The sequence below is a fragment of the Phocoena phocoena genome, chromosome 1 (genome assembly GCF_963924675.1).
Source record: "Phocoena phocoena chromosome 1, mPhoPho1.1, whole genome shotgun sequence".
Taxonomy (NCBI): Eukaryota; Metazoa; Chordata; class Mammalia; order Artiodactyla; family Phocoenidae; genus Phocoena; species Phocoena phocoena.
In genome coordinates, this window is record NC_089219.1 from 35703478 (window position 1) to 35761113 (window position 57636).

General features: G+C 48.9%; 1 protein-coding gene across 2 annotated transcripts; it reads left to right on the forward strand.

Annotated features, from left to right (window-relative positions):
- Positions 1-5910: 5910 nt before the first annotated feature.
- KDM4A (lysine demethylase 4A) lies at positions 5911-47816 on the forward strand. Of its 2 annotated transcripts, XM_065893797.1 has the most exons (22): positions 5911-6094; positions 8857-9033; positions 9658-9833; positions 12679-12793; positions 14606-14799; positions 16870-16919; positions 17640-17743; positions 18150-18287; positions 19000-19250; positions 20322-20521; positions 21826-22202; positions 30851-30971; positions 34280-34461; positions 36014-36218; positions 36690-36766; positions 37455-37510; positions 39167-39275; positions 39616-39801; positions 42590-42760; positions 46173-46292; positions 46790-46882; positions 47017-47816. In XM_065893797.1, the coding sequence occupies exons 2-22, from the start codon at positions 8896-8898 to the stop codon at positions 47155-47157; spliced, it is 3204 nt and encodes a 1067-aa protein (XP_065749869.1). In that variant the 5' UTR covers positions 5911-6094; positions 8857-8895; the 3' UTR covers positions 47158-47816. The 2 variants fall into 2 exon arrangements, with proteins under 2 accessions (XP_065749869.1, XP_065749879.1); XM_065893807.1 differs by lacking the exons at positions 5911-6094; positions 30851-30971; positions 34280-34461; ... (4 more) ...; positions 39616-39801; positions 42590-42760 and having other exon boundaries at positions 8896-9033; positions 21826-21845; position 22127; positions 46246-46292; positions 47017-47157.
- Positions 47817-57636: the final 9820 nt, after the last annotated feature.

Sequence of the window (57636 nt, forward strand, 5' to 3'; positions counted from 1 at the left end):
CCAGAGAATAAATCAGAGCCAGAAAGGAAAATTGTGTTTTTGTTAAATGTAGAAATCCAGAGTGTATTTGTGGGTACGTGTGTGTCTGCCTTGGAGCATTTTTATATTTGTATTTTTATATTTCATAGGCTAGAAGGCCCTGGTCTTTCCAACTGACTTTGTCTGCAAGGCTGAATTGAGGCTGGATTCTCTTCCTGTGTACGTGGACTGACCTGGCTGCAGAAACTCCCCCGCACCCACACCCCAGTGATCCAGGTTGAGCAGGTCAGGCTGTGTCAATCTGTTTCCAGTGCTTACGGATCATGGCTTCTTTCCTGGGCAACTAGTATCAGATCCTTTGTGCAGAGCCTCCCAAAGCTCTGGAGAAAAATGTTTACATTCAGCAGCTAGTGTCCAGAGACAAGGGTTGGAATGTGACCGACCCAGAGGTGAACACCAAAGGCATCATTAACATACAAACATAGCCCTTCCTGTTCGTTTACTCATTCAGTTCATCATTCATTCATTTATTCGACAAATATTCTCAGGCTCAGTGTTTGTTTCAGGTTTCTTAACCTCCCTGCCTCCCAGTTTCCTCAACTATAAGGTGCTGAGGATCTTGGTGAACAAAACACAGATCCCTGCCCCCATGGAGGCAGATATTCTAATGGGGAGAATTAAATCATAGAAAAATAAATAGAGCAAATAAATGAAGCATGCAGTGGTGGTCCCGGAAAGCTTCACTGAGGAGGTGACATATCAGCGAGGCCCTGAAGCCGGTGAGGGAACAAGCCATTCAGACTTAGGGGAGCAGGAAACTGGAGCAGAGAGCTGGGGGCGGAGTTATACAGGGATGGGGGTGGGGGAAGAATGTAGGCCATTATGAGGACTTGGCTTCTCTCCAGAATGAGATGCGAAGTCATTTGGTGGTTTTAAGAGGAGGAGTAACATGATCTGGTATCTAGTGTTAAAGGATCACTGTGCCTGCTGAGCGTTGAGCAGACTGCAGGGGGCCCAGCAGAAGCAGGAGTTATCCTGGTCAGGCTGTAGCTGATGGTGGCTTGGATCAGGTGGTGACAACGGAGGCGGAGGGAAGTGCTGGGTTCTGGATAAATTTTGGAGGCAGGACAGAACTATATGTTAATGTCAGTGCACCAAAAGCACGATTCATAAAAGAAAAAAATTGATAAATTAGACTTCATCAAAAAGAAAAACTCTTGTGCTTCCAAAGACACTATTAGAATGAAAAGACAAGCCACAGAATGAAAGGAAACACTTACAAAGCCTATATCTGATAAAGGACTTGTATCTAGAATATATAAAGAATTCTTACAACTCAATATTAAGACAAACAACCCAATTAAAATATGGACAAAGTATTTGAATAGACATTTCACCAAAGAAGATATGTGAGTGGCTAATAAGCATATAAAAAGACACTCAACATTGTTTGTCATCAGGGAAATGCAAATTAAAATCCCAATGAGATACCACTTCACACCCACTAGAATGGCTATAATCAGAAAGACAGTAACAAATGTTGGCAAGGATGTGGAGAAAGGGATGATGGGAATGTGAAATGGTATGGCCACGTTGGAAAACAGTGTGGCAGTTTCTTAAAAAGATAACCAGGAATTTACCGTAAGACATAGAAATTCCACTCCTAATTGTCTATCCGATAGAAAGGAAAAGATACATTCACATGAAAGCTCACACATAAATGTTGACAGAATCCCTATTCATAGTTGCCAAAAGGTGGGAAACAACCCAAATGTCAATCAGTACTACAAAAGGATACTATGCAGTATTAAAAAGGAATGAAATACTGATACATGCTATAGCATGGATGAATCTCAAAAACATTATGCTAAGTGAAAAAAGCCAGACACAAAAGACCATCTACTGTATGGTTCTATTTATATGAAATGTCTGGAAAAGGCCGATATATATGGACACGAAGTAGATGAATAGTTGCCTGGGGCTGGGAAGGGGGATAGAGAGTGACTGTAACTGGACACGAGGGACCTTATTGAGGTGACAGGTTTCACTGAGGTGACGGAAATGTTCTAAAACTGGATTGGTTGATGGCTGCATGACTTGGTAAATTTATTAAAAATCCTTAAATTATACCCTTGAAGTAGACAGATTTTATGTTATATAAATTATACCCCTATAAAAAGTTTTTATAAAAAGAAAAATATTAATGACAATGTAAACAATTTTTGTGTATATAAAGCATTTGGCATAATGTTTGGAACATAGTAGGTGCTCAATAAACGTAGTTAACTTTTTAAGCAAATGTTATCGCCGCTATTATTACCGATGTAATGATTACTATGTGCTAGGCACTGTGCTGGGTGCCAGACGAAGTGAAGCTCCAGGAAAGAACCCTTGAGCTAGAAGCGTGCCATGAACTTTACGCCACAATGACAGTTTAATGTCCAAATCCTACCACCGTTGCTAGCAAGTCACTTTAAAAGTTGTTCTCCCCTCTTTTTTTCCTTTGTAGCCAGCACAACTTTTGTGATTTTATTTATTTGTGTGAACACTTATTTCATGTCTGTCTCCATCATTAGATTGTAAACACCATGAAAGCAGGGATACTTCTGTTCCACTCATTACTGGTAGGTGGACAGATTCTGGGAGACTTTTTGCTGGGTCTGATAGGAGTAACAGGTACTGCTGATACTGTCCCTTTCCTCCATATCCCCATGAATGTGGGCAGGATGTCTGGAGCTTCAGCACTCACCTTATGATCATGAGGTGCACGCATGAGGGTGAAAGCCAGGTTGTGAATGAAGTATGTTGGAGAAAGGTGGAAAGAGCCTGTATCTTTGGTGACTTTGTGGAGCACTGAGCCAATGCCAATAAATGCCCCCTTCTGACTTATTACATTTGAGAAAAATAACTTTGTATTTGTTTAAGCCACTGTTGCTAGGGTTTTCTATATCTGGCAATGCAACACATTCCTAAATGATACCACCAATAAGACCGAAGTGATCCTCTTGAGAGATTTTTGTCTCATGGAGGAAGATTGGCATGTAAACAAATCCAGGCATTTGTAAAGCACTTGTTTTGTGGAACTTTGTATGGGTGAAGTGATGGACCGTATCAAGGAATCCCTAGTTGCATACTGGTTTCTGGCTTGCTTTTTTTTTTTTTTTCTGGTTTAGGTGATCCAGTGGATGGCTGCCCCACCGAGATAGGAGACCTAGGAGGTGGAGCTCATTTGTGGAGTGAATAGATTAGTTATTTATTAGGCATGTGGGTTTTAGGTACCTGTAGGACACCCAGGCGGTGGGGGTGGTGGTGTCCAGAGATAGGATGATGTATGGATCTGAACTCAGGGGAGAAGACTTTACTGGATCATCAGTGTGCACATATGAGTGAAGCCTGAGAGTGAAAGTGTACTGAGCTCTGGTTTCAGGCTTTATGCTAAGTGCTTTGTATCTTTACACCATCATCATAATCTACCTTCACAGCTAACATTTACTGAGCACTTACTACCTGCCAATTTGACTTCTAAGTGCTCTGTCTGCATTGTCTCATTCAGTTTTCACAACCAAGAAAGGGAAGTGCTATTCCAATTTTAGCTATAACTGAGGATTAGAGAAGTTAAGTAACTTGCCCTAGGTCATACTGCTAGAGTTGTGAAACCAGAAACACCTAAACACTAGAAACCAGGACAGAGAGCCGTGAAGGCATCAATATTTTTGTCTTCTTTTAAAAAATAATTTGCTTTTTAAAATTAATTTTGTAATTTAATTTTAAAAATTAAGGTATTGTATTCATGGAATGTTATGCACAACTTGTAAGTGTACAGCTCAAAGCAATATGAACACACCAGTGTAATAACCACCATCCAGATCAAGAAACAGAACATTATAACACCCCAGACACGTTCCTTATATTACCCCCTACCATTCCCTATTCCCACCCGAAGGTAAACCCAACTCGGACTTCTTTCACCATAGATTAGTTTTGCTTCAAATGTGAACACTTAAGGGGTGGGAAAGGAAAGATGAGCTTAAAAGGGTGACGAAGATAAACTGGTCAGAAATGTGGGAGGATGTCAAGAGAACTGGATCTAGGTTCCACCTAGATGCTAGTGATACAAAGTAAGAGCTATCACTAGAAGCTAGTGATACAAAGTAAGAGCCATCCTGGAAAATGCTTTTTGGCAGCAGTGGGAAATGTAACAAGATTAAATTCCTGGAGTAGTTGGTAGTGACAGCAGTGCTAGCCACTGTATCCATGCCCGGGACAGTCAGTGAGGCAAGCTACAGCACCTCATGTTTGCGGGCAGCATTGAGGAGAGCGGCGGGTGATTTGGGGTGATTTTCCTTGTTATGTATACTCCAGCTTGGATTCTTCAGCCATTCTCTTAGCAATTTTCTGAGCTAAGCAATATAATGTTATCTCCTTTATTACCTTTACTGGGTCAAGAGGGAAAACCTTTATAACTGTTGTGAAAGACTATTGGTTGCCTACCCAACAGTCATTCTCTTGTCTGTTTTGAAACAGAACCATGCTTTCTTTGGGGGGTGGGGGGGGGCAGCATGTGCCCAGCCCCTAGTTATAAATCATAGTTGTTTTATGTCCATTCCATTCTATGTAATACCATCCTTTTTACCAACATATATTAACTCTCATCTTTACAACAATCCTGCAAGGCAGGTATTATCTTTTCCGTTTGACTCGTGGGAAAACCCAAACTTAGAGGAGCGACTGGTTTTGAACAAGATCTGACTCCACAGCTCCTTTTTTTTAAAAAAAAAAATTTATTTATTTGTTTATTTATTTGGCTGCGGCGGGTCTTAGTTGCGGCACGTGGGATCTCTAGTTGCGGCATGAGAACTCTGAGGCATGTGGGATCTACTTCCCTGACCAGGGGTGGAACCGGGGCCCCCTGCACTGGGAACGCAGACTCTTAGCCACTGAACCACAGTGCTAAGAGTCCATAGCTCTTTACAGTGCACCACAGCACTACTCATCTGGGAGTAACTTTGTACGTCTCTCATGACTCAGGTTGAGGGTATTCTACTTTTCTCTTTGACCTATCAGAGTGTCCTGTCTGCTTCCTTCCCCATCACCCTTGACAATCTGGGTGCTCCTTAGGGCGACTCACTACCTCTCAGGAACAGTTCCTGATGACTTCCAGGAACCCCCTCACCCGCCAGAAGTGTGTTTAATGACTTCCAGGATCTTCTCCCCCCCACCTCAAGAGCTGTTCCTAATGACCCCCAAATCCTTACTCACGGAGGAACTGCTTTTTAATGACCCTAAGGACATCCCCGCTCAGGACTTATCCTAATGACCCACAGAGCTCCTTTCCCCTTAGGAACTGCTCCTTTCAAGAAATGTCCCGGTTTGCCGGCAAGTGAGGGGGTTCCCAAGACACGGGACTTTTTTCGTTTTAAAAACCGAGACAGTACTGGGCAATCTGGGACAGGTAGGTCACCTTATCAGGAACTCCTTGACCTCGGAAGCCACCCCTAAGGGTCCCCAGCGCACTTTTACCTTAGGTAAGGGTTCTACTCACCCCGCAGAAGACTGTCCCCACCCTTTCGTTAGAAACATCCTACAACAACCCCATCAGTGCCTTTACCCTGGCCAACTAGCCCATTTCTAGGCACTCAACTCTTTTAATCCAGATTAGCTACGGGCGGCCAGAAGCCCGCCTGCGATTGGCCAGTTCTGCGATTCAGCAGAGATGCTCAGTGGCCGCGGTCGCGAGTGGTACAGCGTTTCCTCCCGGCAACAGCCCTAGCCGGCGCTCATAGGCTGAGCCGATTGATGTGCCAGTACTTTGGGGCGGCTGCAGAGCGCGTTCATTGGCTGTTTGAAGGCTTCTGGCAGCCCCTGGATTGGTTGACTCTGTGGAGCGCTGTGCGACTGCGCAGAGGCCTACTTTAGAGGAGGCGGAGCTTCGTCCTTCGCCGGCTGGGAAAGCAGTGGGATCGGCTAGTGGCGACAGCAGAAGTCGGGCCTTCGCCCTGCCGGGGCAGTGGGCTTTAAGTAAGAACCAGAGGGTTTTTGAATCCTTTAGGTTTGTTGCTTCTGTAGCCGTGACCGTGAGCTCTGGTGGGGGAGGGGCGGAGGGCGGTCTTCAACGGTCAGTGATAGGCATGGTTCTCGGTCAATGGGAGCAGGCGCTTCTGAAATGGGTCCTGAGATTGGCCCTTTCCAATCTCTTGTAGCCAATGGACGTCGGGAAGGGTGGGCGGGTCTACTGGGCCTTATTTTCTTCTTCCTGCGGCCCGGACTCACTCGCCTAGGCGGCGGGGCCGGGAGGGGCCGGACGTCTACGCGGTGAGCTTCGGGGACCTTGGGAGCGGGGGGCTACCTTGGGAGCGATACCCGCGGGAGCATCTGCGAGGGGAGGGGGCGGGAGTTTGAGGTGGTTGTTAGCAACAGCTCCCTTTATTGAGTTGATAAGTACCCGGCCTAGTGCTTAGCGTTTCGCTTGCATCATCTGAGTTAATCACAGCAACCCTGCAGGGCAAGGAGGTTGGGATCCCCATTTTACAGGAGGAGAAACTGAGACTCGGGCAGCTTGCACAGCCAAGGTCACACAGCTAATAAATGGCAGAGACTGGATCTGTATTCAGAGTTGTTTTAACTCCGGGGCAGTGCTCTCTTAAACCAGTAGGCTTTGTTGCTGGGTTGGGGGAGGAAGGTGTCAGGGAATGGGAACTTTCCCCAGGAAATAGATTGAGGGAAGGGAATCCTAGGGTAGAAGAAAAGGAATGAGCAATTGAGGTAAGAGCAAAGAAATCGGTTATTCAACAGTTACTGAGTGCCTACTCTGTGCCGTGCATTGTTCTAGGTTCTAGGCTTACAAAGACGAATAAGGCCAGAGACAGACGAAGCCCCATTAGGGGTTTGGGAGGCCCTACGATGGGCCCTAACACTGTGTTCACATGATTATGTGTCTTTATAAAATTTGCAAGAGTAAGATATTTTGTATTCTTTTTTTAAGGAGAGGGTCTTCAAGATTGCATAAAACTTTAGGTTCCTCTACACTTGGATCTGCCCTTGTAAAGGGCTTAGACTAAGTGGAGATTATGCTGTAGGCAGCACAGAGTAATGGCAGGAGCACTAGGAGAACATTACAGGACTGCGGGTAAATTTCCTGGTATGTAAAACAGGGCTTATAGTATATCTGCCATGCAAAGTTTGACGAGGTGCAGGAAAGCACCAGGCCAGGAACGCACTTTATTTTTGGTGAAATGGAGCCCGGAGAGATGCAGGTACTGGAACTTGTCTTCTCTCCTACCTGAGACAGTTCTACTCCATGCTGTCTTCCCAACCTTTTACTAGATTGTTGGTATGTTGGACACAGTTTCCTCCCTTCTGATCGCTCCAGCTCTCAAGGGGACTCTTGGAGCTGAACTGCCATGGCTTTGGGACCCAGATTTGGGGGAATTGAGTAAAGAAAAGGACATACGGTTTTTGCTTCTAAACTGGCTTCTTTTAGCTGGTGTGCTTGGTTCTTATTCAGTCAAAATAGTCTATTGTGTTACCAGGCAATGGGGATGCACCCACTTAACTGAAGGCCTCATCTAAAAACAAAGTAGTATTTATTTCACCTCCAGTCAGTTATGAAGTTTGCCCTTTATTGCCAGTTTATTGCCTGTTTAAATTTTGTCCTTTGAGTTCTGGGTGCAGTGCAATTGAACTAGTCTCTAGCTTGACTTCGTATAGCAGTGCCGAAACTGCATTTTGGTTTAGATATGAGAATAATTTCACTTTAGGGTTTTAAAAATCATAGCTCAGGCTACTAATATCAGGGTACTCTTTAACCCTTAAACTTTGTAATCTGGTAGCCAACTAACTTTTCTTAGGAATCTAGAATCCTGTTTTAAACCTTTGCCCTAGAAGGGAGCCCGTAGTTTGATTTTTATTTAAAAAAAATCTGGTTGTAGTATATTGAATTTAATACTTAGAAACAGTTAGCAATGTGTGAATAAGGGAGCAGCTGAAAAGAGAAGGGGAAAATATGGGCGGGGCAGCTGCTTTGTTTAGATGGGACCAACAACCAAATAATTAGTTTCCCTTTTTTAGCTGAAACAATGTCTCCACTTAAGTCAGGTTTAAATACAGGCAATTTTATACATTAGAATCCTTTAGACAGAACCTTTTCTGTCCCAGTGTGTCTTACTCATTTAAATGACCTGCCTAGAGGCAGATTCCAGGTGTGAGGTCTTAGAGCTGCTTCAGAATTTCTTTCAGCACTGACATTTCCAGCGTTCAATCTTAATTACATTTTATATAATTTTTTTTTTTTTTTTTTTTTTGTGGTACGCGGGCCTCTCACTGCTGTGGCCTCACCCGCTGCGGAGCACAGGCTCCAGACGCACAGGCCCAGTGGCCATGGCTCACGGGCCCAGCCGCTCTGCGGCATGTGGGATCCTCCCGGACCGGGGCACGAACCTGTGTCCCCTGCATCGGCAGGTGGACTCTCAACCACTGCGCCACCAGGGAAGCCCCATTTTATATAATTTTTTTTTAACATTTTAAAAAATATTTATTTTTGGTTGCGTTGGGTCTTTGTTGCTGCGCATGGGCTTTCTCTAGTGGCGGTGATCGGGGGCTACTCTTCATTGCAGTGTGCAGGCTTGTCATTGCAGTGGCTTCTTTTGTTGCGGAGCATGGGCTCTAGGTGCGTGGGCTTCCGTAGCTGTGGCTTGCGGACTCTGGAGCGCAGGCTCAGTAGTTGTGGCGCACAGGCTTAGTTGCTCTGCGGCATGTGGGATCTTCCCAGACCAGGGCTCAAACCCGTGTCCCGTGCATCGGCAGGCGGATTCTTAACCACTGCGCCTCCAGGGAAGCCCACATTTTATATAATTTTATGTTCTTAATGTATTTCTTCAGATTTCTGCCTGACCAAAGTGACCTCAAAAAGGAGGGAAAATGGCTTCTGAATCTGAAACCTTGAATCCCAGTGCTCGGATAATGACCTTTTACCCGACTATGGAGGAGTTCCGGAACTTCAGTCGTTATATTGCCTACATTGAATCCCAAGGAGCTCATCGGGCTGGGCTGGCTAAGGTGGGGGACGGGGCCTTTGGGACTCAGGGTGGCAGTAAGATTTTTCCTAAATGAAGGCTGGAAGAACCGAGTTTTACTGAAAGGCAGGCTTGGTGGTAGTTGAATATTTGCTGTCCTATTTACAAGTTAATTCCTTTCGTTAACATCTGAAGCATCTCTTTTTAGGTTGGAGAAGAGCTGCTTAGAATGTTTAAAAGGGAGGAAGAGAGCAGTGTCCCAGGGCCAGCTGCTGTGGTGCTTCCATCTCTTGGTGGAGAGGGGTGTTTTCATCAATCCAACTTCTCTCGTTCTCGGTTTCGGTCTCATCCAGCACTCTGATAGTAATTTGGCTTCCCATGCGAACTTTCTGTTAGATTGAGAGAGAATCAACTCTTCAACCTCTTGTCTTGGTGCCCAGATAAGATTCTGAGGCTGAGAATTCCGTACCTTAGATCACTGCAACTAGGCAGCTAGTTGGTAGCAGAACTGGATCAGGGCTAGCATGACGGTGTGACTTGCCGTGTTTGGGTGAGCATGGTTAAATCCATGTGACTTTAGTAGAATCGGCTGTTGGCCTGCACACTTCTTGGACTCTGACCAGCTTGTCAGGTTTCTGATCTCTTTTGTTTCTTGTGTTCCCTACAGGTTGTTCCTCCAAAGGAGTGGAAGCCACGAGCGTCCTATGATGATATTGATGACCTGGTCATTCCTGCCCCCATCCAGCAGCTAGTGACTGGGCAGTCTGGCCTCTTTACTCAGTACAACATACAGAAGAAAGCCATGACTGTTCGAGAGTTCCGCAAGATTGCCAATAGCGATAAGTGAGTGAAAACACATTCCTTCCCACCTGTCCTAGCATCTGGGACCTAATATCTCACGTGCAAAGCAGTCTCTAGGACTGCTGCCATCCCACTGAAGAATAGTTTCCTCACCTCTAGTATCTGTCTCTCTGTCCGCTCTTTACATGGAAGCGTTCCTCATCTCGGTACACAGTCACAGTCTAAACTTGTACATATTTTTACATAAAGTAATCCCATTGTTTTTCCTTCAAAAGTAGGATCATTTTCTGACTCTAATAATTTGCAAGGTTGCAAAGGGGAAACTTGGAGTTGGTTCAAGAGGAGCGTTGGCCGGATGTATTGATACTACCCACTTATCAAAAAGTGGCCTTCGTAGTTTAAGTTAATCTCTTCCGTCTGGGTCCTCCTGTCTTTAATCATGGCAAACTCCTCACTACCCCTACAGATGCTATCTCATTTCCTTTGTGACATTAACCAAATGTGAGTGAACTACCAGGCTGGTTGCTGTTTTCTGTCACTCCATCATCATCTGTACATTCTTGTCTCTGTTGGAAACATCTTTGTTTAGGCCTGCTGTCTTCAGTTGTTTTTCTCTGCTGTTTTTAATATTTTGCTCTCATTACCTCAGATTTACAGAGAATAACTTGTGTGTTTCCCTCGTTGGGCTCTGACTAGTCCTTAATCCTCTTGCTTGGATCTTCTCCCTTCCCTTGTTACTTCTTCATTTTGTGGCTCCACAAGGGATTCCTCCCTCCCCCTTGCCTCTTCTCCTGAGCCTTTTTGGTCCACACATATCTTGGTTTCAGCCAGACTTTTTTTTTTTTTTTTTTTTTTTTTGCGGTATGCGGACCTCTCACTGTTGCGGCCTGTCCCGTTGCAGAGCACAGCCTCCGGACGCGCAGGCCCAGCGGCCATGGCTCACGGGCCCAGCCGCTCCGCAGCATGTGGGATCTTCCCGGACCGGGGCACGAACGCGTGTCCCCTGCATCAGCAGGCGGACTCTCAACCACTGCACCACCAGGGAAGCCCCCAGCCAGACGTTTTTGCGACTCTGCCGTGGAGGCTCGCAGTAGAGCCTCAGCTTGCCAGGCTTCACACTTGGAGTGCTTTATCATCTCACATCAGGTCGCGCTCTTTCTCTGTCTGTGCTCTGCCTTCTTTTCCTTTGACATAGCACAGTTCGAAGTGTGGGCTTCCAATTTTATTGGCAGCCTAACTCTTAAAGCATCTCTGTTGCTGGCCAACCTGCTGTCTAATGAGACAATCTGTGTAAAAGCCTGTTGAAGAAGTGTGCCATGCTCCGCAGATGAGAGGCTGTGCTGTCTTCATGTCTGCTTCCTAGCTCTGCGCCGTGCCAAGCACACTTGCTTTGTTTCATGTCGGGTTGGCCTCACTCAGGCCCCTGTGCTGTTCTTCCTGTCTCATCAACATATGGTAGCCCTTACCTTCTTTCAGGACACCTCTTTTTAAATCAGCCAGTCCTGTGTCTTTTCCCTTCATCCGAAATACAATCAATTCTTACCTTTGATTTCTGTCTGTGTGGTCAGCCAGCTTTAAGAAAACCCAGTGGGTAGAAACCTAAACTTTTAAATCAGATCAGTTGGAAGTAGAGTTATTTGTATTTAAAGGGTTTAGAACTTGAGAGTTCTAAACTTCATGATTCATTAGTTTAACATCAAAATGTAAGGCAGTATTTAAAGTAAGATTTTTTTTACCCCACTCATCTCATTATCTCCACACAGTTTCATTTTGGTCTTCCACTCCTTATCATGTTTTTTGGCCATTTGAGTTATACTGTGCATTTTCAAATACGTGTTAGGTTTACACGTTACTCTTTTTAAATTGTGTAGTAATTTTTAAGTGGTTTGAATTTTTAAAAGATTGTTTTGGGAGTAAGTTTTCAGTATGTGATTATTGAGCTAAAGAGTACAGATATTGGGCTTCCCTGGTGGCGCAGTGGTTGAGAGTCCGCCTGCCGATGCAGGGGACACGGGTTCGTGCCCTGGTCTGGGAAGATCCCACATGCTGCGGAGCGGCTGGGCCCGTGAGCCATGGCTGCTGAGCCTGCGCGTCTGGAGCCTGTGTTCCGCAACGGGAGAGGCCACAACAGTGAGAGGCCCGCGTGTCGCAAAAAAAAAAAAAAAAAAAAAGAGTACAGTTATTTTTAATGGTATTATGTGGGGAGATATATATATAGATAGATAGATAGTGGTGTGTGTGTATTTGAGTGTGTGAGCATATGTATACACATGTATTTTGCTAAATGAAACATTTGATGTGCAGAAACCTATTTTTATGTTTTTAGGACTATTTTCTATTTTTATTAAAATATTTGGTTTTCAGGTGTGATTATTTGTTGAATGTTAGCCACACTGCATAGGATGCTGGGAATGTAGCAGTGACAACTGAAGTTAGCCCTCTTGGAGACGCTTCCTTAGAGTGGAGGGAAGTAAATTCTGTTCCAGGGCCTCAGCTCTCCATGTGCTGGGTTTTGGTTGTCTGTGGATACATAGGGATTTGCAGTCTTGGTTCTCACAGGTTTGGAAGCCTATTTTCTCCCTGTGTGGCCAGGCCACTCCTGACGGGTGCAGTGTGTAGTTATAGTATAGTCTCTTGAAAGAGTGGAGGATATCATTCTTGAGGAAGATGGGCTTACATCTTTGTGTATGATACCTTTTTTGGGCCCAGAATGTTGAGGGAGTTACTGGGTACTGTATTGGAACCTTGAAGGCCAAGGTTATGTCTTGTTCATTTGAAATGTCTTGCTATCCCTGGAACAAGGATTGTGTCTCATGCCGTTCATAATGCCTCATGTATTTAGTCCCTTATAAGTGGCTAACACTTTTTTTTTTTTAACTTTTTAAAGGTACTGTACCCCACGCTATAGTGAATTTGAAGAGCTTGAACGGAAATACTGGAAAAATCTCACATTCAATCCCCCAATCTATGGTGCAGATGTGAATGGCACTCTCTATGAAAAGGTGAGACTTCCTGGGATCTCTATGCAGCATTTTGTAATTTAATACCATTTTCATCTGCCTAGCATGTAGTGGGCACCAAAAAGCTGTTTTGCTGAACGGGTGTCTGGACAAAGGAATGGCCCACCACCAGGTGATGGGCTGTGCTCACTTAATTGTGGGTAGTTTTGCATGTGACTGAATTTTATTTCTCCCACTCTACATGTGAATTGGATGATATGGTGTTTTTAGCAAGGACTGTTAGAAGAGTCCGTGGGTGGTAGCTCTGATGAGTTCTAGAAAGGGTGGGATCACAGTAAATGAAATGTTGGGGGAAGGCAATGTAGTTTCTGAAGAAAAAAGATCACTGACCAATATAATGGAAGGGGTATATATTTAAGAAGAGGAACATATTTAGATTTTCAGAATCCTCAAACAAGATTCTGTAGCAAAAGCTGTTTTAACAAATTGCATTGGCTTAGGATTTAGTGCTTTTTGGCATAAAGAACAGCCTTAGATATGGTACAAGGAAGAAATATTTGGGACTGTTTTTTGGATGATTAAAAAATCTGTAGGGTGTTTTAGGGATTATCACTCCGATTAATTTATTGTTTTTGTAAATTATTTGAAGGAAGATGTTTAAAAAGTGGATTCCAATTTTGTTGATGACAGCTTTTTTGGGTGGTGGGACGTGAAGCTTGTAGGCATAAATCCAGAACGTACTTATAGGAAGTGGGGTCCCTGATGACCTTTACAGCTCAGGATAACATTGTAGCCTTTTTTTTTTTTTTTTTTTTTTTTTTTTTGCGGTACGTGGGCCTCTCACTGCTGTGGCCTCTCCCGTTGCGGAGCGCAGGCTCCGCGGCATGTGGGATCTTCCCGGACCAGGGCACGAACCCGTGTCCCCTGCATCGGCAGGCAGACTCTCAACCACTGCGCCACCAGGGAAGCCCCCACATTGTAGACTTTTTACTGAAGACACTGCCCAGTGGAAATAAGGGCTAGATAAGTCACAAATGAGTACAATTGATTCCCATGCTTTGTATTTTTTATGGTTTGACAGTACTTTCCTCTTTCGATTTAAGTTTCTTTCTTTTTCTTTTTTTTAAAATTAATTTATTTTTGGCTGAGTTGGGTCTTCGTTGCTGCACGCGGGCTCTCTGTAGTTGCGGTGAGCGGGTGCTACTCTTCGTTGCGGTGCATGGGCTTCTTTTTGCGGTGGCTCCTCTTGTTGCGGAGCATGGTCTCTAGGTGTGCGGGCTTCAGTAGTTGTGGCATGTGGGCTCAATAGTTGTGGCTGCGAGCTCTAAAGTGCAGGCTCAGTAGTTGTGGTGTGCGGGCTTCAGTAGCTGTGGCATGTGGGCTCAATAGTTGTGGCTGCGAGCTCTAGAGTGCAGGCTCAGTAGTTGTGGTGCACGGACTTAGTTGCTCTGCGGCATGTGGGATCTTCCTGGACCACGGCCCGAACCCTTGTGCCCTGCATTGGCAGGCGGATTCTTAACCACTGCACCACCAGGGAAGTCCTGACCTAAGTGTCTTTAGCTTCCGTGCAAACTCTTCCTCTTGGGTTTAGAACAGGTGGCTGTCCCTCCTTTTTCATCTTTCATGTACTGGTGTTCAGTCTTGTTCACCAACTGGTGTTTGCCCTTCAGAGGTATAATGGCGTCAGTTCCAGTGGCAGCTCTGAACAGCAAGTGAGGGGTGCTGTGGTCTTCAGGGCCATGTAGTTTCAGCATTATTCCTAATCTTTGTTAGGAGTGACAGCTCACCTGTGACCTGCTCTGTGATTGGTGGGTTCAGAGCCTCAGTTTATATTCAGTGTAACTTCCTCTGCAGCATGTTGATGAGTGGAATATTGGTCGCCTGAAAACAATCCTGGACTTGGTGGAAAAGGAGAGCGGGATCACCATTGAGGGCGTGAACACCCCATATCTGTACTTCGGCATGTGGAAGACATCCTTTGCCTGGCACACTGAAGACATGGACCTGTACAGCATCAATTACCTGCACTTCGGAGAACCCAAATCCTGGTAAAGTCGGCCTGCGCTTGGCACTGGGGCTTCTCAGCTTTCATGTACCCAGGGAACACTTTGGAATCAGGCAAAAGGCAGATTATGGTTCGGCAGGCTTAGGGTGGGACTGGTGTGTTACATTTTGTTCCGACTTTCAAGCAGTAAGGTGCTGTTTGAGCTCTGGTGCTCTCCCTGCCCTTGGGAGTAGCAAGCGTTAGCAGGCCAGGCACTTAGTACCACAGTATGAAAACAGAAAGGTGCCTGAGTGACCGAGAGCCATGGGGGCTCTCCCACTGTCTGGTTCCTTTTTCTGAATAGGCCTGAGGCATTCCTTAGAGGCAGACTTCCAAGACTGGAGTCACTTCTTCAGATGATAGAAAGCTTTCTTTTCCTCATGGAAAAAATATTTGGTGAGCAGCAGTGTGTGCTTTACTCACGAGGGGACGCAGGACCACTCAGCGTCCGCTCCCCGTTCTCCACTGAGGCCGCCGTCTGGCTGGGGAGAAATCAGAGAAAGCTCTCTCGTTTCTTCCTGCGCCCACCCATCTATCTCAGCATGTTAGCGAAGATGCTGCCTTCGGCAAAGCAAAAGACAGATGAGGTGCCCACCCTCACACCGCTAGGGGACTGGTCAGGAGAGAGAAAGTGGGAGAAAAGCTCTGATGGGGAACAGTGGTTGTAATAGGTTCACACAGGAAGGTGTGTGAGCATGGGGACTAGAGAAGGCTCCCCTGGAAGAGGTGACAGCTGAGCCGAGAGCTCGCAGATGAGGACGTGGCTGGGTGTGGTGGTGGTGGGTTCGGAAGGGGGACTGAGGGAAGGGTGTCTGGGTGGTTGTAACAACAAGTGCAAGGACACTTGAGAGCGAGCACGGTGTCTTGAGTAACTAGAGGAAGGAAGTCCCTTGTGGTTTGTGTGCTGTGTGTGAGGACGGAGGAGTGAGGAGGCCGGAGGGGACACCGTGGCCAGGCCATGGGGAGTCGTGCAGACTGTATCTGTCTCCATTCCTTTCCAGTACCTTCAGCCACATCCTTTCCCAGGGCTTTTCTTTTCTTCTGGCAGATGCTTTGCAGTTTCCAGTCTTGGAAGGGGGAAAACCCTTTTGAGCCTGTGATTACCCCCTAACTACTGTCCCAGTTCCTTCCGTAGGTGGCTAGACTTCTAGACTCTAGCTTTTGTGTCTTCACCATGTTCACTCTGAAGTTCCCTGAAGTTGGACTTTTTGTTCTCGGGTCAAGAGATTTTCTAGTTGCTATATACACTCTTTAGGTCATCTGAAGTGGTTCCTTTAGAGACTTCTGTTCAATGTTTCCTGATGGATCACAGAGTCCTTTAGGTGACAAACATTTTCCTCAGTTCCTCATCTGTTTTGTTGCATAACAAAGCTATTTGGGATGGAAAGGTTTTGTTGTGGAATCATCTTTAGAATGCATTGTAAGGGTAAATCAGACTTACCGTGAGTTCCCGAATATAAAGCTTAACAGTTGTGCAAAAGTTTTAAATAGTCCTCCATGTGTTTTTTATTTATTCTGTTCGTTTTTTAATGAAGGGCAGTTCCTATGGTGTCTAGATACGCACGGGGGTGGAGGAGTGAATGCTTACTGGATAATCAGTACACGGTTGTGGAGACAAAGGGAAATGGGCTCAGCACATAGGGGCCAGGTCTCTGGTACCTGATCCATTGTCACCTCGTTTCCCATCTTCCTCCCTCTATCTCATCCCAGTCAGGCCTTTCAGGCTCTGCCAGGAGCACTTTAATGCCATCCTCCTCCTTTTTTTTTTTTTTTTTTAACTTTTATTGCATGAACAACATTATAAAGGAGAGCAACATTGAGTGTGTACCCTAAATCCTGGTTCATCATAAATATTCAATAAATGTCTTGTTAAATGAATGAATATAAAAGATAAAATCGCTCACACTTCTGCGTGTGCTCTGCCCTCCTCTGCCCAAACAGTCTGCTACTTTATTTCTCCAGATCCCTATCTAGTTCTCGTGGTTGTGAAGTTGAAAAGTCTGATATTTCAAGCTGTTCTGAAAGGGGGGACGAGCCCCTCTGCTCAGCGGCTGATGCTTCTTTGTGCTTGCAGGTACTCCGTCCCGCCTGAGCACGGAAAGCGGCTGGAGCGCCTGGCCAAAGGTACGGGGTCCACTCCGCTTGCTGGGTCAGACCTGCCTGTGAGCTGCGCTCATTGCTCTAAGGTGTCCACTTGCTGTGGTCCTTTCTCAGGCCCACATGTGGGGAGTGAGCCAGACTGCCAGATTGGTGACATATCAGAGCGACTAAAATCAGAGCCTTTTCCCACTTTGTCTTGGGAAGGGACTTACTAAGTCTTAGACTGTGTTTGCCTCAATTTTATCATGCATGGGTTTATTTGACTAGGGATAGTGTATTGGTCATATTGGGTCTGGTTCTTTTGCCAAAAACCCAAATCATCAAGTCAAAGTTGAATTTTATGCTTTGGTTCTTTTAAGTGGACTCTAATAGATTTGTACCTCTACAGAGCCTATTTCACAAGAGCTTGGGTCGTGTGTGCTGTAGTTGTGCTACTAACAAAAGATTGAGGATCCCAGTGAATGGAGAAAGGCTCTAAATTGTTTCAAAGGTCTTTGTGAGAACAGAGGCACCTGGGGCAATCCCCCAAACAGGATTTGATTACCCATGTAACAGCCTACACAGGAGGCAGCCCAGAGGTTCATTGTGGAACCTTAGGATTGACCTGAAGCTAGAGGAATATGTGGAGATCACATTGGTGATTCATCCTCCTTATGTAGATGAGATGCACGGTGTGAGGTGACTCCAGGGTTACAGAGCCAGCGTGGGGCTGTGTATTAACTGTGCCCGTTTTCAATTAAACAGGCTTTTTCCCGGGCAGTGCTCAGAGCTGTGAGGCTTTTCTCCGCCATAAGATGACCTTGATTTCGCCTTTAATGCTGAAGAAATACGGAATTCCCTTTGACAAGGTGAGCGGATTTTGCACATAGCAGCCCTTGGCTTACGCGGAAACCACCCTTTCTGGCGTGTGTTTCACAGAGGAGCTTTATTCTACTTGATTCTCTGTACCAGGTGTGGGCCAGGGCTAATCTGTATCATCGTTTGATCTCGAAGCATTAAAGGTGGGCTACCCCCTTCCTGGTGCCAGAGGAGGGTCAGGCCCCCTTGAACAGTGTCATCTGGATGAGTCATTAATTATAGTCATGGTGTCTGATGTGTAGAGGCTTTGCATGTCACAGAAGACACCAGGTCCCCAGTGGTTTTGTGACCCATCCCTGGACACTGAGCTCAGTTGTAGCAGAGCTGGAGCGCAACTTCCCAGGTCTCTAGATGCCTGCCGTTTGCTGCAGCTGCTTCCTGTCTGCTTTTGTTTAGGTGACTCAGGAAGCTGGAGAATTTATGATCACTTTCCCTTACGGGTACCATGCCGGCTTTAACCATGGCTTCAACTGTGCTGAGTCCACTAATTTTGCTACCCGGCGGTGGATCGAGTATGGCAAACAAGCTGTGCTGGTAAGTCCGCTGGGTTTCCTTCCCAGTAACCGTGTCTAAAAATGACTGGTTGAGCCAGCCAACCTTCTTAGATACACTGGCTGGTGATTAGAACATTTCTTTGAGCTGCTGGAATTCAGAAGCAGAGTGGCGGGGAATGTGCAAAAGTGCCAGCATCTTGTGTTCACAAAGAATTTTAAAAGATCTGTTCCGATTTGAGTTGTATAAAATGAGGTTTCCGTGCTTGAGTCCATTGAGCATTAAAACTACACCTACACACTGTGCTATTTCTTTCTTTAGCCACTCTGGGATTTCTCTGTTGAGGAGAAATCTTAAGGGCTTCGTTTTACATTAGGGAAGCAGCAGGGCTGGACGTTTGGCTGGGAGTAGACTCGCTCCTGTGGTTCTGGCTTGGATAGACAGCAGAGGGAAGGTGGACATTGACCATCCAGGGTCTAACACTGAGCCTCATCTCTAACCGTTCTCCATGTGCCCTAGTTAGCACCCAGGTTGACTCGCCCCAGTGCCATGTGTCCTCCACCCTTTTTTCCCTGCTTCCTTTCATGTGTGAAGGCTCTGCAAGGACGTTATGCCCTCAGCCTGTAAACCCAAACATTTCAGCCTTAAACTGTCTTGTGTTTTTTCCCATTCGGAGGGAGGAGATGGGAGGAGGGGCTCGGGGGAGGAGCAGGGCAAGTGTCTCACCTGGAGCTCCTCTGGCACCTTGCCACAGTGCTCCTGCAGAAAGGACATGGTGAAGATCTCCATGGACGTGTTTGTGAGGAAGTTCCAGCCAGAAAGGTACAAACTCTGGAAAGCTGGGAAGGACAGCACCGTCATCGACCACACTCTGCCCACGCCAGAAGCGGCCGAGTTTCTCAAGGAGAGTGAACTGGCCCCGAGAGCCCGGAAGGAGGAGGAGTGCCCGGAGGAGGATGACATGGAGGGGGTCGAGGATGGAGAGGAGGGTGACCTGAAGAAGAGGTAACCCTACAGCCCTTGGGCCCAGCTGCCTGAGGGAGGCGTGTCTGGCAGCTTCCGTAGCCTGCCGAGAGGCTGCTTCTGAGTGGGGTGTTTGAGCACAGCTGAGGGAATGTTTTTCTTGGTACAGGCCCCAGAATCCTCAATGAGGTGTTCAGGCCCTTCCTCATGGCTGCCACCCAAGGGTGGTAGCACTGCTACATGGGCCGTAGTCTGCTGGAGCAAGGCTCACATGCGTGCGAGGGCATGGCTCCCTCTGAGCCAGAGAAGCCAGTTTTCTCACTGCCATTTGAGGGCTTTTTACAAAATAAATTTATTTATTTATTAATTTATTATTATTTTTTTATTTTTGACTGCGTTGGGTCTTTGTTGCTGTGCAGGCTTTCTCTAGTTGTGGCGAGCGGGGGCTACTCTTCGTTGCGGTGTGCAGGCTTATCATTGCTGTGGCTTCTCTTGTTGTGGAGCGTGGGCTCTAGGTGTGCGGGCTTCAGTAGTTGTGGCACGCGGCCTCAGTAGTGGCTTGCAGGCTCTAGAGCGCAGGCTCAGTAGTTGTGGCGCACGGGCTTACTTGCTCCGCGGCATGTGGGATCTTCCCGGACCAGGGCTCAAACCCGTGTCCCCTGCATTGGTAGACGGATTCTTAACCACTGTGCCACCAGGGAAGTCCCCATTTGAGGGCTTTTTGAAAAGGAGAGAGTAGTGAAGGAAATGAGACTCACAAGGGCAGGGGCCAGGGTCCTTGGTGTCTGAGCCAGAGGATCTGTCCTCAGGAGAGTTTCTCTTGGGCTATGTGGGGAAGAAAGGAGGAACATTTATCTGGGACCTGCTGTACACCAGGCGCTCTGCCAGGTGCTCAGCACACCTCTTCTTAAGCCTCATGTCAAACCTGTGAAGGGGGTGGTGACATCCCTGTTTGCATTTGATGGAACAGGCTCAGGGAGGTGAGGTCCCCGGTCTCAGGTGGCACCAAAGTGTGAAGCAGGCTCTGGCCGTTGAGTTGGGGTTGCGTGGGGAGGTGTTTGTGTAAGCGAATGTACACTGGGGCTCTTAAAAAGTTTGCCCTCCTCCTTGCAGCCTGGCCAAGCACCGTATCGGGACAAAGAGGCACCGAGTTTGTCTTGAAATCCCACAGGAGGTGAGTCAGAGCGAGCTCTTCCCCAGGGAGGAGCTGGGCTCTGGACAGTACGATATGGCGGAGTGCCAGGCTGCCCTTGCTCCTGTGAGGCCCACCCACAGCTCCGTGCGCCAAGTTGAGGACGGTCTCACCTTCCCAGGTGAGTTGGTTATGGTATTTTTCCCCACAGCCCTAATCATTCTTTTCTGTGTTGGACGCCACACCAGTGCGGGGTCGCAGATGTGACAAAGGGGAGGCGGGTCTGTGAGCAGATGGTGTGATTGGAGTGTGGGAAGCGCTTTGGTTGGGGTCACCCAGGGCGGCTGAGGAACGTGGGGGAAAGGCCCCCGCCCACCCTCTGCCTGGTGAAGTGCCCTTGAATTAACTCTTGCAGAGTAAGCAGCGATTTTCCAGGCAGACAGACTTGGGGGGACATAGAAGGGGCTTCCCGGATAGGAGGAGCAGGGCCCAGGCCCAGAGACGTGCACAAGCATGAGCTGCTTGGGGAGCTGGCAGTGATGTCCTGTGATTTGAACAAGGGGTGGGAAGGGTGGGAGACGGGTGTGTCACAGGAGCGACCTGAGAAATGGGATGAGACGATGTGGGGACTGCCTGCCGCCTGAGAGTTTGCTCATTGGGAGGCTTGAGAGGCCGTTTGTATTTTAGGAGAGGACAGACAGTGTGGTCCAGTACAGTGTTTGAAAGCGTTCACTAGGACAGTTGTTGAGGATAGATGTGTTAGGAAGGGGCTTGTATCAGTCTCGGGTCAGGTTTGGAGGATCTCTGTGTCGACAGGGCCTTGGAGTGTCTGCTGAGAGCCAGTCAGCACTATGGACTTGGACCCTGGGGCCCTGCTGCCTTCTGTTGAGCCGTCTTTCTAGCCCGGCTTCTCTGGGTCTCTGCTGAGCTGCAGGAGACTTCTGAGGAAGTGACAGCTGCCACTTAACTGAGTGTCTGCTGTGTGCAAGGCTGTGCTCCCACCTTACACGCAGCAATCTTATTTAAGAACCCTGGAGAGAGGTGGTAGCGTCCTCAAGTTACAGAGGATGAAACTGGAGGCCCAGAGAGGCTAAGCAGCTCGCCCCGGATCACACAGGGACCCTGTCGGTGGTGGAGTCAGAGTTCAGAGCCAGGCCTCAATCGCTGCCCACGTTCCTTGGTCTTGTCACTCTGCCTTTCTTTTTTTTTTTTTTTTTTTTTTTTGCGGTACGCGGGCCTCTCACTGCTGCGGCCTCTCCCGTTGCGGAGCACAGGCTCCGGACGCGCAGGCTCAGCGGCCATGGCTCACGGGCCCAGCCGCTCCGCGGCATGTGGGATCTTCCCGGACTGGGGCACGAACCTGTGTCCCCTGCATCAGCAGGCGGACTCAACCACTGCGCCACCAGGGAAGCCCTACTCTGCCTTTCTTGAAGTTCAGAAGCACAAGAGAAAGTGGGCTCTGTTCAATGTGTCTGTGTGTTTCAGATTATTCCGACTCCACTGAAGTCAAATTTGAAGAGCTTAAAAATGTCAAGCTGGAAGAGGAGGATGAGGAGGAGGAGGAGGACCAGGAAGCGGCCGCCTTGGACCTTTCTGTGAATCCGGTTTCTTTTGGGGGTCGCCTCGTCTTCTCAGGCTCCAAAAAGAAGTCATCTTCCAGCCTGGGCTCTGGTTCTTCACGGGATTCTATTTCTTCCGATTCAGAAACCAGTGAGCCTCTGTCCTGCCGAGCCCAAGGGCAAACGGGAGTCCTCACTGTGCACAGCTACGCCAAGGGGGACGACAGGGTCACCGCAGGAGAGTCATGCACGAGGAAGAAAGGGGGCGCCACCAGGAGCATCAACGAGCGGGAGCTGGCTGAGGTGTGGGTGCTGGGTGGGGTGGGGGACAGGGGGCCTCCTGTGTTGGGGAGGGAGGTGGTTCTGGGGCTGGGCTGCTGCAGAGTCCCAGATGGCAGGAGAGACCCTCAGGATGGACCGCCAGTCTGCAGTTGTGTCAAGCAAAAGCCGGGTGGCAGTGGGTCACTTCAGCTTGTTCTTGGCTCGGAGTTCCTTTCTCTTATCTCTGTGGGACAGTTGTTCCAAAGAATTGCCTTGCAGCCTCAGTGGCTACCCTTGGTGGATCTTCAGCTGAGTTGGGTGCATCCTCTGCCCCTCCTGGCCTTCGGGGCCAGGGTTAGAGTGGCAGTGGTTGCAGGGTTTGAGGTTTGGGGTGAGGTGGCCTTTCTTAGCCTGGACTCCCCTGGGAGTTCTCCCTCTATACTCCCCTCTTCATTCTTCCCCTCCCAGTATAACACTGCTAACGCAGCATCGTTTTGGAGGCCAGGATGAACTCCAGAGCTGTAACCGTGGACATGTCTGTTCAGGCTTCCTCTCAGGCCACGCTGTTGCCAAAAGCTCTGTCTTTTGTTTGTTCTGTGTAGAAAGGCGTTTGGCGGGTCTGAGTGGGCTACAGCAGGGCCACGTTGGGTGCAGCCGACTCAGACCTGCCCTGAGTGACCTGCTCTCTCCCCAGCCTCGCAGCCTATGGGTAAGCTGCAGCCCAGGCTGGGGTCATTGGCAGGCAGTAGAAGTCAGCACAGACTTCCCCATTCCCTTCCCTTCCCCTTTGAAAAATTTATCGTCTAAAAGTTTTTATTAGGAAACATTTTAAAAGTATATGCAAATAGACTACTGTCATGAGCTCCACGTGTACCCTTGTTATTTCTTCATATTAACAATTGGCTTGTTGGCTTTATCTTTTCTTTGGCTGAAATACTGACACTTAAAATCCCTCTAGGTTTTCCAGCAGTTCCTTTCTGTGGTTGGTTTTTCCCCTTGTCTTGAACACCCGATGTAGTTTTTCTTTCTGCCTTCTCTGAATCTCGGGCTCAGTTTCTGTAGACCCCCTTTCTCCACGTGAAGGTCCCCCCTCCCTCTCACACGGCGTGGGGGTATCCACCATACACCACCGTGCAGCCTTCTCGTTGCCTCTGATCGCGGCTCCCTCCGCCGTCCTGTGGCTGCTTCCACAGGAGAGGGCTCTTCTGCTTGGAAACCAGAACCCCTTAGGTTCCCTGTGGCCGCATCCCAGCCATCCTTCCCAAAGCTCTGTGCCCTCTTGTGCATCCTGCTGTCTCTGCAGGCCACGCTGTCCTTCTCTTGCCCTGTCCTGACTTGCTTTCCTCCAGCTGCATTCACAACCACAGAAGCCGCTAACAATAGCAAGGACTTACTAGACACTTGAATGCGTTGTTCAGATCACATGTTACTGCTGAAGCAATCTTACCACAGTCAAGTTTTTTGTGGCTTTTTCTTTTTTGGTGGTGGGGGCAATACATGAATAATAGCTATCTTTTTTCCTCCCCGATTAGGAACCAGTTAAGTTATGGATACAGGAGGCGGGCACATGGCACTCAGAATGCCACTTTGTTTTTGGTGTTTTTTTAATTTTTTTATTTATTTTTGGCTGTGTTGGGTCTTCGTTTCTATGCGAGGGCTTTCTCTAGTTGCGGCAAGCGGGGGCCACTCTTCATCGCGGTGCGCGGGCCTGTCGCTGTCGCGGCCTCTCTTGTTGCGGAGCACAGGCTCCAGACGCGCAGGCTCAGTAGCTGTGGCGCACGGACTTAGTTGCTCCGCGACATGTGGGACCTTCCCAGACCAGGGCTCGAACCTGTGTCCCCTGCATTGGCAGGCAGATTCTCAACCACTGCGCCACCAGGGAAGCCCAGAATGCCACTTTGTTACCAGTTAAAATGGTTGAAGAGAGTGGCTTCTAACCTGTGGCTGAATGGCCCTGCCACTCATTTTACCCTCAATTACAGATGACCCACCTAGTCACAGGTGGCCCTGGACGACTCAGGCCCCTCTCACAGTGGCAGAGAGTTTCCCACTCACCTTCTGTGTGTTGTGCACACAGGAATGCACTCCCTCTGCAAAAGGCAGATGCCAGAAAATGAAAGCCAGGCGTCCTCCCGCGGAAATAGGCTGGGAGAGGAGGCTTCTCTCTGACACGCCTCTCTCGTGCAACCCCTGCTCCAGAACCGTAAGCGTAGCATGTCTTCCTGGTTCTTGTTTGTTTGTGTGTGGACCTCTCAGCTGCAGCCTGATGGTAATAACTTCTCGGCTGCGTCACCTGCCATCTCTCCCACCTCTCCCCTTGACGTGCTGGCATCCTCTTCGCTTTACTCTGTAATGGTTTGTACGCCTGCTCTGGGCTAGGACTGTGCCTTCAAGGAGCTCATAGTCTAGGCAAATAGATGCGAGCAGGGAATTCTAGTACCTGGTGATGAGCATCGTAGCACAAGTGGAAGAGTTAGCAGCTCAGCCTGGGGTTGGGGTGAGGAGGCAGAGAGACAGCAGGGGAAGGAGCTTAGTGGGAGCATGCTGGGAGGATGGGATGAAATTGGAGCGGGAATCTAGGGGAGGAGAGGGTTCTGTTTGGTGCTGGGGGCTCATGCCAGGGTCAGAGCAGGTCGGGGGTCCACAGTGGTTTTGTTGGTCTCAGGCATATGGGATGAGAAGGCCTTGGGAGGTGCAGGTGGACCGTGTCAGGAGCCGGGTCCTGGAGTTCTGAGGCTCTTTGACTTGAGAGTCGGGGTCGGGGGCAGTGGAAGTTTCCCTGCCATGTGTTTTCGGAGATTGAAGATTTCTATAACACGTTTTTTAATACACAAAGATGCACTGAAGATTTCTATAACACATTTTTTAATAACACAAAGATGCATATGGTATAATACAATGAACCACAAATACTGATCGTCAAGATCTAACAGTTGTCAGTATTTTGCCACATTTGCTTCATCTGTCCTTTTTTTTTTTCTTCTTTGTGGCTGTGCAACTTGTGGGATCTTAGTTCCCTGACCAGGGATTGAACCTCTGGTGCAGTGAAAGCGCTGAGTCCTAACCACCGGACCGCCAGGGAAGTCCCCATCTGTCCTTTTTTTATTTGCTGAAGTATTTTATAGCAAATCCGAATGTCATGTGATTTCTTCCCTACTTCAGTGTGTATCTCTAAAAAATATGGGTGTTTTCTTAATCACCATGCCATTTTATACCTAACAAAATTACAGAAATTCTCTAGCATCATCTAATACCCAGTTCACAATCAAATTTCCTCAGTAGTCTAAACAAAATTTATTTTACAGTAGGTTTGTTTGAATCAAGATTTAATTAATCTTACATCTTATGTCTGTTCATTATGTCTCTTAAGTCTGCCTTAATCTAGAGCAGTGCCCCTCTGTCCACCTGCCACTGACTCACTCAAAAGAAACTGTCAGTTCTTTGGATTGCCCAGTGAAGCGTTTTTTAAGCTTTGCATTGATGTCTTGGAAGATCATTTTGGAAGCAGTATAAAGGTTTTTGGGGGAAGAAGGAGGCAAGATTAGAAACAGCAGCGGTTCCCTTGAAGATGAAATTATAGATGATTTTCACTTCCTGCATTTATAAATTGTCTGAATACTTTTTATGAATACGTGTTACTTTTATAATCAAATACTGCTCCTTCAGGACAGGAGGAAAAATGGTTTGCAGGAGGGAAATCAGTTTGGAACCTGTACCTTTAGTCTGAGAGGTGGTGAGGACCTGAGCCGTGAGGTGCTGGCAGGGGTGGATGGAGGGGGCTGGGGTAATGACTGCTTGGAAGGTGGGAGCGTGGGGCCGGGGGCTGGTGTGGGGTAAGTGGGAGGGCAGTGCAGGGGTGACCTGGAATTCTGGCTCGTGTTACTTACCGGATGGACAGGGGTGTATCAGTGGAGGATGGAGGTGGCAGGAAAAGGGAAGGGGCTATTTGCGTGTGACTCAGGTGTGAGTTCAACCTGGGGCATGCTGAGTGCGACCTGCTTGTGAGGCAGGCATTGGAGACGTGCATACACCCACCTTAGGTGGGTAGTTTTGGGAGTCACCTTCACCTGGAGGGTGTTGGTGGGTGTGGGAGAGTTCGCCCGTGGGGCATGTGGAACATGAAGAACAGTTTTCACAGTGCGGGTGTTGGTAGAGGGCCTGGGAAGGAGAAGGACAAGCAGAAGAGAGCAGCCAGAGGTTCAGGAGCTAGGAGAGAGTTGTGTGTGCAGAGCCGGGGAGGAGAGGGTGGAAGATGGTGGCAGCCGGCCGAGTGGGCCTGTATTAAAGAGGGGCGGTGGGACATAATGAGGGCGGGAGAGGGAGAGAGCTCTGACAGGAGGGAGGGCTGGGGTCTCTAGCAGAGGCGGGCACAGGAGAGGATGGCTGCAGGTGGGTTTTTAATTGTGGTAAAATATACATGACATGAAACACCACTCTAACCCTTTTTCAGTGTACAGCCCAGGGGCCTTAAGTGCCTTCGTATTCTGTGCAGCCATCAGCAGGCTGCAGGTAGTTTTGAGGTGGGAAGAGGCACTTGTCTGTCCTGGAACAGTCCAGTGCTCATTGGGGCCCAGCTCCTTTTCAAAAGCCAGTATTCCTGGAAACCTCTCGTTGCTTCTCAGCTGCGTCCCTTTCTCCTTCCAGTCCCTCCAGCCTTCGCTCCTTGTCTAAGATGCTGTCTTGGTCTGGGTGCGGTTGTCACAGGCGGGTGAAGGTGCACTTCTAGGAGCCAGGTACTGGGCCACATCCAGCCTCGCCTCTTGAGGCACCGGCGTGGTCCCCGGGGCCTGGTCTAGGAGCCTCTGTAAACATGGGTGGAGCGAATGGAAGTTTAGCTCCAGTAAGAAGCTGACTTGAGGGTTGATTGATTGGGTGGGATGGCAGACTGACAGTCAAGGCTTGGGCAGAAGCTGAGGCACTCTGCGTGTCCCTGGAGAGGTCTGTTAGCTTTGTGTCTATATCTGGAAGCAGCTGTGGGCCCCCTCCTCTCACTTTGAGCGTCCCCCAAGGTGTAATTCGGGTCATCTGCTACTCAGTCAGCGTGCTGCCGTCTTGTGTCAGGGGCCAAGGTGAAAGGGCCCCTGGTGACTGACTGCTGAAGCACCACCGCCCGAGCCTTCACAGCAACGTGTCTGCTGCAGAAGTTCTTGTTAGTTCAGGCTGCTTTGAAAAAGGGAGTTCCCTAAAGAAGGAGAGAGAACACTTGGTTCTTTGTACAGAACGAGCCCCGTCAAGAACATTGACCGTGACCTGGCAACCCACGTGTCGGGGGTAACAGAGAACTCAAGAGAGAGCCTGGAGCTCCAGCTCTCTTGCCGGCAGCGGCCTGGGAGACCTTGCGTGCCATCCCCCCCATCCTCACAAAGAGCTCTGAGGGGCAGTGCTCTTCACCCCGTTTTTTACTGGGCTGCCACTTGCTCGGGCTCACCTGGCTCAATGGTTGAACGAGGGTTTGAACCCAGCCTTTTCTGTTAAATCCTGTGGGAAGTTAGAAACTGGAGTACATTGCAGGGAAAGGCAGCACTGTGAGGAACTGGAGGAGGAGTATTTAGCCAGAAGAGGAGAAAAAGTGGGAGGATGTTCAAATATTTGAGTAGATCTGACCGCTTTGGTCAGAGGCAGAGTGATGGTAGCAGAAAGGGCAGACTTAGACCCTGGCTGGGTTGTAAGGCCCTTACGGTTAGAAATCCCGTATCACCATCTCTGCGTTGCCGCAGCACCAGGCATGGTACGCTGGGCATATCTGCTGGGCTCTCGGGAAGCCCTTTGGTTAAACAGATGTGGACAGAGGCGGCCTCCTCCTTTCCCGAAGCCAAGTTCTGGGGTTCTTGGTCCTGACCCCTCTGCCTCCTCCAGTGCTTGCCTGTAAAATGATTCGTCTCCACCTCCTACCCCATATTCATTTTCTGTTGCTGCTTTAACAAGTTACACAAACTTCACAGATTTACCATCTTCTTGTTCAGAAGTCTGAAATAGGCCTCATGGTGCTAAAGGCAAGATGTCTTCAGGGCTCTGTACCTTTCTGTGGGGAGTCCATTTCCTTGCCCTTTCCAGCTTCCTTGGGTGCGCCCGTATTCCTTGGCCATGACCCTTGCCTTCCACCTTTAAAGGCAGCAACATCTGGCCAAGTCTTGCTCATGTCACCTCACTTTGACAGTGACTCTTCTGCTTCCTTCTTCCATTATTAAGCGCTGTTTGAATACATTGGGCCCATCCAGATAATCCAGGATGATGGTCACCTGATTAGCAGCCTTAACAGTTCTTTGTCATGTTAACCTAACGTATTCACAGGGATTATTAGGACTCTGCATCTTTGGGGGACAAGCTTCTTCACCCATAAAACCATACTCACAAAGCCCCTATCTTAAAATACAATTGGAGGAAATTTCCTTCTCAAGCTACCATCTCATTCCTTTCCTGGTCTTCGCAAAAATAGTCTGTGTGGTGTACTCACTCCCTAGTTCCTTATTGTGTGTCTACTGGAACTTATCTCTGAAAAAGTCCTGGCACCTCCCAGTTGCTGAGTCCCTTGGCCACTGCCTGCTCAGCTCTTCTGTAGTGTTTGGACTGTGGGTTTCCCACTTAAGGGCCCCTTTCCCCCAGCATCTCCTCTTTCTTCTTACTCCTGTCCTGGAAGGCTTGGTCTTCAGTCAGTTTATCTTCCACTGATCATCTCATCCATTGCACGATTGAAATTCCGAGCCCAATGTTGAGGATTCCCAAATCCACAGCTCTTGCTCTGACCTTTCTGAACTCCCAGACTGAATTTCTTCGTGCCCCCTGGGTATTATATCCAGATGAAGGACCCACAGGTAGGTGTTGTGTGTACCATACGCAGCACATTTAACTTGGCTAACTTGGCTTGTTACCACTCGCCCCTCATCCACAGGAGCCCTCTTAGTCTCTCTCACCTTGGAGACCCAGGCTGGAAATCCCCACCTTCATTGGTTCCTTTATTCTCATGCCTTTACTTCCTGGTCTCTGCCACATCTCACATTTAGGCCTGTTACCTAGGTGGTCTTCGTAGTAGGGGATGCAAGAAGATTACGGGGATGCAGGAATCAGATAATGGAACTTTATTTTTATCTTAATCCTTTTACAGTCTATTTTTGTTTTAAAGTGTTTTGTTTTAAAGTACATTAGTGTATGTAATTCATCAGTAAGTATACGTGTGTTGGGGTGCATATCCCTACATTTTTTATTTTCCTGGTAACACTGTCAGATAAATTTGGTATTTCCAGTTTGTTTTAGACAAAGAACCCCTTCTTTAAGTGACCTCTTACTCATTTAAAAAATGTAAATCAAAAGCAGGGCTGTTGTGGTTGGAACGGAACCCCACCTGTTCACTCTGATGGAGGCTTTCTCAGGCCTCTTGATGTGCATTTTGGAAACTGCTGCTTTAGGCTGTCGGTGTAGTTCAGGGCTGATTAAAGCCTGTGCTTGTGTTAGCCTTTCGTGGACCTCCTCGGTAGGAGATCCCTACCATCCTCACTCCTCCACCGCATGGCACGCTGCCGTGAGCATCGTCACTCACGTAAGCAGGGAGCACATCCTAGCGGTACCATCTCTTCACACATTCCTTCCCTGGGCAGACCTTCAGACTCAGTAGGGTCTCGGTAAATATCTGTTGAATGAATAGGCAAATAGACCCTCAATTTATGTTTAGAAGAGCAGGCTCTGTGATTTGCTCAGCATTTGGTTTTTCTTGACATTCCAAGTGTGGGCCTTAAGTCCTGGGGTTCTGTGTAGTTGCACGTGGAGTCTGCAGGCCCAGTGTCCCTTCTCCAAGGTGGCACCACAGTGCTGACACTTCCCTGCAGCGCTCTAAGGCATTGGTTTTGGTCACGGTTGCAAAGTGGCCCTCTTCAGGCCTCATTTCTTTGCTCAGTGGGTTTTGCTATAACCCGTGTCTCCTAATGTCAGCATAACCAAGTGTTAAATATGTTGGTTAGAAGGAAGCTCTGATGTGGTATTACTGGTTCAGTCCCGTACACCTTAAACCTAATTACATTTGCTCTGACATTATGTAAATGCAGCGTTAAATCAACCTTTCTTTCTGCAGTGGGCCAGAGTTTCAGAGGCGCTCTGTGTCCTGGCGGACGTTCTTCCCTGAAGAGGATCAAAGAGTATCAGCTAGAGCTGAGGTCTTGAGAGTGCACGAGGAGAAGTGGCCTACTTTCTTTTTAATGGGTTCGCTATTCCTCACCCCTTTGAATGAGGGGTGCTCTGGCCTTTCAAACCTGTTTGGCCCAGCTGCCTGATACTTTGTAACGGGTGCTACTGGCCTCCTGGTCCAAGGAAAGGGGCCTCTGGGGCTCTCAGACGTGGACACATGTCAGTGAGCTGAAGGAAGGGGCTCTCCTTTAGAGCTGGAGTAGGTTTATTTTTGGTACATTTGTTTCAGCCTGCTTCTGAGAAGGCCAGGACCCACACTGACTAGGCACCAATTTTGCCCTAAACGGTTTATATAATCCTGGTTTACACTGGTTTGTATGACACTGTCGTTTTGGCTTTTTCTAAGTCAGGTGTTTTCCATGTCGGGTTTTCCATTTCTCTGTGTCTCTCTGCCCCACTCTTTCCCTTGGTTTTTTTTTTTTTTTTTTTTCCCTTGGTTTTTATTGTAAGACTGACTTTGCTGTATCCGGAAGTGGAGGCAAGACCAACTTGATTCCTTCTTGTGGTTTGTCCAGGTTGCGGATGAATACATGTTTTCTCTGGAGGAGAGTAAGAAGTCCAAGGGCCGTCGTCAGCCCTTAAGCAAGCTCCCCCGCCACCACCCGCTCGTGTTGCAGGATTGCGTCAGCGATGATGGTAAGTGTTGTTTTCACTCTTCACCACAGGAAAGCTGCTCTCACTGCATCAGGACCTCCTCCGATAGGACCTCAGGGGGCCAAGCTGAGGGCCAGGGGTGGGCCTGTGGCTTAGCTCTTCTCCCAGATACTCCATAAAGAGGGTAGGATTTCAGGTTATGGGATTTATAATCAGGTTTCATTATACGTTTGAGTGTCTTGGAATGTGCCTAATACGGGATAATTGGATGCAAGTTCTTCCCTCTTTTAGGAGGTCCAAGGCTGATTTTTCAGGATAACAGGTTCTGTAACTGATGCCAAGCCCTGTGCTGAATGTGGTGACAAATATAACTGAGATGTGTCCATGCCCTCAGGAAGCTCACAGGGTAATGCACTGATCTAAAGGGAGGAGATGTTAATCCAGGCAGACTGGACAGTGCCAGTAACCATGGCAAAGACAAGCAGGAAGTTATACTCAGAGGAACCAGCTTGCTGCAGCTGGCGTTACAGGGCCAGGCCAGGGTGGGATGGGCAGAGGAGGAGGAGTGAAGTGGTCGTGAGCCAGAGGACTTTGCCCATGGGCGTTCCGAGCCTTGCAAGTGTTTTAAGCAGAGGGGTGATGCAGTTGGATTTGCATTAGAAAGATTGTTCCTAGACTTCCCTGGTGGTGCAGTGGTAAAGAATCCACCTGCCAATGCAGGGGACATGGGTTCGATCCCACATGCCGCAGAGCAGCTAAGCCCGTGCGCCACAACTACTGAGCCTGTGCTCTAGAGCCCGCGAGCCGCAACTACTGAAGCCTGTGTGCCACAACTGCTGAAGCCTGCGTGCCACAACTACTGAAGCCTGCGTGCCACAACTACTGAAGCCTGCGTGCCACAACTACTGAAGCCTGCGTACCACAACTACTGAAGCCCGTGCACCTAGAACCCATGTTCTGCAATAAGAGAAGCCACCGCAATGAGAAGCCCACGCACTGCAATGAAGAGTAGCCCCAGCTCACCGCAACTAGAGAAAACCCACGCACAGCGATGAAGACCCAACACAGCCAAAAATAAATAATAAATAAATAAATTAATTAAAAAAAAAAGATTTTTCCTAGGGATTGCATCTTAGGAGCAGAGGGCTTTTGTCATGGCCTCTGTGAGATATGAGGGTCTGAACTAGGGCAGTGGAAGTAGGGGTGGGGGAGGATAAAGTCCACTGGGTTTGGCAACCTGACGTGGAGCTGTGAGGGTGGTAGGAAGAGGAAGCCTGAGCTGAGTGCCTCCCTGGGTTCTAGCGTTGCTTGGGGTGTGTGGAGGTGGTATTTGTTATCTCTATTAAATGCGGCTGCTCGGGGAGAGGGCACAGAGGCAGGGGTTAGGAAAACTGAGGAAGAGGAGCCTGTGAAGGAGACAGATGGGAGTAGGCAGGGATGCAGAGGAGAACTGGAGCTCCGGGAGTGATCGCCATCAGCGCAGTGTGGTCTCCTGTGCTTCCCGGGGCCCACAGACCCCGTAAGATCCGCCAGTGACCAGGCCCCTTTTTACTGCTGCCTGATGCCCAGCCTCCTCTTACCCTGTCCTGTCCTTGCCTGCTCCCATGGAAAGCCCAGAGTCTCATCAACCCTTCCTCAGCTCTACAAACCTCACGTTCCCTTTCTGATCTGATGTCGATGCCCATCTCTACTGTTTTCCTTGGTAGAAAGATCATGATAAGCTTGGTGGGAAAGCCTCTTCAGACCTTGTAGCCGGAAGCAGGCAGACTTCCATGCGGAGTCTTAGAAGCCCTCTGGGGTCTTCCTCCAGCCCCTGTGGGGGTCTCAGGTCCTCTGGATCGCAGCAGCCTAGCTTCTTGATTTCTCCCCAGTGCGCTAAAGCAATGTAGACTGTGGAAAACTGGGGAAGCGGAAAAAGTTACAAAGAGGACAGCAAGATTACCCCACAGAGATGACTACTGTGAACACTTTAATGTGTTAATCTTCCTGACTGTCCTCGTCAGATGTTAAATTATGTACATGTATGTCTTTGTATAATAACGTGAGATCATAATATGCCTCCCTCAAACTTTTTACGATTAAAAAATTTCAAACGTGGAAAAGTTGAAACAGTAAGAATACTGTGTCACTTCCAGTATTCAACAGCTGTTGCCATTTTGCCATAATCACTTGTCTCTCCCTATGCGTTGCTTATGTACGAACAAGTACACGCATATTTGCTGTGTTGTTTGAAAGTCAGCTGTAGGCGTCAAGTCACTTCACTTAAAGTGCACCGATAGGCATCTCCTAAGGAGGATTGTCTCCCATATAAAATTCACTGTCATAACACCTTGGAAAGTAAGCAGTAACTTCATAATGTCCTGATCCTCAGTCCATATTCATCTTTCCCTGCTCATTCTAAAAATGTGTTTTTATAGCTTTTTTCCTTTAAACCAGTATGAACCAAACTAGGGTCACGCACTGCATTTGAAAGTTTCTTTAGTCTCTTTTAGTCTCACGCACCCCTCTCTCCACTGAAAACATTTTTTCTCAGTTGAGGCATAACATACTCAGTGCAGTACATATGCCTTAACTGTGTAGCTCAATGAAGTTTTATCTATGTAAACTGTAAAATTTTGATTCCTACAGTTTTTATTTAACATAGTGAACATTTTCATCGTTCGTTCAGTATTCACACGTAGGACGATTCTTGGCCACTTTTGGTTTTATAAGCGGAGCAGATGTCAGTGTGGTAGGTTTTCTGTTGTGATTGTGAGCAGTCCGTTTCTGTTTCTTCCCTCCTGTCTCGATCACTCTTGTTCTGGCCGGGATGCAGAAAATATCTGTACTTGGATTTTGGCACCACGGCTCCTGGCTAGGCCTGATTGACGGGGCTTACGGGGGTTGGTTATAATTGTCTGCATCGGCCTAAATATGCTATGGTGCCCTTCACCGAGGTCACATGCAGCTGCCAGATCCCTTTGGATTAAACAGGACTGAAGGCGGAGGAGATAACTGTTTATTTGCACTGAGCTTGGGTTGCAAGGAGTAAACACATAAGTGGGTATCTTCCGTAGTTATGTTCCAGAGCTTTCCTTGGGCTACTCAGTGTAGGACTCCAGGGTCTCTTGGAAAGTACGCCTGTCTGGGAAGGAGTGAGAAGGTCATTGGAGGGGCTGTAGCTGTGGATTGCAGGGCTCCCCACAGCATCATCCAAGTACTGAAGGAGTCTTTTGCAGATCGCCTCTGCCCTTTGCCTTTGTCACCTATAGGATCTTGGGATAGTCCAAACCTGGGACCAGAACCCTGGGCAGAGCCATAGCTGTGCAGGGCTGGTGCTGACTGACTCACGCCCCTGCTTCTTCCTCTAGATGTATCAGAACAGGGGACCCCCGAGGAGGAGGCTGAGGAGACGGAGGCCTGGGCCAAGCCCCTGAGCCAACTGTGGCAGAACCGACCTCCAAACTTTGAGGCCGAAAAGGAATTCAACGAGGCCATGGCCCAGCAGGCCCCTCATTGCGCCGTCTGCATGATCTTTCAGACTTACCATCAGGTAAGCCCACCACGTCCCCTCTGTTTACCCGGGACCAGCGCTCTGTTTACCCGGGACCAGCGTAGGTTTAATGGTGGGGACACAGCTTGGGAAAGGCATGTTTTCCTAGTGTCTTCTGCCCCATCCACGTGTTGGAAAGGCTTCACCAGGCAGATAGCCATGCAGCAATGCGGGTGTTCCCTTGAGAATGCTTTGGGGAAGAGCTGAGGGTGTGGCTTAGGCTCTGGGGGATTCCCTGCTGCCCTTGGCACTCACACTGTTTGCTGAGGAATCTGCTCTGTTGTTATTCTAGTCAGTGATGATTCGTTCCAGGTGGTTTGTTGACCTTGCCAGTCAGTCTGGAGAGCAGGGGATTTCTTTAAATCATTCTGAATGTCAGGTGAAGAGCCAGTTCCTCCAGTGTTGTCTCTTCTTTCCTTTCCCATTGCCACCTCGGATGTTGGCAGTAGCGGAAGGGAATTTGGGAGGTGTAGGAGCAGAGAGCCTGCAGGAGGGAGGGGGATGGGAAAGCACCCTGGCTGAGCTTAGCCGTGCCCCTCCCACTCCTGGGGCATTTGATGGCTCCACCGTCATGGGTCTCTTTGGGTCCAGCTCTAGGAGGCCAGGAAGGCACCCACAAATCACACGTGCCAGATGACCAGGTCAGTCTCAGCTGGGACCTACACAGGGCGGCATGTAGAGAACCAGTCCCCTGATGGTGGTTAGAGTAGCATGGCTGCCACTGAGCCTGGCAGGGCCCCGGGTTCATGTTTGCCAAAGAGTGAAACTTCAGACCAGAGTACTTTTGAGTTAGTAACTCGTTCCTTCTTTCCATTGACCAAAAGCAAACCCAAAATGTCTCAATGTGCCCTTGCCTGTGAGGGAAGCAGGCAGATGGCCAGGCTGTACTGCCAGTAGGTCTGCTGAGAGGGGCTCAGAGTTTCATGAATGGCATAGGCTTGGGGGGTGACATGTTTCTGGGCCCCGTCCTTTGAACGGGGGTGATGGTGCCATCCAGTGGCAGAAGCGGCAGATTCTTGCAGTCAGGCTGTTTGCCAAGGGAAGTACATGGACATAATGTTCTTCCCAAGGGGGCCCCAAGCCAGGAGTGGCTCTCGGGGCTCCAGCCACGTGACAGTGCTGCAGCTCAGGTGACTGCTGACATGGGCCCCGAGAGGAAATCAGTGCTGGCCCACAGAAGCACCTGCTCTGCGTCCTCTCCCTGGGTGGGGCCCCCATGCCGTGCATCGCAGAGGGGAGCCGCCAAGAGCAGCCTCACCAGCCTCTCAGTGCATTTTATTACCACTTGGTTTGGGAAGATTGAAATCCCAGTTGCCTCTTACCTCGCTTCCTTTTCTCACTTGTCCCCGGGGGCCTTTGTTTGATGCTGCTGTGAGAAATCGAATTGGAGTCATTGGAGGTAACTTCAGTTAGCGGCTCTGGGATAATGGCTGTGCACCTGGGAGCCTAGCGGGTACCCTGTCAGGAAGAGAGCCGCTTTCTGCTGACGGGGCAGGCGGAGAGCTGAGGACATGGGGCTGTTCACTGAGGTGTGCACTTGCTCCCTCCTTAGGTGGAGTTTGGAAGCCTTAGTCAGAACTGCGGCAGTGCTCCAGATTTAGCGCCCCAGAAGCAGAGGACCAAGCCACTGATTCCAGAAATGTGCTTCACCTCGACTGGGTGTAGCACGGACATCAACCTGTCCACCCCTTACCTAGAGGAGGACGGCACCAGCATCCTAGTGTCCTGCAAGAAGTGCAGCGTCCGGGTCCATGCCAGTGAGTGCCTCACTTCTTCTCTGCGTCCAGTCCCAGGGGCGGGGGCGTCTGACTGGAAGTCCTGCCGCCTCTTGGCCTCCCTGCGACCTCCCAGTGACCTCCCCGGCTCCCCAGTGCAGATTGCTTATGTGTCTGTTCTTGGAGTTCAGTGCTGATTGAGTCTGAGTTTCCTGTGACTCTGGGCTCCGTGCTTGTACTGTCTACCCTGGGCTGTCCCCTTGATTGTAGATACCAGGAGGGGATTAATCTCTGCTGCTCGCTAGGTGTTGGTAGCAGTGAATCTAGTGTCTGACTTTTTGAGACTGTGGGCCATACTGTATGGCTGACCCGTGGGGGCCTTGATGCTAGAATTCAGGGGTTTCTGTAAGATTTGGTTGTAGCTTTGGGAAGTAGTGTCTGGAAAAGAGTTGCAGGTCTACCTTCTGACTCTGGCCTCTGGGTTTAATTTGCTCACCTCGGTGTCCCTGTTAGGTTGCTACGGGGTGCCCCCTGCAAAGGCTTCTGAAGACTGGATGTGTTCTCGGTGTTCGGCCAATGCCCTGGAAGAGGTGAGTGCTTCCATGCTGTTGCTGTCTCCCTGTGAGACAAGTTCGCTCACGATCGGACTGTTTCACGCGGACCCTATGTCCCAGGGATCTGTGCAGTGCCTGGTACACAGTGATGTCGGTGAGCATTGTCGGAGTAAATCCCCACGACAATGAGAGTGTTTGCTGCCCACCTGTGGCAGGGCACGGTGGAGTCTGGAAGCTGTGTTTGCTTCATCGTGTCAGGACCAAGTAGAGGTTTTCCTGTGGATGGACCATAACCTCCTGTAAAGAATTGAGCCATCTGGTTGGAGCATCAAAGTGGACTCAGATGGTTCACTTGGTGGCTTTCCCTGTATTCCTCCCCTCTGTCTGGAACCTGGCAGTGCCCACACAGGAGGCAGTCAGAGCCCTGTAACGCCCCAGCTTGAGCAGGGCATCACCCATGGCTTTGCTTACAGTTGTCGTTAACAGTACCAGCGAAGACGGTTACGTTAAGTCAGGAGAGTAATTGGCGCGCTTCAGCCCCGAGTGGCCTCCCTGTCTTCCTGCAGGGGAGTCCTGGTTACAAGGTCTGTGCAGGCGAGGCCCCGCATGCTGTGGGCTGCTTTCTCACGTGGACGCTACCATGGCCCGCAGGAAGTGGCGGGGAGAGCAGATGGGATGTTAATGACTCGGTGGTGACCACTCTTCCTCCCCGTCTTCTTGGCAGGACTGCTGCTTGTGCTCATTGCGAGGAGGAGCCCTGCAGAGAGCCAATGACGACAGGTGAGTTCTCTGGGCTCTGAAACCGAGTGCAGGCACGCCGCCAGGGCGGTGGCCGTCATCGGTATGACTGACGAGGACTTGGGAAGCACACTGTTTGGGGCCGAAATAGCATCTCCAAGACTAATTTTAAGGATGGGAAGCCGAGCAGTCCCAGAACTTTCCAACCCGAGCTTCCCCTCTGAGGCAGCCTTGTAAGTAACATCCTCCTTTTGGAAGAGCTAAGATGGACTCACGAGGGTACAAAGACCCTGTGAAGGTGATGTGGGGGCTTCGTGGAGGAAGTGAGGACAGTTACCTTGTTACAGCTGGGGCTGGTACAGAGGTGGCCACGGCTGTGAGCTAGTGAGCCCTTCCTGCAGGCGGACTCCCTGGCTGTTGGGAATGAGGGCAACTGTCCTTAAGAAGGACAGTGGGACGTTGAGGAGGGCCCAGCCATGACTACCCACTACTCAGTCGATTCTACAGAGGGTTCTGGGTACTCAGCCCAGAGCTGGGCTTCTTGGCCGTCTGGCAGCTCGCTTTCACTGAGCTGAATTTTTGTGCTTGGTCATGTATGGCTCAGTGGTTCAGAGTTAGAAATAAATGTAAGGTGAATGAGGTTTTTGCCCCGAAGACCGGCTGCTTAGGGGAGAGTACTCCCAGGTCGATGGGGAACCAGCAGTGAAGACCCTGCTTCCAGCTAAAATCCTGTGGGAACTTGAAGCACACATACCGCCCGGCATCCTGCCTCACAGGAATCCCCTTCATGCTGTTCCAGATAGATGGCTGCTCTGCTTGCTGCTTCCACTCCTCTAAAGGCACTTGCTGCGGTGACTTGAGGTCACTGTGTTCCTCAGAATTGCAAGATAGTGCTGTTAAAGTTCTTCCTTTTTTGCAATGGAAAGGGCTCTGCTTGCACCTCCCACCTTTACCTCACGATCCTTGGTCTGCCCTCCAGGGCCACGCAAAACAAATCTGTTCCCACTCACACACTGCAGGTGGCTTCCACGCAGCCCCAACGCTGTCTGTTGTAGGTTTTCACGTGGCTTGATCCTGAGAGTTTTCACCGTCTTAGTTAATCTCATCTTGGTGCGTGTCAGTTTCCCCAAATGCCCAGAACTTACTTTAATAATTCTCTAAGGGTGTCCGTTGAACAGACCTCTCAGAGTTAGTGGAGCTAGGGCCAGACCTTAGCGAGTGAGTCTGAGGTGGAGGAAGGGAGAGGTCACTTCGGCCCCGGGAGAGGTCTGGCCAAAGGCCTGGATGGGGAGGGCTGGGATTACTGGTACATTGGGGCGCAGCTGGAGATATTTTGAGGAAGTGCCCAGGTCCTCTGGTAAAAGAGGTGTGTATGGGGCTTTCTAATTTATTCTCACTCCCTGGAACCTGCCACACGCAATTAGCTGTGGCTCTGTTCCTGTTGCAACAGGCGGTGAGTGAGTGTGTCAGAAGTGTGACCCTGCGCTGACCCGGGACGTTGTGGTGGGGACCTTCTTCCGCTTCCTCAGCGTGGAGACGCTTCTGGTCTTAACCTCACTGGGTCCCAGGAACTTGCTGGGAAGTCCAGTGGTCACGCTGGGTAAGGGAGGAAACGCTATAGACAGGCCCATGTTAGAAGAGAAGGCCACAGGGCCTTGGAGCTGCAGGGGGACTGAGGTGGCCTTTGCCTTTTGACAGGTGGGTCCATGTCTCGTGTGCGGTGGCGATTCTGGAAGCGAGATTTGTCAACATTGCAGAAAGAAGTCCAGTGGATGTGAGCAAAATTCCCCTGCCCCGCTTCAAACTGGTAAGCAGAAAGAGATGGGCTTGTGACCCTACATCCCTTCCCTGTTTCCGAGTCTCTGGATAGAGGGGAACATAGCGTTTAGGAAGGCATCGCCTGGTTGGCCCAGTGGCCATCCTTTACCCCTCAGTTTCGTTCATGGTTTACGATTCTCCCCCTCTGGTTAAAACTACTTAGTGAGGATGCCTGTGACTGGACACGAGATTAACAGAGGGTGCGTGTACCCTCGTGTTTTGGGAAGGGGGTGGGCTCTTGCTCGTAGGACTGTGCATTTGGGTGCGGGTACGGTAGAGGAGACCATCCTAGTTCCCAGAATCATTGGCCTGCTTCTCCTGTGTTGTAGAAATGTGTCTTCTGTAAGAAGCGGAGGAAAAGAGCTGCTGGCTGCTGTGTGCAGTGTTCTCATGGCCGTTGCCCAACTGCCTTCCACGTGAGCTGTGCTCAGGCTGCAGGAGTGATGATGCAGCCAGATGACTGGCCTTTTGTCGTCTTTATCACCTGCTTTCGGCACAAGATCCCTAATTTGGAGGTGAGGAGGGTGCCATTCTAGAGTCCTCTCGACGGTTTCCGGGATCATTTTCTCTGCAGGCTCTCCATTTATTGTGTCAGCAAGTATCTCCTCAAGCGCTGTGCTTCTTGGAGACTGCTAATGAGTATGGGGTTAGGAGATGGCCCCTGTGCATCCTCTACCTCCTGCTTTGTGCTTCCCAATCCAGTGGAACCAACTGCTGGTGGTTGATTCCTTGTTTGCCTCTCCTCCTGGATAAACTCCTTGAGGGTCCATGTCTTGTTAATCTGGGTGTCCCTATACTTAACACAGTGTCAGGGACATCGCAGAAGCTCTGTAAGTGTTGTGAACTGATGGGAAGAAGAGTTAACCATTAACCCCCATACAGTAGTGATTTTTGCACTTCTCTGAACGGTGAAGCTTAAATGGGTCTTAAACAATAAGAAGGAATTGTGAGCAGGAGTGCAGTGAAGTCTTCAGAAACAGAATGAGCGAGTCTCAGAAGAAGGAACGTGTGAGACTGGCTCTGGGAACGTGGCAGGGGATGGTACTGGAAAGGCAGGCAGTGCCAGAGGATTAAGGCCCTGGGCTGCCACACTTAGGGGTTTGATGTCTCTTCCACTAGGTAAGGGGAACTTTTCCAATATTATGATTTTGAGCTATATGTTTTTTTAACAGTTACTCTGGTGGTGGTTTGCAGAAAAGATTGAAGGAATAAGAATTTGAGGCCGGGAGACCAGTTAGCCTAGGCGAGAAGTGAGGTCTGAAATGGGAACACAGAGGGAGAGCTTTAGGGTCACAGCCAACGCTGGGATCCTACAGTGGGTAGAACTGACGGGGTTTGTTGGCTGCCATGGGGAGCGGATGAAGAAAGAGGAAGGGATGAGGGAGTGTGAATTCAAGATGACTCAGGCCACTCCCTTAAAGGTGGAAGGGATGCTAATGTGGTATTAACTGCGATCAGGAACTGAGATGGGGCAGGGCTGTTTTGCAGAGGAAAGTGGGGGAGATAAAAATGAGGGAAAGACCTGTAGACTTTGAGGTCGCTGGAACATTCTGATTGAGGTACCAGGAGGCAGCTAGATTAGCTGGGTTAAGATTTGGATATTATCAGCCTTTAACAGCATAATTAAACCTAATTCCCGTTAGAAACTGGACTCTGGAGATACCTAGTATAAGGAGCAGATGGTAGAGCAGGAAGCAGCGAAAGCAGCTGAGAAGCAGAGAGACGTGGAGAGGAGAGCCCCGCAGCCAGCAGAGGCTGAGGAGGGCCACGTGCTGTCGGGAAGACAGGGCTGGTGGCGTGGTCACGGTGCACCCCAAACCGGGGGTTCCATGGGTAGTCAGGTCAGAAGCCGGAGTGCCATCAGTGAATTACACTCCAATGGAGGAGACGCCGATGAAGGCTTGTCAACAGTGTGGTGAAAACAATCATAAAAGGAAGGACACAGTAGAGCACCAGCCCAGAGGACAAGCTGTCCTCCACCATGGAAAGGGCCCCGTTGGCTGACTGGATTCCCCTTTTTCATTAAAGATGTTCTACTGAGCACAGGAGGTGGGCGGAGGTGGGTTAGGAGCTTAGGAAGAGGGAAAAATAGTCGATACGGGAATGAGGAATAAAAGCTTGAGGTACCGTTGAGTCCTGGCTGTGGTAAGGAGATAGGAGCTTTGTGTTGGAACAGGGTAGTGATTTGGTGATGGTCATTAGCCCCCCATGCCCTCACATTGGCAGATGTAGATGGCTGGTGCTATGAGGAAACAGGGTACTGTTGAGTATTTCTTTCACTGATTCATTCTTCACATACTTACTGGGCATCTGCTACATGTCAGGCACAGTTTTAGGTGCTCGGAACATGCTGGTGAACAAGACAACAGTGCCTGCCTTCCTGCTGCATTTAGTGTAGTTGAAAGACACGTAGAAACAAGTAAATGTACAATGTATCAAACGGGGAGAAGGGCCGGCATAAGAGTAAAGCTGGATACGGGAATGGAGGAGGAGAGGTAGTAAGGTCGTCCACAAGTGGACACTTGGATGTGAGGGAGCCAATGTGCAGATAACTGAGGAAGAGCCTTTCAGGTAGAGGGAACAGAGGCACAAAGACCCTGAGGTGGGAACACTCTTGGCACGCATGCTCAGAGGACAGAAAGGAGGCCAGCATGGCTGGAGCACAGAGCTTGGGCAGCTTGGGGAGGGGCGGTTGGACACAAGACCACCAGATGCTCTGTGACTTCATTTGCATCAAGGACAAGTTCAGAATGAGAAGAAGGGTGATGTGAGGGCCCCAGAGATGGCAGAGCTGTGGAGCTGTGTATAGTATGCAGCTGAGGACATCCAGGGAACCTTAGTCTTTGTGCCCTGGCCCTGAGGGTAGAGCTGGTGCTAAGATCTGTGTGGAGCATTGTGTGGGGACCCTGGGCCTCAGATCACCTGTTGAGTGTCCACTTTGATGTATGTCTAAACTGTGTGAATTAGTAGGTGCTGTTTGGTCAGCTCCTCGAAACAGTAGGGAAGTCACAAGAGTCTGTTTTGGGAGTTTGTGGTGAGACAGGATGGTAAAGGACCAGTTGTGGACTGGGAATGAGGGAGGAGCTATATTTATGGGGAAAATATGACACTAGGTTCTTCCGTGTCCTGGCTGGGGTGTGGACATCTGGAAAGGCCTGTTTCAGCTCCCATCTCCTGCTCCTTTTTACTTTTCCTGTCTCACGCTTATCTTTCCCTGGTAAAGAAGAGCCCCCTGATCTTGGTCCCCGTTTGCTAGGCCTGTCAGCTCAATGTGGGCATAACCCAGGCCTCTGTTTCTTCCAGCGTGCCAAGGGGGCCTTGCAGAGCATCACTGCGGGCCAGAAGGTCATTAGCAAGCACAAGAATGGGCGCTTCTACCAGTGTGAGGTGGTAAGGCTCACCACCGAGACCTTCTATGAAGTCAACTTTGACGACGGCTCCTTCAGCGACAATCTCTATCCCGAGGACATAGTGGTAATGTCTGCAAGGAGCTTCATGGGCATTTTGGGGTGGGGGAGTTTCTTGGTCTGACTGGCAGACTGGCTGTGGGCCTGCCTGCCTTTTCTGTCCAGGCCCATGGTCCCATCATTCGGCCCCCAAACAGAAAGAAGTGTTTGTACCGGTCTTTCTGTACAAAGAATATCGTGTGCCGCTAGGGTACCCTGCTTCCTCTAGAAGCTTGTAGGAACTGGCGTTTTTTGCAGTTCTTTGAAACATACTTGTATTTTAGTCTAAACTACCCTTTGAAGGTGTTCTGGTGCAGTGGAAGAAGAGCCCAGGCTTTGGAATCGGACCAATGTGCCAGTACCAGCTTCATTGCTTAGTAGCTGTGTGATTTTGGGAGAATTAGCCAGTTATCTCTTTTCTGCCATGCCCTCTTAGTAGATTTATGGAATTTGCTTTTGGTTCTTTACAGTTGATGCCTTTGGGGGCTGAATAGAAACTGCTTGGAGATATCCCTGGCCTGCTTGTGTTATCAATACCTGAGACACTGGGGGCCCTGCCTGGACTCAATCCTAGGTTTCCTGGCTCTGGACTCAGCACTCAGTTCAGGTTTCCCCTGTCCATCGTTCGTCCGTCCGTCCGTCCTCATCCCACCCACTACCCCCACCCCCACCTTTTCATGTTAGACCGAGCACCAGCCTAGTGGAATGAAGCCACTTCTTCCTTAAACAACAGGTATTTCCCACATCTCTACCACGTTAGCAACTTAGTTGCTAAAAGTCCATTCATTAGTTGTGAGGCAGACTTCCATGTAGTGAAGATGCTATCGGTAGTGTTTGTGGCAGTAGACTAGCTATGCTTTATTAAGCTCTTCCAGTTTGCCAGACACTAGGCTAAGTACTTTACTCGGGTATCTCGGTCACTTCTCGTACCAACTCTGAGAAGTAGGTGGTATCTCTAACTTAGAGAACACTGATCTCAGGACTCTTCTAGAAGTTACTGAGGACCCCAAAAGAGCTTGTATTTTTGTGGGTTATGTCTATCAATATTTGCTCATTAGAAATGAAAACTGAGGTGAACTGATTTGAAATAATCCATTTTTTAAAACGAAAAATTATTTTAAGTAAAACAAAAAATATTAGAAGAGTGCCACTCTTCTACAATTGTGCAAACCTTTTTTACCTCACATCTTCAGTTCGTTGCAATATATTGTTTTGGTTAAAGTATGTGAAGAAAACTCGGTCTCACACAGATATGTGATTGAAAAAGTGAGGAGTAAAATTTAAGTAGCCTTTCAGATGACTGTGGTTATTCTACTTTGATACTACACCAGACCTCAACGAGTGGTAGTTTCTTAAAAGTTAGCTGCAGTGTAGACTCTGAAGGCAGCTTGGTGAACATACCCTCTTACATTAACATTCTTTGGTCTGTCTTACACTGAGAATGGCTCTTTCGCTCATGCGTGATTTTGTACCATCATCCATATTGGTGCAATGGGCTATGTAGATCTTCCAGATGTCGTTAAATTTTATTAGACAATTCCAAAAAAATCATTTTCATTTGTAGCACTAAGCTCAGAAAAATCTTTAAATTTTAGGGAGCTTCAAGCTCATGGACACAACTTCTCTGAAATTGTAATTTGTGCTTGAAAGCTTAGGTTTTATCATCGGCAGTATACTGTCAGTCCATTTTCCTCGAAGTGACAGGCTCACTTCATTCATTTTCAAGAAGATGTCTGCCATTACCCAAGTCTGAATAACCATGGTTTGTCTGTCAGTCATGTTTTTCAAATAAAGCTGGTGTTTCATGAAAAAAGCAGTTACTTCTTACAACTCAAACAGTTACAGCATGCTTTTCCTCAAGACAGCCATCATGCTTCAGCGTGTAGCAGAAGTGTCTTTTGAGTACTTAACGCATGTACTCAAAGACTGAGGTTTCACACAAAAATTTTTTCTGCTTCATCAAGGGACGTTGTTATATGAAACCAGGTTTTTTCCTTTTGCTCCTAAATCATGAGTACACAGTGGTTAAGAACGCAGCGACAAGTAGTAGAGCTTCGGGCCATTGCGTCAGTTTGTGCTGAAGCACTGGCAGTTGCACCCGTGTTAGGTGTCACACCATCACTGGAAACGTCTGCGCAGTGAAAGAGGCTAATGTTTTAATATTATTGTGAAAACCATCGTGCTCTCACTAACCCCCACTCAGGAACCCCCGCTAAGGTCTGCAGACCATACTTGGAGAACTGCTCTTGTAGTAAAACTTAATACCTGAGAACTTAAGGGATTTATCACAGATCACATATTTGGCTAGTTAATACTTCCACTTCAGATTCTTTTGGGGGCAGTACTTTCTACTTGGTTGTTGAATTCATACACGATATAGTTACTGAGTACCTGTCAATAATGAGTTGGCAATACAGTATAGAGCCATTTCTATTCAGTAAGTGAGTTGGCGTGTAGAACCTTCCTAACTCTTGTCATGTAGTGGAATTGGTAAGAGCAGTTGGAATATCACAGCATTTTAGACTCTCTGCCCTGCTTCCGCTCCAATGTGTACTTTTTTGGGCCATGTCCGCAAGGACCTTCTCCCAGGTCTACCCATCAGACCTTTTATTCAGCTGCCATGACCATGTTCATACACTGACCTCCCACTATATACCAAGCCCTCTGCTGGGAATGCAGCAAGGACTCCACCCATCCTTAGGGTTCCCCTGTCTGCAGGGAGTAAAAGTCCTAAAGTTTTTTGCCAGGTCCCATGGTAGGTGGTCTTTTATTACCTTTCCTTCAAAAAAAAGGTTAAGAACCCTTTTCTTTCCTTTTTTTAAAAACTTTATTTGTTTTTATTTATTTATGGCTGTTTTGGGTCTTTGTTGCTGCACGCGGGCTTTCTCTAGTTGCGGCAAGCGGGGGCTAGTCTTCGTTGTGGTGCCGGGCTTCTCATTGCGGTGGCTTCTCTTGTTGCGGAGCACGGACTCTAGGCGCGTGGGCTTCAGTGGTTGTGGCATGCAAGCTCAGTAGTTGTGGCTCGCGGGCTCTAGAGCGCAGGCTCAGTAGCCGTGGCGCACGGGCTTAGTTGCTCCACGGCATGTGGGATCTTCCCGGACCAGGGCTTGAACCTGTGTCCCCTGCATTGGCAGGCGGATTCTTGACCACTGTGCCACCAGGGAAGTCCTAAGAACCCTTTTCTTAAATAGTTGAGTAAAGTTTGAGTATTTCTTCCTGGCAGAGCCCTGTCCCCCTGTCCCTTAGAGAGACAGTTGAAGGAACATGAGAAGGGCTCTTGATCATGGCACATGTCCTTTACATTTATTAAGTTTATTATGGCTGCTTTTTTCTGTCACTTAGAAGCAGCAGCAGCCAGCAGAGATAATGGGGTGGACTTGGACTTAGCACGTCTCTCAGGTGGACCTTCCTTTCACCCTTCTTCCTTAATGTTCCCTCAGAGTCAGGACTGTCTCCAGTTGGGTCCTCCTGCTGAAGGGGAAGTAGTCCAAGTGAGATGGACAGACGGCCAAGTCTATGGAGCCAAGTTCGTGGCCTCTCACCCCATCCAGATGTACCAGGTAACCAAAGGCTTTTGTTGGGGATGGGGGAGGGGGCCTGATTAATTCAGTGTTTCCTCTTGAGCAAGAGGAAGTCTTTGCTCTTGGGAGAGCTAAGGCAGTGGTCCCCAACCTTTTTGGCACCAGGCACACCGGTTTCGTGGAAGACAGTTTTCCATGGACGGGGGTGGGCGTGGTTCAGGCGGTAACGCGAGCGGTGGGGAGCGTCTGATGAAGCTTTGCTTGCTCGCCCACCGCTCACCTCCTGCTGTGCGGCCCGGTTCCTAACAGGCCGTGGACTGGCACCAGTCTGCGGCCCGGGGCTTGGGGACCGCTGAGCCCCTTTTCAGAGCTAGGGGCTGCCCTGTGTCCAGTCTGCCAGGTATGGCTTCAAACATGGCAGGCCTTACTTCAGTGTTCTAAACCCTTCCTGTGACTGCAGGAAATTGCCACTGTGCGTGATGGACCAGGGAGAGAGTCAGGGATATCTTAGCTAAAGGCCTTTGTTTCCTTGGTAGGTGGAGTTTGAGGATGGCTCACAGCTTGTGGTTAAGAGAGATGACGTGTACACGCTGGATGAAGAGCTTCCCAAGAGAGTCAAGTCTAGACTGGTGAGTGTGTACTTTCTGTGTGCCCTTGGTTCCCATCTGGGAGGGAGGGAACAAAGCAAGGATGTGTCCCCTTGTTTTTTTCTTCGGGGTGGTTGGCCATAAAGTGCTCATTTGGCTTGCCTATTCCTCTGTAGTCAGTAGCCTCAGACATGCGCTTCAATGAGATTTTCACGGAGAAAGAGGTTAAGCAGGAAAAGAAACGGCAACGAGTTATCAACTCAAGATACCGGGAAGATTACATTGAGCCTGCACTATACCGGGCCATCATGGAGTAGGTGCTTCCAGCGGCCAGGAGAGTCCCAGCTGCCAAGGCGAAAGCACTCGGGTTCCACAGCACAGCAGACACTTGGAACTCTGAAGTCTCTAAAAGTGAACTGTAAAATGAAAAGGAATGAAATAACCGACCCCATCATCTTCTCACCCCACCCTCATCGCATTCCACTGTAATGAAACAATAAGCCGTACTTGGACATGTGGCAGCAGCCGCTGATCTCCCAGCTGATGGGCTGAGCACTGGAACGCTGTGGCTGCATGGGCCCCAGTCTGTAATGGGGTCGACTGTGCTGGCTGGGCTGGTTGCCCTGTTCCTGGCCTTGGACTTAGCTTCCTAATGATCACCTGCACCAACTAGGCAGAGGTGCTGGTGCTTGCCCCCTCCCCCTTTTTGTATTTATGTGTGTGTGTGTGTGTGTGTGTGTGTGTGGTGTGCGCGCGTGTGTGTGCGTGCGTGTGCGCGCACGTGTGTGCGTATGTATGTTTGGTCTGGACCAGCTTCTGCCAGCCCCTGGCCTTTACTTTCTTCCTTGCCTATCCAGGGCAACAAAAATGTGAAATTCTGCCCTCAGCCGAACTGAGTAAGGGCCCCTGGGGGTTGGCTGGAGATGGCTGTGGCATCCGTTTGTCTCTGGAACTGCCTCAAGAGAGTGCTGGCAAAGCTGCAGTGATGAGATGCTAAGGAGTTAACGCCACCTCTTTGCCTTCTCTTGAAGGAGAAGATAGGGGTAACCTGGGTGTGTGCCCATATCACTCTAGGCACAGAGCCCCTGTGGACAGTATTAAAGGGTGTGGGTGGGGAATACTCTGAAGGGGGATCTAATGATGGAAGCAGGCAGAGCCTGGCGGGTGAGTCTGTCAACAGAAAATTGCAATCATGCAGGGGCTGGGAGGGTTAAGATGAACTGGGGCCGCTGGAGGCCAGGGGGTGGGTTTAGATATGCCCCCTGGTCTGGGGGTGGGAGGGAGCTGATTTGGGAGCGGGGTGGGACTGGAGGGCAACACTGAAGGGGTTAAACAGGTTTTTGCTCCTTATGAATTTGTTTGCCTGGGCCCAGGGTTGGAGGGATTCACACTTATACCGTATGTATACAAGAATCAGATTTATAATACTTCCCCTTTTTTTGTTACGTATGAACGCTATAAACCAAATTATTTTGAAAACCGGTGCATCACCTTGTCCTTAGCAATAAAACGTGTTGAGCAGAGGATTGGCTGTGTCTGCCCCAAGGAGCCTGAGTGGCCCAGGGTCAGGCCGGGAGTGTATCTAGAGTCATAGGCTCTGGAGCAGGGCCATGCATTTTAAGAAGACTCAGTAAGGCAGGATCTAGGAAGCCCTCCTAAAGAGATGGGCTCCTTGTCAAGTTCTGGTCCTGTGGCTCTGTATGGTGGGACCTGGGAAGTAGAGGCACCTCTGGCCGTGAGTACCTCCTTTTGCTTCTCTGGCCCTAGAGATGGGAAGGAAGAGGTGATAGATGAAGGACCAGACCACTTCCACAACTTGTAAAACTGAGTTTGATCTCTCTCATCTTGACCCCACTTGTTAGCTTCATCGAGCAGGTGTAAGTTTATGCCAGTGTCCGTTCCATAAAAATTGTAGAACCAGCTTGAAAGAAGGCAGTACATTTTAGGTGCTTGAAAAGCAAGGGATTGACAACCCCTGCCCCCCACCCTGTGCGTGCTTCCCTTAGGTCCTGAAGCTGTTCTGAGTTGCCTGTAGTTGGTGAGACGCTTCCCTGGAGGAAGACCCGGTCCCTTGGACCCCCATTGGGTTCCTGAGGTCCAGGTGGACAAGGTTAGAGCAGCAGCAGCAGCAGCAGGGGTGGGAGGGGCAGTGAACTGGGCACAGCAGAGCTGTTCAGCTGGTCTTGGACAGCCAGGCACTAGGTCCTATTTCTTGGCCCCTGCCAGGTGCGGGAGAATCTTGGGTCAGCTCAGCAACTCAATGCTTCTTTGTGTCCTGGGGCTTGGGAGGTGGCTGCCACCTCTGGTGTCTGATTGTGGGGGAAGGGAGGAGCAGCAGGTCTCAAAGATACCTACTTTTCTATGCCAGTTCCCTCCTGGGGCCAAGAAAGGGAGGTTGAATTTTTTGTCCAGCACCCAAGGATTCCCAGGTGAGCGTGGACAGAGCCAGACCTTAATGGATTGGCAAGCCCTGGGAGCACACATCTTTGGAGGGAAGAAACACTTCCCCAGACTTGGCAGGGTCCCAGACCTCCCTGCATTTCACTGACCCTACCATCCCCAGCCCTGCTGAAGGACAGGCAGGGTAGTCCCTTCTGTAACCCCAGCAGAGTTCTTGCTCAACAGCTGACTATTTTTCTAGAAACTTTCACGTTTTGTTTTGGTCAAATGTAATAACCTCCTGGGAAACTGAAGTTTAAGGAGGTGATGAGAGCTTCAAGTCCCACGGAACAGGCCCTCTTGCCTGCAGTCAGGCCCAGGCCTCAGCGGACTGACTGACTCCAGGGAAGCGGGCACCTGCCTGTCTTAGGCAGGCTCCCCTCAGAAGCCTTTTGGCCAGGGCAAACTGCCCTCCTTTGGTGAGGCAGCGTCTTTGGGTGGGCAACCAAGGATCACAGCCGGACAGTTCCTCCTCTCTTCCCTAACTCCCCTCGGGGGAATAACGTTTTAAATTGTGCCCCAGTAGGGTGGGAGAAAAGCTGGGACCTCCGGAACTGAAAAGGGTAGACGAGATGGGGCGGAATGGTCCTGTGCCCGGAATAAGAAGAGGCTCTAAAGTAGTAATAAGGGCAGCCAGCGACCGCTGTCCACCCAACTCCACAGGATTGAGCAGGGTCGCCCAGCCCGTGGAGGTCCACAGCCTTGTGTCTCAGCCTGCTTCCAGGCGGATGCCTGCGTCCCTCAGTGTGGAATGACCGTGTACCCCCGTCCCTCGCACGGCCGAGGAAACAGGCTCTCGAGGGGTCATCTTGGCGGACAGCGAGCCCTGCGGCCGTCAGAGGGGTCCGCATCCCAGACGCGCGCCCTGCGGGGCATGAAGCCGGGGGAAGATTCCTCAAGGCGGCGGATAGGCTCCGGGGAGCCGAGGGGTGGGCGTCGGCGCGGAACCAGCAGGCCAGGCCCGCTGGACCCACGCCCTGAACCGCCAACAGCCCGAGTCCCGGCTGGCGCGCGAGGCGAACGGGCCGGAAAACTCGGGGGTCCAGTGTCTAGTGGGCCGCTTCGGACTTGCGTCCGCTCTCTGCCTGCAGTGCAGCCCCGCATTGGTCAGCCCGGCGCCCCGCCCGGCTCCCGCGCGCTGATTGGCCGCGGATGCCCAACCCCCGGTGAGGGCGCTGAGGCGGAGAGTGGGATTGGTGGTCCCGTCGTCCACGGGTCGGGGTCGCGGCCGCGCGCTCCGCCCGCCGCTGCGTCCCCACTATGGCGGCGCCCAGGCGGCCCACCGCGACTTGGGCGCCCGCCGGCGTTCCCCGCGGCTGCCGCCGCCGCATTCGCCGTCGCCCTCGCCTTCCCGGCAGCGTCGGGCCGGGCGCCGCCTACCGCCTGCCTCCCTCTCTGCTGCGGTAAGGGCCGGTCCTGCGCGCGTCGGGGCGGGCAGTCACCACGGCTAACGGGCGCCGCCGCCCCTCCCCTCCCCCGCAGCTCGCGGTCCCCGGGTTGGTGGGGTGCGGAGCCCGCGCGCGCTGGTGCTGGGGAAGGAGGGGTCGGGCGCGGCCCAGCCGTGTCCGAATAACGAAGTCCGGCTCGGACTGGGGGCTCGGGCCGGGAGTCCGGTCCCTGGGAGACTTCGCCTGGATATGGGCTGCCAGGCCTCGGGGGAGAGGACGGCTGAACCCGGGCCGAGCAGTCTGAGGTCACCTGCGCGCGAGACCCCGCAGCGCTGAGCACCCTGGCGCAGAGGAAGGACCTGGTCAGGCGGGCCTTCGCTATGGGAAGAGGGAGGAGAAGTGGAAAACCTGAGTGGGAATCAGCAGCGTACGGGTAGCGGCTGTCATTGCTTATTGCTCTACCAGCCGCCAGATGTTCCGGGGACTGAGGTCAATTTTACTGACAAAGTACGCCTCTTGCTTCCTTTTCTCTGGCATTTCTCCCCATTGTTTGCCCTGTGATTTTGTTTGCAGGAGGAAATGTCTGAGTGATGAGAGCAGGTTTGATTAGGATAGTCTGCCACGAACATTTTGAATTCCTCTTTGCAACAGTGCTCGTTTTTATGATTCCTTAATAGACCTCACTTATGTTTGTGTTTCTCGCACATAGGAGGAAGGAGAGAAACGTGTGAACTGACTCAGTGCAATTAATTGAGAGAGGGACCAATGTAGGCAGCTGTTATTTTGTTAAAAACAAAACAAAAAAACAACAAAAACTTACAAACTTTTCTGTGGATACACTTTGAATTAACTATACTGTAGCTAGTTGAACAGGAAGGTAGAAAAAAAGCACTTATTGGGTTCATGAAAATAAATAGACCGCATGGAAAAGTAGGTTATTTCTAAGTCAGAATCACCTTGGAGTGATGATCATTTAACTGTTGGGTATACCTTCAAGTCAAAAGGGTTAAAAGGAAGCTGTCACAAAAATTTATGACCGAAATGGTATCTTCAAATAATCTCTTAAGGCAATAGCAGCTCCTAAGATTAAAGATTCTTAACTCAAGGATATTTTGAAGTATTAAGTGATGAATCTCCCTATTTCACATGTCTAAATGTCTAATCAGAGTTTAATAAAAGTAAATTATTAATGAGAAAAAAAGATGTGCATATTCTTAGAGACTAAGGGACTTTGGATCATCAATAAAGTGTCTATCAAGTATGTATTGTGTGCAAGGCAGTGCAACTGTGGGGACCTCACGACCTGTATTGTATGAGACTTGTTCTCATGGGCCTATGAGATGGTTGTGGAGATAAAGGGCACACAAGAAAATGATCACTAATAAAATGGTCTCTAGAATTCTAAGATAGTAGGTCTATGAAAATTCTGGAAAAGGAGAAATCCATGTGTTTGAAGAAGGTTTCACAGGAGAGCTGAGGCTTGAGTTGAGCCATGAATGGGTAGGCCTGGGTGGTGAAGAGGAAGGAGAAGTGAGGAAATGAGAAAGTGAGGATGGGAAAGGTGGCAGGGGAGAACCCAAAACTCTCATGGGTAGTTCCAGGGGGTTCTTATTAGAAAAAGTGGGAGATGAGGTTATACAAAAAAGGCAGGTTGATGGCATCAAATCAGGAAGTAACTTTGTCCTGGGTGGAGCAAAGGGTAAACAAGTAGTAGTACTTCAGATGAAACTGGAGCTAGCTATTAGAAAAATAGACAGTAGCATTTTATGTGCCCTTGTCACTTTTCTGAGTAACCTTAGCTATTTAGAATAATGGTCCTCTCAGCTACCCAGGATCTGCACCTCAAGAATCATTCTTGCCTTTCTTTTTTTTCCCCCTTGTATTAAGTTGGTTGCCAGGTCTTGTTGCTGCTACCTCCACACTATGTCTAGCTTCTTTCTGTTCCTACTGTCATCACACTGATTTGGGGCCATTGATCCCATTCCCTTGAATTACTGTAGAAACCCCCTAGCTTTCCCCCCCACCCCTTCCATCTATCCTGTGTACTGTCATCACTGGCAGGTATCTCAATTCCCCAGGCTAGACTTTTATTTTTTTTGTCTGAGTTGGGTCTTTGTTGCTATGTGCGGGCTACACACGGGCTTTCTCTAGTTGCAGTGAGCGGGGTCTACTCTTCGTTTTGGTGCGCGGGCTTCTCATTGCGGTGGCTTCTCACTGCAGAGCACGGGCTCTAGGCGCACGGGCTTCAGTAGTTGTGTCTCGCGGACTCTAGAGCACATGCTCAGTAGTTGTGGCGCACGGGCTTAGTTGCTCCGCAGCATGTGGGATCTTCCCAGACCAGGGCTCGAACCTGTGTCCCCTGCACTGGCAGGCAGATTCTTAACCACTGCACCACCAGGGAAGCCCCAGCCTAGACTTTTAATGGCTTCCTACCGTCTGTTGAATTAAGCACAGACCAGCCTAGCCTGGGCAGTATGGGTAAACTCATTTCTTGCCATTCCCTTAGATTTTATTATATTTTCCAAGTTTGTGGAACTATTTGCTCTTTGTTGCTGTCGTGCTCTGTTGCTTTTTCTATCCTAAATGACCCCCTTGAATCTCTAATCGTTGGTTCTCACCCATGTTTCAGGGCCATTTGATTGGAACTCTCTTTGTGAAGCTTTTCTGTACTTTTCTCCCTATCTAGATGGGACTTGTTTCTCCTTCAAACCATTATAACACTAGAATCTGCCTTTTGCCCCAATTGCCAACATAAGACTGCAGCTTTTTCAAGCCATGGGCCATCTTCTTCATTATCTAGCACAGTGTTTTGTACATAGGAGGTACTTGGCAAATATATTTTATATTGAACATAGCTTTGAACCAGGATAGATGCAAAGAAAATTCTTTGTGCAAACAAAATGTCCATCATAAAATCTGTAAATGAAGTTACTTATGTGAGATAATTTGTTACTGAGAGAGCTGGTGTATTGGTCTGGATAGCTTGGATTAGGCTTCATTAACAAAAACCCTTCAGTGGCTTAACAGAACAAAAGTTGACTTCTCATTCATGCCACATGTCCAGCATGACTGCACAGGTAACTCTCCTCCTCTCAGTCACTCAGGGACCCATGCTGTTGGAAACTCCCTCTTAATGTGGCGTTTCCATGATCATTTTGATCGAGTGGAAGATGGTGATCAAGGGACACTGGACTTTCAAGTTTCCATCCTGAAGTGGCACCTGTCACTTTCATTTCCATATCATTGGCTAAAGCAAGTCATATGGCCATGCCTGACTTTAAAGAAGGGCAAGGAATTGCTGTCTTAGCATGTGCCTGGAAAGCAAAGAGCCAGAAGTAACTGTTGGACAGCAGTAATGACTGCTACATCTTCTTTGAGTATCATGGCCCATGGAAGATTAGAGGTAGCGAAATCAGATGGGCTCCTAGAGAGAAACACATTGCCAGTAGCAAGAAATAATAGCTCTAACTAGGCGTGGAATGAGGGTGGATTGGAAGTCAGAACTCCATTGCAAGTACTGTAATGCTTGTAATGTAACAGGCCAAGGCTGTTGATACGAGCGCAGCCAGTGATTTTCCAGTCATAGCACAGTCACTCCTGAGGGCATCACTATTTTACAGCACCCTCAGTGATGAACACAGAGATAGTCCTGAGGCATCCACAGAAAGTTCAGTTATATTCCGGATACACAATTTAAAAAGCAAGGAAGTGTGTACTAACTCAAGGTACATTTTCACTTGAATGGTTAAAAAGGATCCTAGTTCAACCTTACTGGTTTAATTGGGTTTGATTGAGGCTATAAAACTTTGGCGCTTGGGGAGGAGATTTCGCTTTTAACAAAGAAAGTGAGACCTGGGTTGAAATCTTGCTCCTGCCATTGATTATCTAACACTGAGCAAGTGTCTGATTCTGGAGCCCAAGTTGCATCGTCGGTGAAGTGCGTAGGGTGGTTATGAGTTCACTTTATGTAAAGTGCTTTGCCCAGTTCCCAGTTCAAGGTAAGGACTCATGATTATGATTATCAACGTCAGCAGCAGCAGCAGCAGGATTTGAAGAAACTTTGAGAAATCAGGTAAGGAAATCTCAGGATTTCCCCAGATTTTCCTACCTTTTTCCACTTCCTTGGCATCCTGTCACACCTTTCTTTCTTTTTTTTTTTTTTTTTTTTTTGCGGTACGCGGGCCTCTCACTGTTGTGGCCTCTCCCGTTGCGGAGCACAGGCTCCGGACGCGCAGGCTCAGCGGCCATGGCTCACAGGCCCAGCCGCTCTGCGGCATGTGGGATCTTCCCGGACCAGGGCTCGAACCAGTGTCCCCTGCATTGGCAGGCAGATTCTTAACCACTGCGCCACAGTGATGGTGGTCTAGGTGGGTTGGGCATGAGAGAATTATCCTGAGATCAAGAAGGGAACAGTTGGTTGATATGAATATCGTACCAATTTAAACATTCTTTAAATGCCAACAAATTATATATGGTCATTCAGCCATTCCCAGCCTTCACCCAGAAGTGACACATGCACGTGTGCATACACTCTTGTCGCTGATGTTTTAATGTGCTCACTGCTTGGGCTGCTAAAATGTGTGCGCTTCTTCAGCGTGTCATCATCGTTGTTGACTGTGTCCCCCTGAAATTTTGCTCCTCCTCGGTCTTCTTCTGAAATGTTTGTAAAGATGATAATAGGGGTTTAATCCCAATTTGTTCTCCTTTAGGTTCTGCCTGGTCATCCTGGTTGACAGGAGTTCCTTCCCTGTGAACTTCTGCACGACTTATATTATTCTGATTAAATGTTATCTACTGCCTTGTCTTATTATTTGTCTATATGTCAGTAAATTCCCCTTCTCCTTGATGTTAGTTTTCTTTACAAAATAATGGAACGATGGCATGTTTATGTGTTTTTGACATGACTTAAACCCCACAGAAACCTTGTGTTTGAAATATGTTAAACAGGTTAGAATATTCTGTTCCTAAGTTTTCAAAGTATATGGCAGTGATTTTCAGAGTTTTTGATCTCAGGACCCCTTTATAAGTTATAAAAATTATTGAAACCCCAAAGAACTTTCATTTTATGGGTTTTGTCTATTGGTATTTAATGTATTAAAAGTTACTGAGAAAATTTTAAGTCACGAGAATACACAAGCACGCATTCCATTAGGTGTGAGGACAGTGATATAGTCACATGTCATCATGTGTTATATAGCCTCTGGAAAACTGTGCTGGACCCTTGGTGAGAGAAAGAGAGTGAACAGGGCAAATAATGTCTGAGAATCACTGTGAAAACAGTTTTGAACTCGTGGATCTGAAACTGTGCACCTCAGATTGGGATTGAACCCACGTGCCAGGACTCAAACCCAGCCTAAACCCAGATTGAGATTTGAACTCATGTGGCTGGGACTCGAACCCGGCCAAAAGCCACAGTCTTCCAACTGAGATCACACACTGGTTTCAGGACTTAATGAAACTCAGGTTCTTGATGTCTCATCGCAGAAAGAATAAAGTGAGAGACAAAGTGATAGGTAAGAAGTGGGTTTATTTAGAGGGAAACACTCCACAGACACAGTGTGGGCCATCTCAGAAGGTGAGAAAGGCACCAGGGTATGGGGTTGTCAGTTTTTATAGGGGTGGGTAATTTCATAGGCTAATGAGTGGGAGGAGTATTCCAGCTATTTCAGGAAGGGGAAGGGATTTCCAGGAATTGGGCAACGGCCCACTTTTTAATCCTGTGGTCTGTCTTGGAACTGTCATGGCGCTTGTGGGTGTGTCATTTAGCTTGCTGATATGTTACAGTGAGCGAATACTGAGGCTCAAGGTCTAGTGGAAGTCGACTTGTCCACCATCTTGGACCCATTTGGTTCTAATCAGTTTATGTCATGTTCTAGAGCTATGTCATTCTTTCAAAGGTTGTGCCCTGCCCCCTTCCCTCCTGTTTCAGATCCACTGAAAGGGTCTTGGGGACTGTCTGGGGTCCTTGGACCACAGTTTGAGAACTGCTGGCATGTAGATATGAGAGTTTTTATAAATGACACTTTTACATCTTTTTGGCAACAAAATAACATAAGGATGGAAAGACTGCCAAACATCTGTTGTCAAAATGCACTCAACGTATTTTCTTTAAAAACAAACAAACAAACGAACAAAACTAGTTTCTAGCTTTTGTTAAGACATGTTCTTCACCTTGAAAGGGCAGATGTGTGTATTTTGGAAAATCTTCTAGGTGCCATACTATTAACAGACATTTGCCATCCCAGAAAAGTTTAGCAAACTTGGAACACCAGTATGTTTGTAAAAGAAGAATATACAGCTGCTCTTTAAGTCCTGGAAGTCTTATACATGCTTGGCCAGATGATAACCAGAGAACTTCTTTGAGGCACAAGAGTTTCATGGTTACTCACCATCTCATCGTCAAGTTTAGTTATGATCCTATTTATTTAAAATATGATCCAATTTTTATGAAATTAACCACATTGATGTCACTTAATGCATAAACTGCACTGCATCACGAAGCAAATGGTAATTACGTAATGGTACCATTACCCCCCACGCTCTGGAACTTTCACACTTTTTGAGGATTCTTCCTGAACCTCATGTGCCCCAAGATGTCTGACATAGGGATTGTTTGAGGAGGCCAGTGTCCACTGAAATTAAATATCAGAAAAGTTTATAAACAGGAGTTCTGGTATTTTCTTTTGTTACCTTGGTGAATCTTTGTGTGCCTTTGAGATGTCTATTCTCTCTGACAGTGAATGGCCTGGGCTGTTACAACAGCCTCTTCTTGCTCTTGCTTGGCCTTTTCCAGGCTGTCCTCTGTATTGCTACTCAAGCGATCTTTCTAAAATACAGATAGGACTATATCATTTCTCTGCTTACTCCCTTCACTGGTTCTCCATTGCCAGTGGGATAAATTTCAGACCCCTTAGCATGGCATCTAAAGCCTCTCTACCTTTTTACTGCTTCAGCTTCTTCACTGAAGCT

What these genes read in the sequence shown, in the direction of transcription:
- KDM4A (XM_065893797.1), top strand. Translation starts at nt 8,896, where the DNA reads ATGGCTTCTGAATCTGAAACCTTGAATCCCAGTGCTCGGATAATGACC. An exon ending in ACGGAATTCCCTTTGACAAG is followed by an intron (nt 17,744 to 18,149) that starts GTGAGCGGATTT and finishes GCTTTTGTTTAG; the next exon opens with GTGACTCAGGAAGCTGGAGA. An exon ending in GGACGGTCTCACCTTCCCAG is followed by an intron (nt 20,522 to 21,825) that starts GTGAGTTGGTTA and finishes TGTGTGTTTCAG; the next exon opens with ATTATTCCGACTCCACTGAA.